Source organism: Chiloscyllium punctatum, chromosome 39 (genome assembly GCF_047496795.1).
Source record: "Chiloscyllium punctatum isolate Juve2018m chromosome 39, sChiPun1.3, whole genome shotgun sequence".
NCBI classification, from domain to species: Eukaryota; Metazoa; Chordata; class Chondrichthyes; order Orectolobiformes; family Hemiscylliidae; genus Chiloscyllium; species Chiloscyllium punctatum.
The window spans coordinates 28,355,762-28,424,253 of record NC_092777.1 but is presented as its reverse complement, the minus strand read 5'-3'; the positions used below and the strand labels follow the sequence as shown (position 1 = coordinate 28,424,253).

Here is a 68,492-nt window from a genome sequence, read left to right as displayed (position 1 = left end):
TCCACACTGCCAAGAATCCTATCCTTAATCCTGTACTCAGTTTTCAAATTCGACCTTCCAAAATGCATCACCTCACATTTATCCAGGTTGAACTCCATCTGCCACCTCTCAGCCCATCTCTGCATCCTGTCAATGTCCCGCTGCAGCCTACAACAGCCCTCTATACTGTCAACGACACCTCCAACCTTTGTGTCATCTGCAAACTTGCTGACCCATTCTTTAATCCCCTCATCCAAGTCATTAATAAAAATTACAAATAGTAGAGGCCCAAGGACAGAGCCCTGTGGAACACCACTCACCACTGACTTACAGGCAGAATATTTTCCTTCTACTACCACTCGCTGTCTTCTGTTGGCCAGCCAATTCTGTATCCAGACAGCTAAGTTCCCCTTTATCCCATTCCTCCTGACCTTCTGAATGAGCCTACCATGGGGAACCTTATCAAATGCCTTGCTGAAGTCCAAATACACCACATCCACAGCTCGACCCTCATCAACTTTTCTAGTTACATCCTCAAAGAACTCGATAAGGTTCGTGAGGCATGACCTGCCCCTCACAAAGCTGTGTTGACTGCATTTAATCAAGCCATGCTCTTCCAGATGGTCATAAATCCTGTCCCTCAGAATCCTTTCTAACACCTTGCAGATGACAGACATGAGACTTACTGGTCTGTAATTGCCGGGGATTTCCCTATTTGCTTTCTTGAAGAGAGGAATTACATTTGCCTCTCTCCAGGCCTCAGGTGCGACTCCAGAGGAGAACAAGGATGCAAAGATCTTCGCAAGTGGCGAAGCAATCACATTTCTCGTTTCCCAAAGCAGCCAAGGACAAATCTGGTCCGGGCCTGGCGACTTGTCAATCTTAATGTTTGACAAAATTTTCAGCACATCAGCTTCCTCTATCTCTATCCATTCCAACATGCACACCTACTCTTCAAAGGTTTCATTCACTACAAAGTTCGTTTCTTTTGTAAAGACAGAAGCAAAAAACTCATTTAGGGCTTCCCCTACCTCCTCAGACTCCACACACAGGTTCCCTATGCTATCCCTGATCAGCCCTACTCTTTCTTTGACCATTCTTTTGTTCCTCACATAAGTGTAAAATGCCTTTGTGTTCTCCTTAATCCGTTCTGCCAAGCCTTTCTCGTGCCCCCTCCTGGCTCTCCTCAGACCATTTTTAAGCTCCTTCCTTGTCTGCCTGTAATCCTGTAGAGCTGAGCTTGACCCTAGCTTCCTCCACCTTATGTAAGCTACTTTCTTCCTTTTGATGAGACACTCCACCGCTCTCGTCATCCAAGGTTCCTTTATCTTACCCCTTCTTGCCTGTCTCTGAGGGACATATTTATTCATCACTCGCAACAACTGTTCCTTAAACAGTCTCCACATGTCTATAGTGTCTATAGTCCCCAGACTTTCTCTATTCCTTTTTACCTTCATATAATTACTTGTGTCTTTATTTTTTTTTCTGTCTGAATGGACATAACTTTACTGGAATATTTTTGCCTTATGACTTAATTTGTATTTACCTTGTTCAGAGATGTTTAGGTTTCCACTTTATCTCCATTTCTTAAAACTGAGACATCCAAAATGTAGGCTTTGATTTGTTGAAGACTGGTTGCAAAAGTAGATGTTTTGAAGCTATAGGGTCAATGGTTTGACAGCTATAAATATTTTACTGGATATGCTTTGATGTAATGTTGTCACATTAAACAGAGTAGCCCTACAATTCAATAGATAATTTCCTTAGAATGTCAGCAGCAAGAATGTAATATAGTGGGATAATTCTTTGTCATCAACAGCCATGGTAAATTTAGTTCCTTTGTAGTAACATCTCAGAATAAAAAAAAAATTAAATTGCCAGCCACAATCTGGCAAATAGGAAAATACGAAATAAAGATAATTGCAAATGTAATATTAGCAGTCATTAATATCTTTAATAAATTTAACCTTGTATGCATTCTATTACCAGACAAAGGATTCACACCATAAAGGTCTAGGATTTAAACAGTAAAGTTTTGCCACATTTATCTTGCTTTTGCTGTATCTTTTAAGTATAATTTGAACATTTAACAATAGGATAATTTCACAACACTCCCTCAGTGATTCATGCATTTTTCCAGCATCAAGTCATTATGATAAAGAAAGAAATTTTCATATCTCTTTTGACATTCCATTACACTTCATCATCAATGAGTAACATATCAGAATTAATTATTTATATAAATAAGTTAAAAAGATATTGACAAAGATGTTTGTCTGTTGTGCTGAATCTTATTAAAGGTACAAGCTTAGTTTCATTAGCAATGCCTCTCTATGTAGTAAGAGGAACATATTGGTGTCATTTGCAAACTTACTAACTGTACCTCGCATCCAAACCATTTATATAAATGACAAAATGTAGAGGACCCAGCACCGATCCTTATGGCACTCCACTGGTCACAGGCCTCCAGTCTGAAAAACAACCCTCCACCACTACAGTCTTCTACCTTTGAGCCTGTTCTGTATCCAAATGGCTACTTCTCCCTGTATTCCATGAGATCTAACCTTGCTAATCAGTCTCCCATGGGGAACCTTGTCGAACACCTTACTGAAGTCCATATAGATCACATCTACCATTCTGCTCTCATCATTCCTCTTTGTTACTTCCTCAAAAAACTCAATCAAGTTTGTGAGACATGATTTCCCATGCACAAAACCATGTTGACTGTCCCTAATCAGCCCTTGCCTTTCCAAGTCCATGTACTTCCTGTCCCTCAGGATTCCCTCCAACATTCTCTGGCTTGTCCTTATCACCCTTCTTAAAGAGTGGCACCACGTTAGACAACCTCCAGTCTTCTGACACCTCACATGTGAATTTCAATGATACAAATATCTCAGCAAGAGGCCCAGCAATCACTTCTCTAGCTTCCCACAGAGTTCTAGGGTACACCTGATCAGGTCCTGGGGATTTATCCACATTTATGCATTTTAAGACATCCAGCACTTCCTCGTCTGCAATATGGACATTTTGCAAGATGTCACCTTCTATTTCCCTACAGTCTATATCTTCCATATCCTTTTCCACAGTAAATACTGATGCAAAATACTCATTTAGTATCTCCCTCATTTTCTACGGCTCCACACAAAGGCCTTTGCTGATCTTTGAGGGGCCCTAATTCTCTCCCTGGTTAACCTTTTGTCCTGAACGTATTTGTAAAAACTCTTTGGATTCTCCTTAATTTTATTTGCCAAAACTATCTCATGTTCCCTTTTTGTCATCCTGATTTCCCTATATTCAGATCACTTGTTCTGAAACATTAACTCTGTTTCTCTCTCCACAGATGCTGCCAGAGCAGCTGGGTAGTTACAGCGATTTCTGTTTTCTTTCGGATTTCCAGCATCTGCAGTGCTTTAGGTTTTTTTTTGATAAGGTACAGTGGAATGCTGTGAAAACCTATCACACCACTTGCAGCAAGGGATCAAAAAGCATTGTTAATTCAATAAAATATTCAGTATCAAAATACAAATACATCCTGATTCCATTTCAATATGGAGTGCTTAGTCTGCAATCGTTCAAATAAAATATTCATCCAATGCACAGAAACTCTGAGACCAAAGGGAGCAGTTGGAAGACTGTGGCAAACAGAAAGAAAATATGTGACAAATGAAGCACCCAGTATATTATAGTACTGAAAAAATCTGGTTAACACCAAATCTATTTGTTGTCTTGCTTGAAGAAACATTATTTTAAGAGCCATATAGTATAGGCATCACAATTTCTTATTTAGATATAGTACCTCTCCATATTATCCTATTTATTTTATCTCCAAAGCATATAGAAAATAGAATCATCTTGTTAGGTTTTTAATTTATTCCTGTGCCTGTAAATGTTTGTGTATACAATGGTGTCTGCTATCTGATGTAAGCCTGCAATCTGCACATTTTCCTTAATTGCACAGATTAGGGATGTACTACACAAGCTAAATTTGCACAAACCAATCAGTGTAAGATCCATGTCTTTTTTACTGCCATATCACAGATCCCTTTAATTGGTGAAGTAATTCTTGAAAGCTTGTGTATCACTTAGAGCTGTGTTAATGGAATTGGGGGACAAATATTCAGTGTGGCTGCAGTGTGAGATGTAAAGTGTCTACTTTATTAATTCATATGTTACAAAATCATGAGGGCATCTGCGTGTTAATTTGTAACTCAGAAAGCATAGCCAAGTATAATTGAATTTGCTTTTAACAGCAACTTGCTGAAAGGTATCCAAGTGTAACAGAAATCAAATAATCCATTCACAATGTCATGCCATAAGCCATTAGCCTGTTGCACAAACTGAACTGGCTCGGAATGACTTATCTGGGCTTTGTTGAACAATCACATCACGGGATTCTGAAAAATTCAGATATTGAAGGGCACACATTGACTGCAGCTGCTAGTTTGAGACTAGTTTGAGAATGGTTCTGATGAAGAATCACTGGCCTGAGACATTACTGCTCCACAGATACTGCAAGACCTACTGAGCATTTCCTGTATATTCTGTTTTTGGATTTCAGGTTTCCAACATGTGCAGCATTTGTTTTAAGATGAATGATCTCTTCCTCTGCTCACTCATTATCCAGTCCTATGGCATTCTCTGCTGTTAATTCCACTCCACATTCAGTAATTTCCTGCAGCATGCTGTTTGTACACACAACTACCAGTCTCCAGGCACATCAAGGGCTGAATCATGATGGAAGGTCAGAGAACTGAAAGGTTAACAGTGTTTTGCTCTCCACTGATACTAGTGAACTGGCAGAATATAGTAAAATCACTATAAGACAAATAACAGGAGCCCTGTCAACAAATTTGTTTTAAATGGGCCTTTGAGATAGTCAAGAGGGTCCCAATGTAACTCAATTTACCTACAAGCAGACTACGTTTTTTAAAAAAGGTGAAAAATTGATAATGCAGTAAGTATGTGAAATTTTCAGTTTTTATGTGAAAAATCTTTTCTTTTCACTTTGTTCAGACATACAATGGTCTAACCTTATAGCAAAAGTGATTGGAAACTGTTGGGAGTTAACTCTGGAAAAACCCAGTTATCCTTTTCTGCTCAACATGCTGCCTTTGGATGAGTGCAATACAGTTTGTCTTGCCATCAATGCAGTCAAATATGCTTTACATGGTTTGATGTTGCAGTTCAAAATCCTAGGGTATCTATCTCTACAGCCTTTGTGGTTTCATCTAGTGAAATAGGCAGATAAGTAAACAGGCATTAGCATGGTCTCTAGAACAGCTAGGTTGTACCCCTGCTCCTTGGTGAGGGTCTCAATTGCCTGAGAGATCAACTGCTGTCACTAGCTAGTTGTTAGATTCTTAACCACCCTCTGATCCATTGATTGGAGCTTGACTGTGATGTTGGGAGGGAGGCATGTCAGCCTGATATTCAAGGGAAGTGACGTTGGGATGGGCAGTTGGCTGTAATGGTGATAATCTTCCATTAATTCCATTGACACCTTTTGTACTGGTGGTCATCTAGGATGCTTCATTAGCCGCATACTGAATGGGTAGTGTCTTGGCATTTGAATAGCAATATGCTTCAAGAACTTTCAAGAAGCACCAGCTTTTTCGGTATCATCCAAATTGGTGCTAGCCATTGCAGCTATGTGTTCCATGTTTCATTTTCTCACATTACAAATTTCAGCTTTTCATATCAAAGAGTAAACGATGGTAAAATAGTCCCATTTAATCTGCATTAAAAATGTCTCTTGTGGACATGAGCAAGACCAGATCGCAGCCAATCTGTCATTGCTGTCATCACTGTTGCCTCCTCACCATATAATGTGGGGAAGACAATGCAGTGCCTTGTCTTGAATGGATCCATCCAGCGATCATTGCAGGTGAACACCTTGTGCCCTAGCCTGTTTGCCAGGGAAATTCCTTATCTGACAGGATTGGACCAGAGATGGGAATGCTCTCAGCACAAGCTGCCTTGAACCACATGAGCTGAAATTCATCATTGTCCACCCCAGTCCAACACTGGCACCTCCACATCATTGGGACGGGTAGCCATTCCTATAATTTTTTCTATAGAGGGAACACATGCTTGTCAAGCCTTTCCAGGATGTTCATCTTGAATTTCAGAATGGTCGACAAACTCAGTGGTGAAATCTCCCACTTCTTAGCCACGTCCACATTTTATTTTGCACCATGATTTTACAGTTCCTATATCAGGCACATTTTGTCATAAATCAACAGCATTTTAACTTTCCCACAAGTGGGGCCATATTTGCAGTGTTTAAAGGTCCTTTCACAGATAGATCATATCTGATTTGATTTATTGTGTCACATGTACAGAAGTACAATGAAAAGTGTTGTTTTACATGCAGTACAGGCAGATCATACCATACTAAGTGCATTAGGGTAACAGAACAGAGTGAAGAATACAATGTTACAGCTGCAGAGAGCAAGATCAACATTAAAGTTAAAATTTGAGAGTTCCATTCAGAAGTCTAATAACAAAGGGGTAGAAGCTGTTCTTGAATCTATTCTTACATGTACACAAACTTTATATCTTCTGTCTGACAGAACAGGGTAGAAGAAAGTATAACCTGGGTGGGAGGAGTCTTTGATGATGGGCAGAGGGATGTACAGATGGAATCAATGGATGGTAGGCTGGTTTGCGTGATTGACTGGGCTGTGTTTACGAATTTCTGTAGCTTCTTGTTGTCTTGGGAAGAGCAGTTGCCAAACCAGGCTGTTTGCATCCAGACAGGATGCTTTCTTAATGTTGGAACATGACATGCCCATGATTTCACATTTTAGCATGCCCTAACTCTATTGTGATTCAGTGATATGGTCATGTAAAAAGCATGTACGAGTTCAGCTAATGTGGAGTTACCAACTGGGAACTGCAGCTTATCATGGTCAGTCTTTATCACAGTTTCTATCCTGTTGGCAGGAATAGCTGGCAAATTAGCCACAGCCAGAGTTTCTGGTTATTCCAATTTGACTCATTGTGATTTCACTGTTTTCCCAGCACTTTCTGTTTTTAATCAACTAAGTATTTCCCCTGCCAAGTCCTTTGATTGGGGACTGAAATTTTATTTATTTCTTTCCCATGGGTGGGAAGTCCTGTGGCAGAAGGCCACAGCTGGAGACTGTTGTAGGCAGACCATGGCATTTAGGGCACAGTAGGAGGTGGAGGTAGGGGCTTTGGAGGTGGGTTCAGAGCATGGCAACAGAAAGGGAGAGATTTGGACAAGGTTAGCAGTGGGGTTGACAAATTGTTGGAATGCAAGGACCACTGGGCAGAAGAGCAATGGGCAGTTGGATTGACAGTTGGGGAGGGAGTGAGAAAAGGAGAGACGCATAGGAATTGCAGGTTGGGTGGAGGGTTCAACAGATTATGTAGAGGGAGGTAAAGATCATGGGCAGGTTTGCATGTGGCTCAACAAAGTACTTTCCTGCTCAGTCAGGCAGTTCTCAACTTCATTTCCCTGCCAAGTTTCCCAAGGCCTGAGGAACTCAGTCAGTGTTAAATCTAAATCAGTCTCCCAACTACAATGCAGGAGTCAGATTTAAATGTCAGAATGAAGTGTCCCATTAAGGGATCTTCCCACCCATTAACTGGCTACCCTACTAACCTGGTGGGAAATAGAACTGGGAGCTGATAATGAGATTCCTCCTGTTAAGTTCATAAGAATGTCAGACATTGGAGCAAAATTAGAACATACAGTTCCCTGAACCTGCACTGACATTCAATGCACCATGTCTGATCATCCAGAAAATCCACTTTTATTTCCGCTTTTGGGTTTCCAAAGAGATTAAAAATCTATTGATCTTAATCTGGAAGAGGTATCTGACATCCTCTGGGATCATTAATTCTAAAAATTCATAACTGAGTGAAAGGTAAAGTGTCATTCAGCCAGACACCTAGCTGAAGAAAAATGGCAACAGATGCGTAAGTGTCAGGTTAGTGTCACATTATGAGACGTTTATTTTCCAATTCCTCTCCCTCCATCCCTCCAATTCTTTCCAACATTATGAAAAATTAAATTTCCACCACTCTTTCTGAATAGTAAAAATAAAACAATGTATATTTAGAAAAGAAAGCTCAACACAATAAAAAGAAACAAAAAACAGACACATCAAAAATGCCTCTGATGTACAGTCTCCTCTTCTTCTCTTTAATGTCCTTGCTGATATTTGAGTTAAACCTTTCATTTTAGTTGTCTTTTTAAAAAGGGATGCTTGAGTTTCAGTTAATGTAAATCAGGCCAGCTACCAAATTAAACTGACAATCTCCTATTGTTGAACTGTTGGAGCTTAGGAAGCAACCTGTATAGAATTTGAAGTGATATTAATAAAACTTGTATGTAATCTTAATACAGTTAAAACAAAATGGTGGCTGAAAGTAGCCCTTATAAAGATGACATGGAGGCTCATGAGCCAAGAATCATTGAAAGAAAATAATGAACAGCGGCAAGAGTGGTCCTTAGCTCCAGAGAGTAACATTCATTGGGTCCAATAATAGCAGCCTTTGATTTTATGAAGTTGGAATCACAAACAATCATAATGTTAAAGATAAAATACAAAATTTAGAAAGTGGCTAAATTCTGATTAGTTTAATTGATGTCTAATCAGTTTCTTCTATTTGTACTGTTGTTGGAGTTTTGGGGTTGACTCTGGATTGAGTCTAAATTAAATTCTGTAATTTACACAAGTATAACCACACTCCTGTGTACTGTAGAGAACAACATCTCTAACAAAATTCAAAATATAGACTTGCCTCTTGAACAGCCAAATAACAATTAAATTGCCTTTTTAAGGAGAAAAATTCCATAAAGGGAAGTAATCCTCAAGTTTCAGTAATGTGGCCAAGTATGTGGGATTATATTCTTGAGTATCTTGCAGAACATCCTTCCTTCCCCTCAACACTACATTCAACTGTGACTGACTCAAGATGACAAATACATCATTTGATTTTATATCAGGAAGGTGGGTGTGGTACATCTGACTTAACCATTTCAATAATCATACTTTATTTTTAAGTGATTGACCGGAAATGTTAAACAAGGATTTCTTTGGAGCATTCAATAGAAACCTTTTTTAAAGAGTCTGTCACAGGGTGCATGTGTCACTGGCAAGGCAACTGTGAACTGTGTGACTAGGCTATTGCAGAGCCAATCACAGTGCTGTGGCTCTGGAGTCATATACAAGCCACACAAGGTAAGGATGGCAGATTAGTGCACTGGCTGGGTTTTTAAACAACAAGTGAGGATAGATGTCATGGTCACCACAACAAATACTAATTTGATACTCCAGGTTTATCAAGTACATATTCTACTAACTGTTGTGGAGGGATTGGAACCAGTGACTGCAGAAGATGAGCCTCTGAATCACTAATTCAGTGACATCTGTACCATGCTACTATCACTCTTGAAGCTTGACATGTCTGTGGCTCAGCCATTGCATCAATTCATCCTCAAGTACAGCAACTTTGAGCACTGCAATAGCTATCCCTTTTTCCAAAGTGCCACTAAATTGGAATTTCCCACTCAACGCTATGAGGCACTGTGATCTTCACAAAATGTTTCCAGTTTTGGTTGAGCAAACAAGGCCAGGTGCCAACTTAAAGCATAATTCCTCATCATGTAGACTGGCAACAACCACCTTCCAGGAATTAGTTATAAATGGAACTTTTAGTAACTAAAGGATTAAATCTTGCCGGTAAAGACTGGGTTCAATAACTTTTCAGAAAATGAATGCACTGCCTTCAGTATGTTTCATGTTTGTAATCTTAAACAAAGTTACTGAACTAAGAGTGATCTCTCAGCCGCATCCAGAATCATGCTCATTATCTGGGTACAGTGAAACACAATTCGTATCTTGATTTTGTGTTTCTCGCAGGCTGGAAAAATAAATTATAGTAATAATAGTTGGGAAGAACGGTCATCTACTCAAAGCATTACATCTGTTTCTCTCTCCACAGTTGCTATCTGACTTGCTGAGTGATAAAACCATGGACAATTACATCACTATGATTTCTAGAAACTCTCACCAGCTCTGTTGGTTTCGGCAAATAAAGTGTTGAATATTCTGCTTCATTTATTCAACTTTATACTATTGTGAAGTTTCTATAGCATCTATAGCACTGATGCAACAGTTATACCGACAAAACATGCTTAACGCTGACTGTGCTGCAGAGACGATTACTAATTCATGAAAATGCATAAAAATGTTCTGACACAGGAAAAATACATCAGCAATTAATCTCCTTATGGTTTTGCCTTAATCATGGTAACCTGTATATCATCAAAAGAAGGTTCTGTAGTGCAGTGTCCCTGCACTTGGGCCAACAGGTCTGGGTTCATGTTCCATTTGCTATGGAGACATACACTGAAAAACATTCTGTGAAGCAACTATTTTGGCTCACAAAAGCTTTTAATTATTGCTTCCACCTCTGATACAAAATGTAAAAGAATGGAGATTGCCAAAATAAAACAAAAAAATTACTTTCAATTTAGTTTTATTTATTTGTTCTTGGGATGTGGGTTTCACTGGTTAGGCCAACATTTATCACCAATCCTTAACTGCTCAGCAGGTAGTTAAAACATAACCACATTGGGATGAATCTGAAGTTAAGGGTAGGACAGACCAAATAGGGATGGCAGATTTCCTTCTCTAAATGACATTAGTGAAACAAATAGGTCTTTACAACAATCTATCATGGTTACATGACCACTCTTTGACTGCTGGATTTTCCTGAGTTTTTTTTATTAATTTTAAATTTCACCATTTGCCAGGGAGGGTTTCAAACCCATGCCCCAGAAAGTTATGCTGGGGCTCAGAATCACTAAACCAATGATACTCACACTGCATTGTTGACACCACCTTGACCATAAAAAAAATGTTGAAATGCAAACAAGGCTCTCATCTTTTTATTCAATGTAGTCTCACCTACTATTGTTCTCCAGAGAGCCCCGTAAGCATCCTTTCTGCAGAAATGCACCGGTCACCTCTACTCTTAGGTGTTGTCTGTTTCAATATCCTGTTTTGGTATTGATTTTCACCACTCTGTTATCCTGTTATGAATAAATTCTTCCTAACTTCTTTTGGTGCTAATATCTTTCCAATTTACCATTTTAGTTCCCTGACTGCATTGAAAAAATTTTATTGTAGATTAAACAGTGTGACCAGAGTTTTTTTTTGCCCTCTCCTATACTGAGTTTTATGGCAGGGGGCACTGCCCTCTTCTCCCACTCTTTGCCAATTAAGTGCATGGCAGAAAGGCTCATTATTGATCTCTTGTCCAGTTGCCAGCGAACAGCCTGAAAGGTTGGGGTGGGTATCTGCTGCACAGGTTGATGACAGGGTTGACAAATAAAGTTACAGTAATGGAACCTAGAATTTGACTGCACCTTCTTATAGGCATGTTGCAAATTTAACTCATAGAGTTGAGTTATAGAACAATACAGAGAGCAGCCTTCCACTCAAGCACTTCACTGTTTTGCTATTAATATTTTCTTTGTGAGCTGTTTCTTGCAGAATTGATATTTACAAAATATAGAAATTGGCTAGGTACTTCAAGGGGGACAAAACCTTTTGGAATATGGGAAAGGAGCGGGGAATTGGGGATACTTAATAGCTCTTTAAATACCTAGCACAGTGCAAGGGCCTCCTTCTGCGCTGTATCTTTCTATGACCAAAAACTAGATTGATGAGTAAGATATTATGGAATAGCACAAGGAGGCTGAGTGACAGAGAGGCAGAGGTGTTCAAGAAGGGAGTGTAGAGCTAAAGGCCTAAACAGCTCAGGATGTCTTTGCCGATGGGGGATTGAGGAAACTTAGAAATGTACAACAGTCTGAATTGGAGGAACATAAAGTTCTATAGGAACATTGTGCTTAGAAACAGGAGTAGGCCATTTGGCCCAACTCCACCATACAATGGTTGCTCTGAGAATTCTCGGAGAGATGTAGGGCAGGTGATAGGTACCGAAATTGTTGGGCAAGGCCATAAGGGTATCTGAAAACCAGAAGGTTTAGTTTAAATTTGAGACTGTGTTTGATGAGGAGCCAACGTAAGCCAGCAAGCACAATTGAATTGGTAAGTGGGATTTGAAAGTTAGAATATGGGCAGTCGAGCTCTGGCCAAGCTTATGAAATGAAAGAGACATGAGAGTCGTCCAATGATACTGAAATCATCGAGCCTGGAACTAACAAAAACACAGATGAGGGTTTCAAAACACAGCAAATAGGCAGAGGCAGGGGTTGAATGGGTAATGATACAGAAGTAAACATGGGAAGGGCTATGGGATCAAAAGCTCATCTCAGGGTCGAGTAAATGGGAGCATTCAAGACCAGTCTCAGTTGGTCATCGAGGATAGCGGTAGAATCGGTGGCTAATCAATGGAGTTTGTGGCAGGGCCAAAAAGAATAGCCTAGAACTTTGTATTGGAATTGTTCTGACTGACACCAATCATAGAAGAAGTAACCACTAAACTAGCCGTGCCGTTTGCTGCTGCTTATTCAAGTCTCCCTCATAAAGACGACAATAGTCTTCAACACAGCTTAGAGGTGGAGAAGACCCCTCCCATACCCTCCACCTTTCCCAAGACCTGGGAACACCAATAAAGAGCAGCAGTGGCCTAGGGGTTAAACCTACTGTTACATTGAATGAAACTTCTCCATCATTTCTCAGTTATTAAACTGTTGTATTTCTGTTTGTTTCAAACAGTTAGTATCTTCATTATTTAATAATTCTAAAGTAATTAGTTTTCCTTATTTAATATCCAGTGTCATTAAATAAAGTAGTAAATCAGTGGTAATGGGGTAGTGGCATTTAAGTGAGGTAGGAGTTGGTAGGGAGGCAGTTAGGTAGAGTGAATGTGAATAGGTGGATGGACAGTGGCAGGAAGTTGGGGTGGGTGGCAAATTAGGTGTTAGATGGCAAATAGATGAAGGAGCTTGATGGATAGCAAATGGGTGAGGGGATACAGTATGTTTGGGATCCTGGGTAGTGAGGTTGGGTCAGGGGGTTGGTGAGGTTGGTGAGGGATAGTTGCAGGTGGCGCTGAGTTGGAGGTTGCTGAATGTTGGTTCAGTTGAGGAGGCATATGGATTTGGGATGTTGGAGGGAGGTGTTGGGGGTGGGGGCACAGATTGTGTCTGGTGGCAAGTCAAGGTGTCAGAGCTGAGTCAGGAGGTGCAGTTTTCCAATGAGCCAGTAGTCAGAGAAGTTTTTTTTATCCCTCTAACTTTTTTTCTGGGTAACTACCTTGCCTTCAATGCTCAGTCTTTTGAGTACAGGAATTGGGATGTCATGTTGAGATTGTACAGGATATTTGTGAGGCCTCTTCTGGAGTACTGTGTCCAGTTTTGGTCACCCAGTTATAGGAAAGATATTATTAAGCTGGAGAAGGTTAAGAAGAGATTTACCAAGATGTTGCTGGGTATGGGAGGTTTCAGTTATAAAGAAAGGCTGGCTAGGCTGGAACTTCTTTTCTGGATTAGAGTGGTGCTGGAAAAGCACAGCAGTTCAGGCAGCATCCAAGGAGCAGGAAAATCTGACGTTTCGGGCAAAAGCCCTTCATCAGGAATACAGCTTCTTTTCCCCTTGAGCATCAGAGGCTGAGAGGTCACCTTATAGAATTTTATAAAATAATGAGAGAGTTAATGATAGTCGTCTTTTCCCAAGGATGAGGGATTTCATGACCAAGGGGCACATTTTTAAGGTAAGAAGAGAGAGGTTTTAAAAAGACATGAGGGGCAAATATTTTGCACAGAGGGTGGTTTGTGTGTAGAATGAACTTCCTGAGGAAGTGGTGAACATGGATACAATTACATCTATCCTGGGACAGGCAAAGAAAGACATGCCAGAGAATTCCTAGAGGCCTGGCACTCCAACCACAATGCCATAAACAAACACATAGATCTAGATGCCATCTATCAACCCCTCAGAAAATGAACAGGAAATGACATCACTACAAACCCCAGGAACCCCACCCAGGAGAAAGATATAAATAGAAAGCAGGAGACAACAGCTTTGCTTCACTTGGAGGTTGCCACTGATGATGTTACCTAGCCAGGTAATGAAACATCTGGATATCAAACCTACAGCTCAGCGAGCAAACCTACACCCTATACAACTACAATGTTAAAAAGACATTTGGTTAAGAACATGAATAGGAAAGGTCTGGAGGGATATGGGCCAAGAGCAGGCAGGTGGGATTAGTTTAATTTGGGATTATATTAGACATGGACTGGACGGACCTAAGGGTCTATTTCCCTGCTGTATGACTCGAAGTGAGTTAGAATCCTTCAAAATTTCTCTAACCTGCTACTCACTTCTGCACATACACGTTTCAGCATATGGGTCACCTTAGTAAGTAAATGGTTACAAAAGTGGGGGCCAAGTTAAACAGGACATCACAAGAGAATTACAGATCTCAGGCTATGAGTAATGTCACTGAAGGTCAGTCAGTGTCAACAATACTTGCATTACGTAAAATCTTACCAGAACTAAAAGTCTTGATATACCTCACAGAATGAATCAGTTTTGAGCTCTAATTGTTATTATGTAGGCGTGTGCAGGATGAGAGCAATAAATGGATGTTCATTTGTTTCAGGGAACCGGTTCCACTTACTGAGAAATAGGGAGCTCCAATGACAGAGTCACACTTCATTCACTGGTTAGACCAGCAGGACTTCCCTTGGAATCCCCAGTTAATGTTATCTCGTTTCCCTCTGCATCTATAAACAATAACCAGAGAGAAGACAAAAAGCGAACCGCGCTCCAGTCGAACTGAGTCACTGAGATTTGGACAGCGCCTTCCGACCCTGACTCAGGGCGGATGAAGGAGTTCCCTAACCGGACAAACTGAGCGGAATGTCTCTCGCAAACCGGCAAGTTGGATAAATCATTGATACAGTTACAAAGTTAAATACAGAAAGTGCGGGCGGAAAAGCTCAGCAGGTCTGGCAGCATCTGTAGAGAGAAACTAGAGTTAACGTTTCGGGTCGGGTGACCTTCCTTCAGAATAATGATCAATTTTCCTCCCCCCACCCCCCCCCCCCCAACTCGAGCGCAACTCGAGCGCAGACGAACCCCATCGGAAATCACAAAGTCAGTAAAACTATGCAACAATGGCAAAGGATTTCTGAACGGGGAAAGGTCTAAAATGATTTTGTGCAGATGCCAGTACAGATAGTGTGAGCCAGTGCCCAGCACGACCCCGGGGGAAAGCGTGCGGTTCGGAAGGTGCTGTGTGTGTGTGTGTGTGGGTCGCTGCATGGATCTTGCACGGTTCGCCGTACCGCCAGCAGCGAGCCTGGGGCGACGGTAGGTCGGTGTCCGCAGTGCTGGCAGACTCAATAACCCACCCTAACCCTTCCCTGCCGCCTGTGTGGGCTTTGGCGACAGACGAAGCACCGGATTGGCGCTGATTGCTAACCTCTAACGGCCTTGTCCCGCCCGCCCCAGTGACAGCAGCCACACCCCAGCGCTGTGCGTAATGAGGGCGTTGGTGTCTCTACTAAAGGAGCTCCTTTAGTACTTGCAGTTTCTTTGACGGGACTTTGCTGTTAACGTCAAGTCTTCCCTCTCTCACTCTCTGTGTCTGAGGTCGATTTGTGAAGGATATCTTGTCCAAGAGTAAGTTGGAGATCAGCTTTTCTCTTTTTGTTTCCAAACGACTGAAGGATTTGCCTTTTTGTTTTCAAGCTTAAATTCGCTGAATTTTGACGGTGCAGCGCAACTTGTCAGGAGTAAGTCTGGACTGAGCGGTGTTTACATGGAAAAGGAGGTGCCCAAAGACCCATGGTGCACTTCTATGTAAATATTGATTTATTTCTAAATTTGAGGGAGCTTTTTTAAAACTTACAACGCATCTCAGAACGAGAAGGAAAACAGTTACAGTTCGGGGGAAAGGCAAAGGAATTTTGTTTCAGGGAGATTTTGATGTTACTTTCGCGCCTTTTACAGCTCGACAGGGGGCGAGGACCTAGAGGAAACCGCAGTGTCTCCTTTCAAAAATCTGTTTATCTGAAAATATTTTGTCCGAATATTTTTTTTGCTCTGAAAATATGTGAATACATTGTTTCATTTCAGGACGACAATGTGCTGCCCACCAGTGTAATCTGAAACAGTCTGTCAGATGTTGCTGTTTAGTCTAACCGCATATCCTAACTTATTTATTTAACGAATTTGGATGGCTTGCTTTATTCTACAAATCGATTATTTATTTTAAGTGGCCACTGATTGGAGAGAGGGTGGTTGGGGGTTAAATGTTTCTGTTGAGCCTTGACTCTCTATAATTGGTTCGGATGCCTAGCTGTTTTAATCTACTCCAAATGTTGGGTGTCAAAAAAAGCGCGTTGCTGCCCCAGTCAATGGTGCCTTTGTGAACAGCAGGCTGGGTTTGAGACTAATGAGGGAGAGGAAAAATACGGGCTGCAGATAGTAACATTACAGAATCCCATTTCTATCTGCCCCGTTGCTAATACTGAATGCATTGTGAGCCACACAGCCAAAGACAGTTTATCCCTGGCTGACTATTCGCAAAGTCAATTTAAATATCTTTTGGTTGCTTAATTTATTGAAATGTTAAATTAACGGAGTAAATCTCCGTTCAAAATTGCATCTTCATAAACAAAAAGTCCACTGCAATTTCAATGAACAAATTGCAGAAGAATGAATATCTTAAGATGCTTCCCATGTGTTGCATATTTTCCTTTTGGAACTCTGATATTTGGAGTCGCGAGCTGAAAAAGACGTTAATGCTCTGAAACCTTAAATGTGGAAATGGGTGAATACGAAAATGTGTAAGTTATTTTAAGATGGATAACCCGCCTCTCCAAGCACAGTATTCCCTTCGCGGTTGGCTTATTGCACGTGGAGGGCAAAGGAAAAAAGAACCTGGTTCATGAAGGTTTTGCCGCAGTGGGGGCAGGAAAAAGAAATGCAAGCGTAAAAATGAGGGAGTTCAGGTAAAGCTGGTCATTCAATGCGCTCTGTCTAACGGGACCCGCACGGTGTCAGGGAAGCGCCCTCTGCCGGCGCTGTCCTGCTGCCCCGCGGTACAGACACGCCCTGGGTTTAATAAGATCACTGCAGTGGAGAAAAAGCGCCAGATATAGTCGCACCTCTTTTTCAAGCAGTTCGCAGGCAACTTAACCTCCTCCTTTCTCTCTCTCTCTCTAAGTTTCCAAACCTGAAAAAAAATCTCCAAAATGATCGTGTTGTTGGCGGGTATCATTGTGCTGCATCTGGCCGTCCTGGTGTTGTTTCTCATTTCTACAGTTGTTAATGTGAGTACAACAGGCTGTTTCAGCAAAAAAAAACATAAACAGATCGCTGGGGTTTAGATTGACCGGGGTAATTTTTGGAAATAAAAAAATGCATCTTGTCACCGCTACTCTTGCACCAATGTTCATCATTTAGCACTATAATAATTCTCATCCACTGTAAGGTTCAATTTATTTTAATTTGGGAATATACTGTTCAGTTTTAGACTGGCTGGAACTTTGCTCGATTTGATTTTTTTTGTTAGAACCAAGTAAATTGTTTTTGTTTCAGTAGATGGATGCATATAATTGGTGTTAAGAGTCACTGACCGGAGTATTTTACAAAGACATCTGGATTGCTTGTTGGAACAATATTGACACGGGTTCGAATGAATGGACCGCTGTTTTACATTAACAGTCGCTTTTGAGTAAACTTTGTAGAGTTTGCAATAGAACAAAAAAAAACTTGAAGTTTGATTGGCTTTCCAGATGTTGATTTCAGATAATTTTACAGTTAAATTTACTGACTTTTTAAAATCATTGACAATGGAGTTTCACCATTTGCAAACGATGTGTTTAATCATTGTGTTTCTCTCGTAGTCTTGGTGGTACTTCAGTGATTCTAATAGTCTAGATATCTGGCAGAATTGTACATGGCTCGAATTCTGGAATTGCGAGTCATATACCACGAACGGTTAGTATTTTTCCCTTGTCCCTCGTTCCCCCCGTTTACAGTTTGCATGTTACCACTTTCGAGTAAATTGATCATTTTCGCTGCGTTTGCTGATACAGCAAGGGGTGCACAGATGTTTACATTGATCAGTATGCTCTCTGAGCCAGCAGTTTTATTATTAAAACAACTCTCCGAACATCTCTCTTATTTTAAATGCATGAATGTGGGCGAGGTCCTGGAAAGTTGCGTAGACCGAGAGCACCTAGTGGACAAGCTGCAAAAGTACATTGGAAAGGGCCAGAGTAAGATCTTGGCAACATCACCTACTGCACAGTCAGCATTTTGCAGCAGTGGACTGGGCTGGGGATCGGCCATCAATTGCGCAACGTAGGCAGAAATTCCACATCCATTGAAGTCCACTCAAATTGAACTAATTTTGTTTTCTAACATGTTGCCTTAGTCACTTAACCAAGACTATTTAGTATGATGATACTGAGTTGTGACAAATGCCAGAGGCACCTGCAATTTAATTTAAATATTTGTCCACCGGATAATGGCACAGTCAATTTTACAGATTCGGATTCTTTCACAAAATTAGATCATTTTGGCAAGTGTTTACACATCTTTGTGAGTTATTAGTTTCATATTACTGGGTGAAACTATGGAGTACAAGTTTACTTGTATACTTTTTTTAATGGTTTGGCTATTGGAATTTGGCGAAGGGAGAATATTTTTTAAAAAAGTTTACAGCTAGATGAAAGTTTGCTGAATGTGGTGGTGGAAGTTGATATAAAAGATTTTTGTGGCACTTTCAACTTCCTCAAATGATGCACTTTTGAATTTAAAAGCAGGGAGTCACCATTAATCATTTCTCCATTACTAAAAACAGGAGTGGCTTTGTGCTGATGGCTGTCACAGTCTCTTCCCATACAGCAGTAATTGCATTTCAAGGACTTCATTTGTTGTAAATTCAAATTTGATGTCACTGACTAGTTTGTACAGTGGGCAGGGGGAATAGTGGGGAAGCTAATTCATTTGAACCTGATTTTAAACTCGATCTATAGGATATTGGATCAATTATTCTTGGTCCAATAAACTTTAAGGATGGAGTTTGTCTAATCTTCATTTTTTTTTTGGTTTGATTTACTGTTCGAGAAAATGGCAAAGCTATTTTACTTTAGGATTAAATATTTTTTCACAACACTCATTTAATTGAGTGCAGTCATGTCACAACCATTTGATCTGAAAATGAACCATGAAATCGCAAGTACTTTGTTTCAAAAGCTATTGTAAGCGCTATTATTTGTTTAGAGAAGCAATTCACAATACATGAAAAATATTTTGTGCAATTTAGCTACAATACCTTTCCATGCATTTTATTAATTTCTTCAGGCAGAGCAAATTTTCCAAACAAAAATTAAAAATGGTAACAAAATGCTGCAGTGAAACTGCTCATTGGCTAAAGAAGGAAACTCCTGACCAACTGAGCCATGTGTTTAATTTCTGTGCCTGTAGTAAAGTTATTAATGCGCATACTACAGTCCTCAGATTCTGTAACACGTTGGAAGTCCATGAAGTGCTTGATCGCCAGCAGAATGCTTTCTGCAAAATAGAACTTGCTTTCAGAACATCAACATGGAGCAGAGAAAGTTGAATAAGTAAAAAAACATTTAACTAATTTCATGGCAGTTTCTCAGAAACAGAGTTTGAAAAGACAGTTACTGGTTAGAGACAAATTTAGAAGCAGACAGTTCATCACTGCGTAGCCTCTAACAACGAATGCAACAATTATTCCTCCTCGGAATCAAAAGGAAATATAACATGGGATACCCAATCTGTAAAGGAAATGGTTTGAACTAGTTCAAATGGGAATCGGAATTTTAATGACAGTTGCAGTTTAGAGGAAATGGATCTGGTGCTGTTTTATGAACAGGGTGCAGCAAATAAACATTATGGAGCTTGGGACTTTGGTGGGCCCTGGTTAAATATTTGTGATTGCTAAAGAAAATAGCCCTCTCTTAGATGTTTGCTAGCCATGAAGGAACAGTGTTCTTAGACTAGCTGTCTTGGTCAGAAGATCAACGACGTTACAGTTTCAACATAAAAAACTTTAGTGCAAAACAAGACATTTTCAGTTGGAGTAATATGAAATGCTGTACTGTGCATGTTTTTTTTTGAAGGTAGATGACTGAGCAGGTTACAGTTTGATTTTTCCCTTGCAAGTTGCTTAGCCAAGTTTCAGAAGGTACCAATGTCACAGTCAGAATATTTTTTTATATATAATTTTACATCTTCAATTGCAAAATGAAAGATGAGATTTTCTGATTAGTAGTTTCAAAATGCAGCATTGACCATGGAAGTAGCAGTGAACAGTGATTTGAGCTGTAATACTGTGCAGAACAGTGTTGAAATTGGAAAGAGAAAAATTGAGGTAAATCCGGATGGTTAAACGCCAAATGTTTTTAGATGGCATGGCAAACCTGGAGATTTGCATGGTTATGCAAATATTCTGCTATAAGCAAATGTTCATGTAGATAATTTTCTGCGGTTTTATTTGTAAGTTCGAAGTGTCGCTTGCTGCAGGCAACAGGATTCCATTGCCTGCCTACTATTCACATGGATAATAGAAATCTTGCATGCCATTCTGCAGGATGGTGGGAGGTACTATGACTGTTCCAGCTATTGTAGTGAGTAGACTGGCACAATCGGAGGTGGAAGTGGGAATCTGCTGTGACCTTTTAAAGAAGAGAAGCTTTTGTAGATCTATGAAGTTGTAATAGCCTACCTAATGAAGGAGAAATTTCAAGCACTGGAAACACTAATCAGAAGGTGCTGATTTTAGAACAATGGCCCCCATCCATCTCTAAAGAGAAAGGGCAGGATGGGTGGGGAAATACCAGCTAACCAACTCATCAGAATTAAACTGGAACATTACTTTGCTTATCTGTTTTTGGACCCTGATAGATTTCATTCATTTTTTCTAGTATTTCTGCTTTCTGTGAAGATTATGCTTTTAACATTTTGTGAACAAGTCCTGAAAGCTCTATCTGGATAAAATGTTGATGTTCTGAAAGCAAGTTCTAATTTTGCAGAAAGCATTCTGCTGGCGATCAAGCACTTCATGGGCTTCCAATGTGTTACAGAATCTGAGGACTGTAGTATGTGCATTAATAACTTTACTACAGGCACAGAAATTAAACACATGGCTCAGTTGGTCAGGAGTTTCTTTCTTTAGCCAATGAGCAGTTTCACTGCTGCATTTTGTTACCATTTTTAATCATTGCCTTCATGCTGAAACTGAAGTCAGTAATAAAAGGACCGATTCAACATTATGATGATTCCAACACTCATCCTTGCAGTCCTACTGTGCAGAGCTGAAAACATTTACAAGTATTTGTGTCCTCTAAAACCAGAGTACAAAAAGAAAATGGTAATTATAGCTTCCCCCACACCACTTAAATAGGAATTAGCAATTACAGCAGAGGTATTTTCTCCAAAACAAACTTGGATTCCAATGCAAGTTTTGAGCCTCCACTTTACTAAACATCTTGGAGAACATCCTCCTTTCTTGTGCAGAGCAAGTCCTGCCCACCCCTGCATGACCCCACAGAATTGGACAAATGCCAGTATTAGCCCATTGGTACCACTTCAATTCTTTAGTTAAAGGCCGTGGATATCTCTCTGGAAAGCCTGTACTAGTACTGTCTCTTGGATATGATATTGCACAGGGACATTTTCTGCCCATTCACATTGTCCCATGAAGTCTCTTGCATCCATTTTGAGAAAATCAAAGTAGTTCCATTGATGTTCGTGCCAATATTTATCCTTCAATTAGAGTATCTGGTTATTGGGGCTGTTTTCACTGGAACATCGAAGGCTGAGGGGTGACCTCACAGGGATTTATTAACTCGAGGAGCGTGGATAGGCTATATAGACAAAGTCTCTTCCCGGTGGGGGGGGAGGGTCCAGAATTAGAGGGCATAGGTTTAAGGTGAGAGGGGGAAGATATAAAAGGGACCTAAGAGCCAAGAGCTGACAAATGAGATTAGATTTGGTTGGGATAACTGATTAGCATGGACAAGTTGGACCAAAGGGTCTGTTTCTGTGCTAAACATCTCTATGACTCTTTATCTCATTGGTGTTTATTAAACGTCTGCAAATTTGCTGCAACATTTCCTAACTTTTGACAGTTAAATAATATCTTTCATTATCTAAATGAATTTTTGGAACATCTTGATCTTGTGAGAAAAATTACCTGAATCCAAGTTTGTTTTGGAGAAAATACCTCTGCTGTAATTGCTAATTCCTATTTAAGTGGTATGGGAGAAGCTATAATTACCATTTTCTTTTAGTACTCTGGTTTAGAGGACACAGTAAAAACTTGTAAAGGAACACATGATGGGAGGTTAGCACCCGTTCTTGTAATCTCATTGGCGGGCGGTTGCACCGGGTCTGTATTAACAGTGAGCCATGGCTACAACTTTAGCCTCCAGTCAAAGTTTCAAAAGCACTGAGGCAATTGGGAAGAAGCAGGGATCCAGGAATTGTCTTGTTCTTTGCTCCTGGAAAACAGAGCATTTTCTGGGAGAGTAAAGATCAGGAAACCTCACCATTCTGTATTTATTTGCTTGGGCGCAGGATTGCAAATTAACAAAGATGTTCAGCATAGATTGCTTGACACTTCGTCTCTCTCAGAAACCAAATTAATGACTACTGTCAGTGTCAGAAAGGTACTTTATCCAGTTGTGGTGTGTAGCATCATTTTGTCATTATCTTTTTGTGTGATTTTAGTTTTTTCTAGCTATTTTATTGCATCCTCCAGTGTTGTTATTCATCCTTCTAGTTTAAATTGAAAGTTACATTCAGTGCAGTGTTTTGCAGAACTCGTCCATGAAAGGAAACACAACTATAAGAAATCAATTTTGATTTATCACTGTCTCTTGCCCTGTGTTTTCAGAATGGCTGCAGGCTGTTCAGGCTATGATGATTCTGTCAATCATCTTGAGCTTCTTGTCGCTGATCTTGTTCTTCTGCCAGTTGTTCACACTCCAGAAAGGTGGCCGCTTTTACCTCACTGGGATCTTCCAGCTACTTGCAGGTAAGTTTAAAAGTCGACATGTCTGTGAAAGAATGGTGAATAATTGAATCCATTTGCTTCTGTCTTGCAAAATGAATATTTCTTTTTGAGTTTGAGTTGGTTTGTCAATAATTACCATAATTTCAGAATTGTAAACTTGTGGACTGACAAAGCAGTCCTAATTTATTTCCATCCCCTTTTTTTCTAAACTTCAGTTTCTATCTCATCACTTTTCCTTGGCTGAGATAATCGGAGATGGGTGGGGAACTTAATGTTGAAAGCTTGCCATCACATTATGCTGTGATCAGAAGGTAGAAGGTTCCCTTAAATGTTGGTGCAGTGGAACTGGTTTAACTAGAATATTTTGGCTCTTTGTCATCATGGACAGCCTCTAAAGTTATTACAAATATCTGTCTCAGTCATGACGTGAGTGGAACCTTCTACTAACAGATTAACAGAATGGAAGTGACAAAAATAGCAAATCCATTGACTTCCGTCTGTTACCATCATAATAGTATTGAGAACATTGTCCCATGTGTTATCACCCACCAGCAGCTGTGTAATTTCTGTACTCAGCATAGTACTCCACCTAATGGCAGAGAAAATATCTACAAAATTCATGTCTCTATCTTTCAAAGAGGATCACTGTCCAAATGAACAGTGTCTGTGCCATATCATGTCTCAAAACCTTCTATCCTATTCGAATGCTGCAATGTTGCCTGAAATGAGGAATTTATTCAATTTTTAAGAATTCTTGCAGCAAGTGGTAAAGGAGGATTTAGGTGGCAATGATTACAACACAGTAGAATTCCATGTCCACTTTGAAAGTGAGAAGCAGTGGTCCAAACTAGTGCTTTAAATTGAAAATCAAGGTAACTGAGAGAATTAAGGCAGAGCTGGCTAATGTGAACTAGGGAGCTAGGTTTAAAAAATAGGATATTCGAACTGCAGAAACCGACATTTTAAGGAGATGTTTAATAATTCACAGAGATTTATCCCAGTGAAATAAGGCTTTTTGAGAAGGTTGCCTCATCTGTGGCTATACTTTTTTAAAAAAAAATACAAAGATAATGGTAGGTCAAAAGATGGCAGAATTTAAGAAACCTGATCAAAAAGACAAGATGGAATGAAGAGCATAAGAAAAATAGATGATAACGTAACAAGTTGAAAGAGTTTTGTAAGTATTTGATGTTGATACTGTCACTAGTTTTTCTCATTTTTGGCTTGAACTGAGGTGCAGTTGAGAATTGAATTTTGAACAGCAGCTTGTTCTTTTAAAAAGGAAAGGAGAGAACAAATGAATGATGATTGCTGTTGGGAACTGGACTGATAATGCAGATTAATTATAGCTTGAAGGACACTGTAGATGAATCAGCACTGAAATGTTGTGCTAGTTGGATGTTAAATTGATCAATCAAGGGCTGACCCGTGCTGGCCAGCCAACCATTTGAGAATGTTGAAAAGGAGAGAGAAAACAGTGAACTGGCTCAGACTGGTTTTTTTGGGCAGAAGCAGTTTCGCTTTGGAAACTGCTAGACTGGTCTGGGATTTGGTTTTGCACTCTAGGTATTCTCCAGTTATTGACTTATTTTTGGAAATTCTGAGAAAAACACCGTGTGTAAGAAATAAGTTTTTTTTTTTAAAAAGTCTCCAGAAATTAGATTAGATCCCCAACAGTGTGGAAACAGGCCCTTCATCCCAACCAGTCCACACCGACCTTCCGAAGAGTAACCCACCCAGACCCATTTCCCTCTGGCTAACACTATGGGCAATTTAACATGGCCAATTCACCTGACCTGTACATCTTTGGACTGTGGGAGGAAACCAGAGTACCCAGAGGAAACCCACGCAGGCATGAGGATAATGTGCAAACACGACACAGATAGTCGCCCAAGGCTGGAATCGAACCTGGGACCCTGGTGCTATGAGGCAGCAGTGCTAATTGCTGTGTCATCGTGCAGCCCCATAGTTTGTATTGACCAGTGACTCCTGAATTCAAGCAAGATCTAAAATCCCACATGCCTATGCTATAATCAATCATCAAGGAATTTCAAGAAAGCCTGCTATTCGCCATTTGAAATGGTTATCAAATTGAAAAATTACGATTCCTTGCTTTCTTAATTTATCGCTTAACTGGTTCTGTCTGTTGATGTGAGTGCAGGTTCATATTAAGAAGATTGGGCTAAAATCATTGATATTAATTAGGCTGCCTTGTCATTTATCTGTGTTCTGCTAAAGCTGCATTAGAACTGTGAAAATAATTTATTAATAAACTTGTCCAAGATCTCATAATGATGATGTCGGATTAAGATCAACTGAGCAATTTTGAAGGACCTTGAATATTTTAATTTCATGGCATTGCCAATCCAGTGATAGGGAGGCTGATTTGGTTTGGCTTGGGTCGTGACATTGAATAGAAAGAGTTCAAGCTTTACAGAGATTCTGGGGAATTGATGATAGAAAACAAAAGTGGCAGAGACTTCAAAGAAGTAATGTTGTCAATGTAGAAGACCTCAAATTTTCCAAAAGTCATGGAAAGTAATGAGGTTACAGAGGATCATCTTGGAAGCAATCACAATCACCAGGGGAAAAAGTGCTAAGAAAACTACTGAATGTAAAGTCTTTTAAATCCCTAGTGGTGAAGTCCTGCATTCTCTGATCTTAATTAGGGGTGGCGCTGATGGTCAATATGTCACTTATCTTCCAGAATTCCTTAGATTCTGGTAAGATCCTAAGGTATTGGAAATTGGCAAATGTAAAGTTGTCATTGCCTTACTAGACCATAGGGCTGCGCGCTCATTAGGGAGAGGTGATTAGTGATTGTTGGACATGAGACTCACTACATCTCCAGGCAATGGGAGGGTTTGAGAAGGAGAGTCTTTCATGGCAAACTTCGCCAGTGTGGGGATTGACCCCCCACGCTGTTGGTATCACCTCACATTGCAAACCAGCTGACCAAGACCCCATCCCTAACACACATGCACACATTCTCCAAATGTTACTTTATTAAAGAAAAGGTGGGTGTGAGGAAGAGCAGATAAGCAGGAAATTCTAGGCCGGTCCTGCTGACATTTGTCACTGTGAAAGTGCGTGACTCCATTATTGAGGATATTACTGGATCTTAAAATCATTGCTTTATCAGGCTGAGCCAACATGGCTTTGAGAAAAGAGAATTGTATTTAATGAAGGGGTTTTCTGATAAAACAACATCTAAAGCGAACTGTTAGATATGGTTCACTTGGAGTTTTGAAGGCATTTGATAAGATGTTGTATCAAAGACTGTTACATAAGAAAGCACGTGATGAAGCAGTAACATTTTGGCATAGATGGAAAGATTTCTTAGTTAAGAAAAGTAGAGAGGAGGGATAAATGGGAGTTTCTTGGGTTGACAGACAGTCACTGTTGAACTGCTACAGGAATTCCTGCAATGTCCTCAACTGTTTACAGTCAATGCCAGTGATCCAGATGAGGGATGGTAGCTGACTTTGATGACACTGTGTATAGATGAGAAAATAAGTCCTCAAGAGGAGGTGGAGTCTGTAAGGCAGCACATAATTCAGAAGGCAAATGAAATATTGGCATTTATTCCAAAAGGACTGGAATGGAAATCAGAATCTTTCTGCTACAGGAATTTTACAACTGGAGTAGTGTACAGTTTGGAACTGCTCAGTTGTAAAAATGATTACTTTCAAAGCATTTTGGGGAAGGCTCACTCAGCTCCTTCCTGGGATTAAAGGATTATCTTTAGGAAGAGCTGTTGAGCAGGCTAGGTGTATATCAGTTGGAGTTTTGAAGAATGAAAGTTGATTTTACTGAAATGTGTAAGATCTTGACAGATCTAAATAGGCTGGATACTTGCAAAATGTTTCCACTTGTGGGGTAGACTTAGATTAGAGAGATGGAGTTGAAGATTAGAAGGAGAAAGTGATGAAGAGTTTATGCTCTCAATGTCAACACTTCTGCTCAGATACTGCCTGACTGGCTGTGCTTTTCCAGCACCACACCTTTTGACCTCTGAAGATTAGGAAGGCTCCTTTTTAAGTCCAAGATCAAGAGAACTTTGTTTTTCTTTTGAGTCATTAGTGAATGGAATTCTCTATCCAGAAGGTATTGAAGGCAGGATTTTTAACTTATTCAAGCTTGAATTGTACTTCTGTTTAATAAGAGAATGAATGATTATGGGATGGAGGAGTGTGCAGACAGATAAACCTAATGCTCCTATGTTTCAAAGTGTCTGATCAGCATGATCTAGTCCACTGCTTGATTTTTATAAAGAAAGCCTTCCTAGAATCTAACTGTTTTCATTTTTCTTAACTATACTATCTCCTGCTATCCAAATCATGAATTATCTCCAATGAACACATTCTAGTGTCTCCCTTGTTTGATAACCATACACCAGGAACTAAGCTGTCAATGTTAGATTATATTTGAAGTGAAAGGAACAGTTTTGTTTTCCTATTGTATGTTTTCCCATAATGTTACTATTATTAGAAGCTGAAAAATGTATACGTTGGAATTTTGGCCTAGGCACATGCTGTAGACTGCTGCTAGGATAATTAATTGTCCGATCAGAAAGCTAAATTTAGTTTTTGACGCTTAAAAGAAAAGTGCCATTTTAGATAATTAATGGCTGTGAGTCTGAACATTATTTCTGTGCAGGGTAAAAACAATGACTGCAGATGCTGAAAACCAAATACTGGATTAGTGGTGCTGGAAGAGCACAGCAGTTCAGGCAGCATCCAACGAGCAGCGAAATTGACGTTTCGGGCAAAAGCCTGATGAAGGGCTTTTGCCCGAAACGTAGATTTCGCTGCTCGTTGGATGCTGCCTGAACTGCTGTGCTCTTCCAGCACCACTAATCCAGTATTATTTCTGTGCAGCCAAGACTAAAAAATGCCCCTCGAATTTCATGTCTACCATTGCACTATCTTGGAATATTATGAAATTATGATTGACAGCTAGGATGCAACATTGAATGAATGCAGATCAGTTCACTAAATCTTGAAAGAAAATATTCCTTAGACAGCAGAATAATCCAGTTTGGATAGAACACCAGCAAACTGAATGTGGCTTCTGTACATTCTGGTCAACATACACCGTATTGAACTCTGTTACACTTAAGAATGACCAGAGCTGGTCCAATTTATATATACATCCACTAATGCTGTGGCTGATTGTTTAATTAAAGAAATGCCAGTGCATATTATTGAATTTTTTTGAATAGATCCTTCAAGGTAAGAAACTATTTAATGTTGAGGCTGTGGTATGAGCAGTGTTTCCATTAGTTGAGACTGGTATTTAAGATTGAAGCCTGGTCAATAACATTGTTACTAATAACATGTCAATAGAATCATCCCTATCAAAATGGTAAATGCAAATTAAACCAGCTGATGTCACAAAAAGACTGAAGTTTTGAAGCTGTAAACCTAGCTAGGCTAGCTCTGAATGATCATTCCTTTTAAAGTTATAATTTCCAACCAGAAAGTTCATTGAATGAATCTTTTATCTTGGATAGCAAAAGGTCAGGAAGAATTGCTTTAAGTCATTCATATTCTGCTGTGAGGGAATTTGACTTGTTTGTTTGTAAACATTAGAGCAACAGTTGTCGACATCCATGTTTTTTTAGTATTATTTGCCAATATGAAGGGATTTCAGGCAGTGGTTGGATATTTCCTTTATCTCTACCATTCACAAGATGGATAGTTGGGCATTATCATATATCTTTGTACTGAAAGGTATATGTATATTTTGGATATATCTCTTCTATGTATTTAGCTAATGTTATATCTTCACTGGAATAGGAGATTCTTTGCAATTCATAACATCTTGGTCTTTTGATTCAGAAACTACCATGTTATTACTGTATTCTAGGTAAAATAGTGCACCTTCTATTTTCATTAGAAGTAGAGGTAAACTGAATCATAGTAACTGTGCAGCAATGTAGAGTCTAAACTCCAAAACGAGCTCTAGCCCAAAAGTACAACAAGTTATTGAAAGTAGATAGAGTTGCTGCAACATGAAAACTTATTTATTAATTGATTATCAACTCTGGAGCTATGTTTGCTTTCACTAACGAAATGCACTTAGTTTATTTAATAGGTGGAATGCAATTATTCTTGGTCAGTTGGTTTTGTTGTGGCTTCGTCTGAGATACACTTGGTTTGATTTGTTTGTCAGTTGAATCATGTCTGGGCTTAAGTTTGATGTTGGCAGCTTTTTAACACACCAGGCTGGCATAGAAACTTGCTGTTGCTTATAGTTTCAGCAGGATAGCTTCAGCACCCTGTTGTGTAGACCTTGTACATAACCACAAGAACTTGCGCTTAAAAGCTCCGATAGACAAATGTCTGAAGGCACTTCAGAGGAGTGTTATTTGACACTAATTACCTGAAACAAAATTTCTAGGTCACATTAAAAGCACAATGGAAATGCTACTCAAATAATTATTTTGTATTTATCTTCCAATTTACCTACCTCAATTTACCAAACAATTTAAGTCGTTGTTTAGAAAGCACTATGGAAGAGTTTGAGGGTAGCAGGAGAGTGCTAAATAAATTAGCTTACTGCTGAGATAAAATAATAAATTATGTTGCTTTAACAAAATTTACCTGAAGTCCGGATTTGAAATGAGCATTGTATTTGATAGCTGTACTCTTGAGCTAAAGACTGATCACTGAATTAAATTGGAGTTAATGCAGGACGCTCAATATTCCTACATTGGTTGATGATCCTGAGTATTAGAGCTGAAAATGTGTTGCTGGAAAAGCACAGCAGGTCAGGCAGCATCTAAGGAACAGGAGAATCGACGTTTCAGGCATCAGCCCTACTTCAGGCTGATGCCCGAAACATCGATTCTCCTGTTCCTTAGATGCTGCCTGACCTGCGCTTTTCCAGCAACACATTTTCAGCTCTGATCTCCAGCATCTGCAGTCCTCGCTTGATCCTGAGTATTAGGTGATCCTGGGTTTCAGATGTTGAATTCTGTAAATAGCCAGCACTCTTGAAAGACCCACTTGGTGATGTGCAAACAAAAGTTACAATTGTTTTGGCAGGCAATTGTGGCAAGCTTGGCTGATTGAGAATGTGCCTGGATAATTAATGGCTTGACATTACAAATCACCACATATCATAATGTGGTCAGCCAGATGGACTTCATTAGAATGTGTTCTCTGATTAGAGCAAGTTGATTGGACCAGGTGAACTGTCCTAATCAGGGAGCCCTGGCGAACAGATATTAACAGGAATGTCAGACATTCTGCTCATTGAGAGCTGGCTCCAGGGAAGCCAGACCAGTGTCAAAGTACTATACACATGGAAATAAAGATGACAGGACACTGACTTGATGTTATTTCAGTGATGAAAGAAAAAAATATGCACCTGAAGAAACTTGATCACAGAGACTTCTTTGAATTCGAGTAAACATTTCTGGCATAATGCCATTTTTTTGGGGGAAGCTTGACTCATTCAATCCTGCCATCGAAGACTGGGCCTAGGATGTGGGAAGAATGCATTACTTTTTTTCTGCACAAATGACATTTGGGCAGATTAAAAGCAATGCATAATTCTCCTGACAGCTTGTGGACCGACACATTTTTCGGTCATTGGTAGCCTAATATTTTCCAAGGCACCAGATACTAAAACCCTTCAAGACTTAATGTATTTGGTTAAGGAATATTATGACCCCAAGCCATCTCTAATTTTGAGACACTATTGATTTTACTTGGCTGTCCAAGAACTGGGAATCCAATTCAGGATATTTGAGGTTAAGACGACTGGCAGAGGCATGTGATTTTGGTTTAACCTTTAATGAGATGTTGCGAGACAGTGTTTGGTATGTGGGATCAATGATGTAACCAGGCAAAAATACCTACTAGCTGAAGCCCAAAGGGACTTCAAATGGGCTGTACAACTGGCTTTATCATGGGAAAATGTGGCAGGTGGAGATTTTATGTTATAGGGCCGATGGAAATGGACACCCTTATCAGCTCAACTGAGCTTGGGACACCATTTGAGTGAAGGCAACTACATAGCTACACCCAGGACATATCTAGAACAGAGGGATTCTAGGTGAACCCACAGCAAAACCCAAAACAACAAAACCAAGCCTTGGCCAAATGGTTAAAGGTTCCTTCAGAATCTGGGTTGGCAAGCCATTGTAGTTGCTACCAGTATGCAGACTCACTATGGCAAGAGTACTACCAAGCTGGAGTTGAATAAGAGAACTCCTATATAGGCCAGTATCCAGGAGTGTGCACAGTTTGACACCGGTGCGGCAGTATCAGTGATTGCAGAACTAATCTTTGACAAAATTCGCTCTGGGCTCCAACACTTCAGTTTGTGTAAGACCTCAGCTAGACTGAGAACCTATACCAAGGAATCTGAAGGGTATAACTTTGGAATAGGTCTCATATAAGAAGCTGAAAATGTGTTGCTGGAAAAGCAACAGGAAGAAGGGCTGATGCCCGAAACGTCAATTCTCCTGTTCCTTGGATGCTGCCTGACCTGCTGTGCTTTTCCAGCAACACATTTTCAGCTCTGATCTCCAGCATCTGCAGTCCTCACTTTCTCCTCATATAAGAAGCAGCTGGTTGAGTTACTACTAATTGTGGTGAAAGGCTTGGGCCCAAGCCTGATGGGGTGAAATGGTTTGAGAAAGACTCCCCTCGATTGACTCAACATTGTTTGAGAAAATGGCTGCCTGAGTGACATCCTAATTAAGTAGCAGTAAGTTTTTCTGGAAGGTCTAGGAATTATTAAAGGAGCGAAGGCCACATTACATGTTGATCAGGGAGTAGTTCCACAAGTCTTCAAGGCCCGCCAAATGCTTTTGCTTTCCAGGCAAAAGTCGAGGCAGAAATCTAGAGGCTGGAGAGTGAATGAATCATCAAGCCAATACAGTTTGGGGAAGGTATAGCATTGATTGATTGGACCAATTGTGAAGCCCAGTGGATTGGTTCACCTTTGTGGGGATTTTAAACAATTGGCAAACTGTTTTTCACAGCTGGATAAATATCTAATCCCTCGCATAGAGGATTTCTACGCAAAGTTGGGGGTGGGGGAGCTGTCTTCACAAAGCTGGAGAAGAACTAAGCTGGAGAAGAACTGAGTACCTGCAACTGCAGTTGGATGATAATTCCCAGAAGTATGTTCCAGTTAATAATCACAAGTGCTTATACCATTATAAGAGACTGCCATTTGGAGTATCATCAGCCTGTGCCTTTTTTCAGTGGATGATGGAGAACTTTTTACAAGGTCTGCCCCACATCACCATTTATCTGGATGACATTCTAATAACAGGGAAGAATAATGAAGAGTACTTGGGGAACTTGGGCATAGTCCTTTTAAGTGTTTCTCCGAGGTGGGTGTATACCTTAGAAAGGAAGAATGTGTGTTCCAGGCACCCTAAGAGATCTAGAGTGTACAAGATTTGATTACAGGTGTTGGAAGAGAAAGTGAGGGTGATCAAAGGTGCCCTGACTCCCGTGTCTGTACCGGAACTTGGGTGAATTGGTGAATTATTATGGGAAGTTCATACAAAACCTGGTCTCCATCCTGGCACCCTTACACTCACTATTGAAAAAGGGTCTGCCTTAGAAATGGACTCGTAGCCATTAGGAGTTGAAGAAGCAGCTATTGTTGTGTAAGGTATTGGTGCAGTCTGATCCCAAGTAAGATCTGGGGCTATATGCCATGCCTCGCTGTACAGCATCTGGATACTGTTGGCCCACAGATGGCCCAATGGAGAGAAACACCCAATAGCATATGCTTCCTGGACTTTGGCTCTTTTGTGTGAGGAAATTCAACCAGTACCTTTTACAGATGTAAATTTTTAAGAGTAACCTACTAGGGTGATTCCTCAAGGACATGGCCGTGCCATCCAGAGCTTCAGGGTGAATTCAGCTGTGGCCTGACATTCTAATTGCATACATTTCCAAGCTGGAATACCATCCGGGAGGCCAAGTGGCAAAAGTGGATGCCTTAAGCTGCCTCCCACTGGATACACCACCGGAAGGGGCTATTCTGGTTTTAAACTTTCTGGGCACCCTTCTAGTCATCACTACTAAAATGTGGCTGTGGACACTAAAAGATCACATCCTGGCAAAACTAAAACAGCTGGTGGTACTGGGGAAACATATGGCTGTCACAATCAGAATTGAAACTTTTCTGTACTCAGTGAGACCAGATCACTCTGGAGGAAGGCATTGTATTATGCAGAGTAAGAGTATTGTGCTGAGCAAAGGTCACTGCCAGGTACTGGCTGAACTCCTCCACGGGTTTCCAAAATGAACATGCTGGTGAGAGGTTATGTCTGGTGGCCAGGATGGAATGCAGACATCGCATTGGTGGGGCAGATCTTTGCCCAACAAGGGCAAAGATTAATGCCAGCAGCCCCCTCCCATTCGTGTGAATGGCCAGGCAAGCCCTGCACTCACTCAAATGCTGGCCTTTCATGAGCTCAACATTCTTCGTCACTGTGGACACCCACTCAGTGTTTGGATGTGCAGAGAGTTCATTTGTCAAACACAGGGACAACAATGGAGAAACTGCAAGTAACCTTAGCAATACATGGACTCCTGGAAGTGTTTGTCACAGACAGCAGGCCATCATTTACCAACAGGGACTTCAAGTATTTTGTTAAGTTGAATAGCATTTGGTACAGAAGGACAGCTCCACTCCATCCAATGGTTGGGCAGAAAGAAACTTTGAAGGCAGCCTTAAAGAAACAGCCTACAGCTTCGCTTGATACCACTCTGTCCTGGATCCTACTTGATTATTGGGCCACCCTTTGTGCAGCTACAGGGATCTCTCTAGCAAAGTTGCTAATGGGGAGAGACTCTGCACCAGATTAAATCTGAGCTTCCCAGACCTGGGAGAGGAGTGTGAAACCGCATCAAGAATGTCAGTTCTGGACACCAGATGCCTGTGAATGAGACGGTTTTGTTTGTTTTTTGTCTGTCTCTGTCTGTCTCTGTCTGTCTCTGTCTGTCTCTGTCTGTCTCTGTCTGTCTCTGTCTGTCTCTGTCTGTCTCTGTCTGTCTCTGTCTGTCTCTGTCTGTCTCTGTCTGTCTCTGTCTGTCTCTGTCTGTCTCTGTCTGTCTCTGTCTGTCTCTGTCTGTCTCTGTCTGTCTCTGTCTGTCTCTCTTTGCATGGGTAAGAGGTATGGCCATCATGAGGTCAGGTGCCATGACGTACAAAGTTCGGGTCGGTGAGGCAGTCCTGAACAAGCATGTGGGCCACCTGACAGCTGCAAACAGCAGGAGCACAATGTACCCAGCCCCTCCGATCTGGAAAGGCTGTGGGAACTGGGAACTCTCCATCCTCCGTCTTGCATCAGAGAAACCTCAGACTCTGAGATTGACACGGTGGATGTCACTACTTCAGTGCCTTTACTGCCTGAAGAAGAGGAGGAATTTCTTTCCAAGGTGAAAGATGTTGTGAAACTTGAAAGGGTTTAGAAAAGATTTACAAGGATGTTGGCAGGGTTGGAGGATTTTGAGCTACAGGGAGAGACTGAATAGGCTGGGGCTATTTTCGCTGGGGCTGTTTTCCCTGGAGCGTCAGAGGCTGAGGGGTGACCTTCCAAAGGTGTATAAGATGATGAGGGGCATGGATCGGATAAATAGATAGATAAAGTCTCTTCCCTGGGATGGGGAGTCCAGAAATAGAGGGCATAGGCTTAGGGTGAGAGGGGAAAGATATAAAAGGGACCTAAGAGGCAAGTTGTTTTTTCATGCACAGGCTGATATGTGTACGGAATGAGCTGCCAGAGGAAGTGGTGGAGACTGGTACAATTTAAAAGGCATCTGGATGGGTTATGAATAGAAAGGGTTTAGAGGGATATGCGCCAAGAGCTGACAAATGAGAGGGGAAAGATATGAGAGACCCAAGAGGGTGAGAGGGGAAAGATCTGAGACCCAAGAGGCAATTTTTTCATGCAGAGGATAGTATGTATATGGAATGAGCTGCCAGAGGAAGTGGTGGAGGCTGGTACAACTGCAGCATTTAAAAGGCATCTGGATGGGTATATGAATAGGAAGGGTTTGGTGGAATATGGGCTGTGTGCTGGCAGGTGGGACTAGACTGGGTTAGGATATCTGGTCGGCATGGACGGTTGGACCAAAGGGTCTGTTTCCATGCTGTACATCTGTCTGTCTTTGCTCTGGGTGCAAGAGGCAGACTATGATACGCTATCCAGTATCCATACCTGGAGGAACCAGACCCTGTGCAACAGCACCCAGAAGACGCTACAAGCAAGAACAGGCCTACGTCCCTGGACTTAAAGAGGAAAGGGTACAGTGATTGTAACAAGGTCAGCCAGGTGGATCTCAGATTATCAGTTCCCTGTCAGAGGCTGTTAACCTGGTCCAATCAGGGACCTTTGGCTGATTCTGACAGTGTCAGATGTTCTCTGAGACCTGGTTCTGAGGAAGCCAGACTAGAGTCCAGTACTGCATATGTAAATAAAGGGTGACTTGGCAATGTGATGCCAGCCTCTAGAGTTATTTCAAGCTGATTGAATCCAGGTCAAGCATAACTAATAACTGCACAGAACCTTGAACACTCCCATTTGAGAAATGTCATTGATTTTAGCTGTGGTGCAGTCAAGTCTTGATTTTGTATTTGGAAATCCTAATTAGAATTTATTTTTAACAGTCTTTTAGTTCTTGTATTTGCTTCCTACTCTTAAGAACTATTTGCCCAAGAAAGCCACTTGGAGATTTGTTGACAGGGGACTATAGTGAATCTGCAAAAACTCCTAAATTAAGGACTTGCTTCTGGAATAAATGTTGATTGCTGATGTGTACAGGGCTGACAAAGGGAAATGTTTTGGTACTTTCTCTTTCCCATAACGTCCCATGTTCTGAGAACTAATTTCATCTGTTTACAGACCTACAGGAATTTTGTAGAGTGACAACACCTGAATTAAACCTTTTGCTGTGTTTAGACTGTGTAATTTCCAGCAATATAGTTCCTAATTTACATTAACTGGAAGGACTAGAATTGCAGCCAGCCTGAGAAACTTGCTCTGAAGGGATCTCCTAACTTCAAAGAGTACCCCTCAAACCAATTAAAATTTTAATGATTTAGTGTCTGCTTAGAACAGTTAGACTATATAGCACAAGATAGTACTTTAAAGGTTTTTGGGTGGTTTCAAAACCTAATTAAACATTGAACTGTATTGCACATTTGTTTTACATTACTGCGTGTAAATCAAAGAATTGTGATAGGCTGTTTTTGTGATCGGGGTCCTAACTAGAATCCTGTGAGCTAATGCTGCAACCAGTCCATGAGGGAAGGGGGAGATTTTAACCTCCTTTTGAGAAAAATAAGCAGTTTGACCCTACAACCAGTTTTAAACAAATGGTACTTTTCGTTTTGAAGTCGACAGAGTAATATTGAATGGTGAATCAGGGTGCTGCAGTACTACACAGTTGCTAGGACTGTAGTGCTTGTATAATCTGTTATCAAATGTGTTTTGTGTAAATCTCAAGATAAAATCAATCTTGTGAATTGCATTAAAAACAAAGCTTTGTGTTGTTTTTGCAGGTATTTGTGTGATGAGTGGAGCTGCAATATACACTGTGCAATACCCACACATTCATGGTGAACGCTACAGTGGCAGCTACGGATTTGCCTACATTTTGGCATGGATTGCTTTCCCTCTGGCTTTGTGCAGTGGAATCATCTACGTCATTCTAAGAAAACGTGAATAACCTGCCATAGATCGTAACAATCCATATGTTTGCCTTCTTTAGAGGAATAAAAGAAACATTACTGTTTTAATTTGAAGATGTATATAGTATCTATGGTTTAAAACCTATTTATAACACTTTTTACACATGTACATAGTATTGTTTGCTTTTTTGACTGAAGCTCTATTTTGCAAGCTAATTATAAGTGCCTACAGAACATTCATTTTTAACAGTTTATTAAAAAGAAATTTTGCTGAAGCCAAATTCTGCAATAAAATTTTATTTTGAATAGAATGTTAACCAAAGCGCATGTACAAATTATAGCTAGTAGTGTTTTAAAGTGGTGCAGCTTGTACAAATAAATTTGCTAATAGCTGACACAAGTTTGAATAGTTTACTCATGTAGATATAAAACATTTACAATTTTCAATGGTGCTATGTATTTACCATTCCTTGTGATAATAACCTATAGCAATCTCCCTCACTGGAGAGTTACTATTTGCAAGAAGGTAAAATAAATGCTTTAATTCTATGGATTTACTTTGTCTAAATATTTCTGTATGAATGGAGGTTTTGCTTTAGCATTGTGGAGGTTTGAAAGTTAGTGTAAGCTAGGGACAGTAGTATTAGGAAGGGTGTGAGAGGTGATTTTTGAATGCCCACAATAGTACAATGCCCAACAGAATGAGGCTACAGTTGTTTTGTCTTCCCATTTTATAGTCCAACCGTGTTTTGCTCTTGTTCCTGATTTGTGACCTTTCCCTTTTCACATGTGTTCTTTCCCCTACCTACCTTGGTCATGCTAACGGTGACTTCAGTTTCTTTTGGGGCTGTAAAGTTATACTAGTGGGAAGGTGTAATGCCTCAAAGTTCAGCTCTTAGCTGTTTTTGTTGTATGGAGTCTTGAGGGCTCCCCATTGCCCAACATTGGGAATAGCAATCACCATCAGCTCTGTTTCACAAATGGATGGAGTGGGCAGTGACAACAACAAATGTGTTGGGTGCATGATATTACTACCACCACCACCATACTAAGGACAATCCCAAGCTACAGAAATCAAACCTGTGCCCCAGAATCAATTTTCTATGTTCCCTTGAATGAAAGGGTGTTGTCTTAATCTAGATATATTTTTATTGTTCTTCATTCATCAACTTATAGTATAGTTGAAGATGTCAGAAGACTAGTATTGATAGGCTTTGTTTTAACGGTTGAAAGCATGCTAGAAATTGTAACTTAAGATCTTAGTATGCCCCACTAAATATAAATGTAATGTTTGGAACTAACAGTATGTACAATTGCTGGCAATGTATTTTAAAAATGCTAATGTATGATTGTATTGACAGTGTTCTGTCACGAGCAGTTATAAAAGTACAAAAGGGGACCACAAATAAAAATGGGAAATATTTTTAAAAGGAAATCCAACAATGTTTTCTACATTGAAGTAACAATGTATTTTTGGTTCATTAGTAACATTTTTTCATTGTTTGAAAGAAGAGTAACGATTACTATGCAGTAATAACAATTAAACTGGTTAATATTCTAAATACATCTGCAGTACCCATATCATGAGCATCCTTCCTGACTGAGGCCTCCAAACAAAATTTTAATTTTTTATATGGTGTCTGTCAGCTGGGTATTTGGCTTCCTTGGCTTGTGCACATTAAGACCAATGTTTTCTTGAAAGTTGGTTTTATGTCTCATTGACTTTTTGTGCCTCTTTTTGATGATACCATTTTCATTAGCCTTTTTAGGGACTGAAGTAGGTTCGTGTTTTCAGAATTGTTATTCTTTTTTTCCAGTGATCTTGACAAAAAGTGGGATCTTAAATGTTTTGTTAGTGGTGTGAAAAGGTAATGCATGCTTCAACAAGCTTAAAATAAAATAGTCTGTGGCTCTTGTTGAGATAGCTAAGATTTTCAGCCATGCAATGATGTATGAGCTTTGCTGTTGCTTATAAAGCTGCAGGCCCTTTTTAATGTGGCAATGGTAATTATTAATGGAAGTTCATTACTAATAACAGTGGTATCTTGTAAGGGAAACAAAAGTATTGTGTAAAGTGAAGTGGTTTTCAAGAAAACCAATTTTCACAGCAGGAAAGATGCCTCCCCTTTTCCTTTTATAAATAGCTGCTAAGGTTTGTCTTCTGCTAACAATACCCATCTTTCTTGGACAGATGCTAACTGCACGAGTTCCAGATGTCAATACATCAGTAACTCACTGAAAACACTGTTACTGCCTGGAGAAACTTGGTTAAAATACAGCATGTGACAGTGGGATGCTTGAAAAGTTGAGAACAATAACATTTTCAACTTGTTTTTTTTTTCTTCCTCTGCTCATGGCTGTATTGAAACATAAAAATTTTAGAACTGGAAACTGAGTTAGCTGAGTCTTACTCTAATATGGCTGAGTATTACTCCAAATAACTGTAGAAAGAAAAGCTCCACTGCAGATAGTTGAATGATGTTCCAGAAAGCTGAGTTATACTTCAAGTGATTGAGTATTGTTTGTTTCCAAGACATCAGCCCCACTGCAGCTTTCAGCAGAATGTTTATTACTTTACTACACAAGAAGTAAAATTATACAGTACAGGCTAGTGTGGTTCAATGCCACTACCCGATGCCAAAGTTAACCACTGTTTAGAAGGAGTTGTTGAATAAACTAAGTCTGGCACTATGCAAAAAAAAGGAACTGATGTACTTATGGCTATATAGGCCTTTGATCTAATATGAAACGCAGGTTACTAAATTTATTATCCCTTTGATGAAATCTGTTCTTGTTTACATAGTAAAGTATAATGAAGTATGATATAGTACTAGTCCTACTTACACAGACCACTCCTGCAGATTTCTCTGTGTTACTGCCATCCAGTGAAATCTGTAGAAAGGTTTTGTGGGGGAATTGTATTTGATATGCTAACAATAAAAATGCCTTATTGCGTGTAAGTACAGTCAGATGTGTTTGTACTTGAATAATGATGAAAATAAATAATACTGGCTTATCTGTGCAACAAGTGGTCCTTTGTTACTATGTTACCAAATCACAAGTATTCAAGATTTTGAAAAGGATTCTAGTCTGTACGCAATCCTCTTTAAGTCAAAAAATTAGATGCTGACACTGAACTTTCTGCTACTGATGCTTCACAGGCAGGTGTAAACTTTTAGCTTGGTGATATCAATGGTTTCTGCCAGTTATCATGTAGTGGAGTGTTAAAGTTTTCTCAACTAATGTTCAAGTTTTGGAAACCACCAAACCTAATTCTGACTGAAGTGATCGATGTAAGTAGCCTAATCTCTAACCATACTCGCAGTCCAAAAGTAGAATCAGCTAAAGTGATTACATGGTTTAAAAATAAATTGCTTACTATAATGTTGAGCATTTGACTGACATTGCGCAAATGTATTTTCAACCCCGTCTCCTACATTTGCACTTATAGATGTGTAACCATGACTCTGAAGCACATGGTCGTTAACTTTAGCTGTTAGCACTCTAAGTTCTCCATGCTGCTGGATATGATGTTGAGCAATGAGGTGGACAGTGCATTCCTGGAGTTAAAAAAACACAATGATCTGCTTTCTGGAGCCTTACAAGTGACACGTAGATTGGTAGGATTCCCTAGGCTGTGTAGACAAAACTTCATGTACACTGTGTCATGCACATCTGAAACTGCCTACAAGAAGCGGGTTCACATTTCACTATTGCAGTCAGTAAAGGCAGTTGTGTGACCATTTCCATCCATTGAGGAAGCCTCTTGGCTTGGAGCAATCGCCCTGGAAAGTTTGTGGTGGCTTGCCACTTTTACACAGAAAATCCTTATGGCATTGTCTTTAATCTGCCTCAGCACAGCAGTGTGAATTACAATTTCAGCTTCCAGTTAATTTTTTTCAAAAATAAAGGGCCATTTACGTTTCTAAACTAATGTGAATATTTTAGTTATTTTTAACAATGCTTTTAATTATTTCTTTTAAAAATTGAATTATCCCATTTAAGATTAACATTAAATATGTGGGAATGCATATTGAAACAAAATAAAAAACTACTATATTGTCAGCCATAACTTTGGTCTTTTAAGGTGTGGTTGTAAAACCTATTCCAGAGACATGAACACAAAATCTAGATACTCTCATTGGACAATACACCACTCCCTCAATTTTCAGTGTCATGTCATTTGAGTGATTAAAGTGAAGTCATGTTTGTTCTGTCAGGTGAATGTAAGGATGATTCCCTAGTAAAGATGGGTAGGAGGATTGTCCCAGGTGTCAAGGCCAATATTTTTTATTCCTGCACTGACTTCACAAAAACAGATTGTGCAGAAGGTGAAATGAGCAAATTAGCTGCTACTATTCCTTTGTTACAACAGTGCTTACACTTCAAGGTTGATTACACTCACAGGTTGTAAAAGACGCTTCATACGTGCATTTCTAAGCAGCCTTTCCAAATTTGGTACTTAATGCAATCAAATTAAAATAGAAACTGATCACTCAGTCCAAGGAACAAAACTAATTCATTAAAATATATGCTTGATATTAATATCATTCCTGGTCACTTGCTGAGACAGAAACATTCACTTTCATTTATCTTTCACAAAAGAAGGCAAATGCAAAATCTACAGTATTAAGACCTTTTATAATTTTCCAGATTCCAAACACCGTACAATTTGCACCACCTATGAACTATCTTGAGACATTTTCAACATTAAAGATATTCTATTAATGCAATTATTTCCATAATCTACAAATATGAAATGATTAAAGAGGGATAGATTTAAAGAATTGGCATGAAATGTGTGTTGTGATTTGACGGAGTACCCATTGGAATTACCTGATGGAAGGGACACAACAGGTAATAAGGATGCAGAAACAGGAACATGGTTAAGAACATGGTTAAATGTTGAATTGATATAAATTTCTCAGCTCTCTGATAATGAGCCAGTTAAAAAGGGGATTGAAGTCACATTGTTTATCTAGATCAGCCATTGTATCTCAATAACAATTTATTGCATCAAGGTCTTTGAGAGGAAAAGATGTAGATAAATGAGAGTACATATTTTTTATTAATTTTCAACTAGTGAAACACATTTCAGTTCCACTTTAGTTTCTTAGACTTTGAAGTATTAACCAGCTTTTGTAACTCCTAAAATACAAGCTTCTCATAGGCATTTTATCCAGATTTAACATGAGGACTCGGAAATTGAGGTAAAGATCCCATTCATCTGAAATTGTAATCTTTTTTCAGCTTTCAACTATAGGCAGAATTATTTCACATGCAAATTACAACTAGCTCAACAAAAGACAAATACCTGCAATTTAATTCACCCCACCCTTTTTCAACCTCCTATAAGGTTGCACCTTCTGTAGCTTTTTTCTTTGAACCATCCATTCAGCTTTTCCTTTTTGAATATAAATTTAGTCTCTTGAAGATTTTGTTGTAGTTTGGTTCGGTATCTGTGTCTGTAGTCAGTGAACAAATTAACTTCAGAGAAATTGACTGGTGCAGTTACACAGTGAATAAAATAATATTTTATAGTTGATTAGAATTTGTAAATGAGATTGGAGAGGGAGGAGGCACTTCCTCTTTTTCTCCTTCACTTTGTGTAGCGATAATCTGGCTGAACTCTAGACAGGAACAGCTATGTTCAGCATTTTCCAGCAGAGCAGAAATGGTTCTGAGTGAGAAGGACTCTAGGCTTTCCTTGACTACATACCGACTTCTTTTCTTTTGACTAATGGTCACCCATTTCTTCCCTGACTGTACGTCCTTAAGCTATGGGATAACTATATCTAAAATCATGCTATACATGCAATCTTGAGGATGTACTGTGGTGCCTCAAGCCGATGTTTCAGCTCCAAAACCTAGTGCTCAAGCTCATCTATATGATGGTACTGTCAACGTGATCATCCAGACGGCCAGGAAGATTTCTGTCTACTGCAGGCCATGCAATACAGGGGATGGAGTTCCCAGCCACACCTTTATTAAACAAAATCCTCTTATCCTAAATTAAAGCCAAGGAGAAAAAGTAATTTTGTTTCTTTCTTCAAAAAAAAGGCTAGGACTCTTACTTTTTCTTAGTCCAGCTTTAAAGTGGGGAAAAACAATTTATTCACTACCTACCAATAAGCTCACTGCTCTGCACTTTGTCAGTCTTTCTATTCTACAATCCTGCTTAGTTACAAAGATTAAAAAACGCTTATTCAGGAATCTACATAACTTCAAAAAGGGCAGTAATGCAGATTATTCTTGATATAAAAATGGTTCATGCTGTGTTTGTTGTTGGGTTGGAACGGGACACATCTTTCAAGGTCATCAAAATATGATGAGACAAGTATAATGCTGCTTTTCTACACTTCATTCCAATATTACACCAAAGCAAATCACTTACACCCATCCTTGTATGTTGAAGGTGCAATATGAATGTTGTTATTGTCATATAAGACTGAGCAGTGTCTGCAGTTACATCTTATGCTGAGCCTTGCTACATGAAATACAATTTTGTTGTTTTCTTTTACTCAAGGATGGATGGTTAGGTATGTAATGAAGAGATCTTGTGGCACCATTGGGTTAGAAGCCTTGGGTTTAAGTCCCACCTCAGGACTTGATGGCAATGGAAGGCATGTTCCAATGCACCCATACTGGTCCATTATCAATCAGTAAGTCTTCTGATATATGTACGAGAGGTGGAAAAAGGATAGTCAGCCAGAACTAAGCGGCAAGGCAATGACATCAATAAAATGTTGAGCTGGAACAAACACAGCAGGTCAGGCAGCATCAGAGGAGCAGAACTGATGAATGGTCATGCCCAAAACATTGACGCTTCTCTCCTCGACATGCTGTGCTTTTTCCAGCTCCACATTTTATTGACTCAGACTTTCCAGCACGTGCAGTCTTCAATATCTCCAAGGCAACAATGTTGCCACATTAAATACTCCCTGGACAGGTTTTTGCAATAAGCAAGTGACACTTTTGTTATGATTAGATTCCCTACGATGTAGAAACAGGCCCTTCGGCCAAACAAGTCCACACCAACCCTCCAAAGAGTAACCCACCCAGACCCATTTCACTCTGACTAATGCACCTAACAGCATGGGCAATTCACCTGATCTGCACATCTTTGGACTGTGGGAGGAAACCAGAGCACCCAGAAGAAGCCCACAAAGACACAGGGGGAATGTGCAAACTCCACACAGACAGTTGCCTGAGGCTGGAATTGAACCTGGGTCGCTGGTGCTGTAAAGCAGCAGTGCTAACCACTGAACCACTGTGCCACTACAATCCAGGTACATAATAGGTGTTTCAATTGAGTCACTAGTTGTATTAGTTTGCTTTCCTAGAGATTTCCCCATATGAACTACTCCAATATCCATCTAACATGCTCAGCCAGGCAATGCTCACTTTTCTAAACCAATCAGAAAGAGTAAAGATTCTTCTTTAACGATCTGATAATATTTTTCTTTAATCACCATATGATTTTTCTCCAAGGGCTGCACATAGCAGTGTTCTGGAGATTAATATTTAGTTTCTGGAGACTCCAGGACATTCCTTAAAGAGCTTCAATCCTATTAGTTGCTGTTCCTTTAGCTGTTTACTGCTCAATAAATTGAATCAACTTAAAGTATAAGCCAAGTTTTGTTCCTTAATCAAAATCAAGGAAAATACATGGGAGGCTGTAAGCGATAGCAAATATTCTTTGTGCAATTCTCATGTTTGTTTCATTTAACAAAGTAACTAAGTAAATGACTTTGACATCACATGGTCTGCCATTACACACTATCTATTGTTAGCCACTAACAGTCTCCATGAACAGCTATTTACCCTCCCAGCCAGATCTTTATCCATTCCTTTGTTTGTCCAACTGTTCTTGTCCCTGTTTTGGCTCTATTCCTATCTATCACTTTCTCCTTACACCCTCCCAAATCTCTGCATTGAATTTAATCTGCCCCTTAGCTGCCCATCCCTCCAAATTGCCCGGGATCTCTTGAAATTCTATACTATTGTCCTCACAGTTCACAATGCTTCTGAATTTTATATCATCAACAAAGCTTGAAATTGTGTCCTGCAGTTCTAGACTGTGAAAATGTATCAGGAAGAACAGGTGTCCCAACACAGATACCTGGCAAACTTCAGTCTAAACCTTCCTCTAGTCCATTAACCATATTTCTCTTATTTTGTTTCACTCAGCCATGTTGCTACTGTCCCTTTTTGTCCATTAGCTATAACTTTGTTCAGATGTCCACTGTGTGGCACTATATCAAATGCGTTTTGGAAATCCTTGCACACCATATCAAAAGCATCTCCTGCATCAATCTTTCTCTTACTTCTTCAAAAAACTATCGTGTGTTAGTTCAACACAATTGGTCCTTAACAAATCTGTGGTGGCTTTCCTTAATGAACTTGCATTTGAGCAAGTGACTATTAACTTTGCCCCAAATTATTATTTCTAGAAGTTTCTGCACCATTAAAATTAAGCTTAGTGGCCTTCAGTTGCGGGTTTAACTTTTTGGATCAAGGATGTAAACACTGGAAATTCTCCAGTCTTCTGTCACCATCCTTGAGCCTAATTAGGCTTAACTTCATGTGGAGATTTGCCCATTTACAATAATTAAATCCTGTTGGTCTGCAAGAGATAAGCCATGGAAAACATAGCTCAAAGGTAGCAGAATAACACAATGTGATTGCCATGATATAATGTCCAATTCCTTACAATTTACCTTGCTTCATTGATCCTGGCACAGATCTGATACTGTCTATGTAATGCATGATCTGATGGAGACTGGCTTTGAGAAGGAAAGGATTTCTAAGATATTCCGGAAAGTCAGAGACACCGACTGTCTACCAGGATCTGTGAGACAGTGAGTAACTGGAAGAGAATGTCTCCATGGTTCATTGTGGAGTAATGCAGGTGGGAGCTTGCACTTGGGTTGAAAAGCCAAACGCATGAGGATTTGAAAGGAGGCTTAAAGATTGCCTCACGCATGCTAGAGGGAGAATCACAAGGGAAGATCCTCACTGATTAAAGGCAGCTCTGTGGTTAGAGTTACCAGGCTGGGAAAGGATCAGGAGCTAATAATCAATTTGGAATGGAACTTAGTGAATTGAAAGAGTACTTAAGGAGCAATATAAATAATACCTGTGAATGGGTTTATCAGTTGTATTAGAAGGGAGAAAGTTTTGATCTATGGTTTAAAGTATAAATTATCTACAGGAAAATATTTAATCATTAGTACTTCTGTTAATTCTTAAAATGTGAAATCTTATTGTCAGTATTTCATCTATAAACTGAGGTTCTGGCATCTGTCGAGTTATTTCACCCACAAATGTTTTGAACCTAATGTCTTTGAAAATTTTTAAAATTCTACTTTTACTTTTCTTTAAGCTCTTAATGAACATCTTAAACATCGTAATCAGCCTGAATTGGGGGCAGAATTGGATTGTCCTGAAACTGGTACACTACCTGCACTGTATATTTCAGCCATTCCCCCCAGCTACCTTTGTTCCTGTCTCAGGGGGTCTCAAAGCTTCAACTTAGAGATTGAGATCATCTGATCAAACACGATTGGACCTGATTTTGGCCAGGTCTGTAAAGTTCACACTGCACATGTGAAATATTTTGCTCCTGATCAGTGACCAATCAATTCAGCATGGTGACTTGCTTCTATGAAAATTGAATGTCTATTCTCCAATGATTAAAAGACAGATTTATCTAAAATAAATGAGTCTGTTAATGACATGAATTTAACATTTACATTCTGTTGTTGCCTTATCAGAAACCTCCGCGATACCTGTGGCACTGACAAACAGCGACAGCTACACCTCAAAATGTATCAACCCAAAACTTCAAAAAGAAGTGCATGCAAACAGTAAAGTTTCACACACTCCCTTCCCTGACTGTGCAGCGATGTGGCCAAATATTGCACTCAACTTTATACAAAGATACTTTGTGCATCAGGGATGTTGGATAGCACAGTGAGATACTAAATTTTACAGAATGGTTTTCCAGTAGAACTTCAGATTCAGTTCCATGAGAATTTGTTTCAATTGTTTTTTCTCTATCATGCTAAAATACAAAAGTAAAATATAAGTAAAAACCTCCAGAGTTAGTTTGCAAATATTTAAAACGTTCAGGCCAATGACATTGGAAGATCTTCAAGATTTTAGAATGAAGACAATATGATTTCAGAGGATTTATCTGATGGTCTAAGTTATTTCATTGAACTTGATTTTGATGTTACGTATCTAAGTTTATATAAAACTGTATGCACTTAAACCTTTTAAAATGATTTTCTTAAATTTATGTCACATTACAGAATTTTTGTACGACCGGTTTTTAAACAAGCTTTCACTGTGATGCGGCAGCGCAGCCATATTGAGGCAATGTTAGGGTTGGAGTAAGGGTTAGGGTAAGGTTAGGATCAGAATTAGGATTAGGGTTAGGATTAGGAAAATGGTTAGGGTACTGGGTCGGGTTAGGGTAATGGGTCAAGGTAGGTTAATGGGTTGGGTAAGTTTAAGGTTAAGGTTTGGAGTAGGATTAGGATATAATTAGATAATGGATTAGGGTAGGAGCTTGCCATTGATTGCTCAGATTGGCAATCATTTGTCCATCCAACTGCATTGTGCTTCAGGTCCCAGCATCTTGATGGCGTGGCAGAGGGATGGCAGAGAAGGGAAAAAAGGAAGAATATTTTGCATTGTATCTCATTAGACTATGTGGAATGTCCTGCCCAAAGTATCTGTGAGCCATGAAGACCCCCTAGCAGAAAGTATTGAGTTTTAGTAAACAATACCCACAAAGTGAGGTATAGTAGTGACTGTGACAGATGCTGAGGTAATTTAAGGTAGCGACCACCAGTAGTTTGTGGCTGGGTGTATATTTCTCTGTTACTAATTCTCATTTCTGTTATTTTAAAAGAAAACTAATCAACCACATTAAAGAAAAATGTGGATTGGCAGCACATGAAGTGCACAGTTACAAAAGGCAACATTGCAAATGAAACTTATTAGTTTCAAATAAAACATTGTTTCTGTACAGTGTTAACAGGAAGAGACACTCATGTTACTTAACAAGGTAGAGGTTTTTTTTGCATGATAACAAAAGATTCAATGAAAATTAGTTAGTTAGACATAATCAAAACATGAGGATAAAATTAAAAATCACACAACACCAGATTCTAGTCCAACAGGTTTATTTGAAGCACTAGCTTTCAGAGCACCATTCCTTCAAGAGGTGGTTGTGGAGTATAAGATCATGATCGCAGAACTTTTAGCCAAAAGCGTCCAGTGTCACAGAGATGTGATACATTAAACAATTTTAGATTAAGTCTTTCCTCTTTTAGAATGGGATATGCTGGTTTCTGTTCCTTGGTAAGTAAATCTCTGAACTTCTTTTAAATTACATTCTCAAGATAGTTCAGCTTTTTAAATAATAGATGTGAAGTCTGTCTGTGTCCCAATGCTGTGTCAGACTGACAAATCTTCTGTAGAGTTTTATAGAGTTTTACATGGATTTGTGCAGTTTTTGAGCAAAATAAAATTCAATTCTGCAAAAATAAATGTACCCCGTAAACTTATATGTGTGCACATGTAGGAGCAGCAGAGTGAGTATGCATGTGAGTGTATGGGTGTGGGTGTGAGTGCACATGATGGAGTGTGTGTACAAGTTTGGTTAAGTATGTGTGTGAGTGTGTGGAGTATATGTCTGTGAGACGGTGTGTGTGTGTGTGTGTGTGTGTGTGGGTATGAGTGTGGGATTTGTATGTTTATGCATATGAGAGAGACGGTCTGTGGGTGTGTGATTATGTAGGAGTGTATGTGTGTGTGAGAGAGAGGGTTTAGTGCAGTGGGGTCACCTGTCGTGTGACATGAACCCAAGGTCCCGGTTGAGGCCATTCCCATGGGTACCGAACTTTGCTATCAGCCTCTGCTCAGCCACTCTGCGTTGTTGCTTGACCTGAAGTCCACCTTAGAAGATGTTCACCCGTAGATCTGAGGCCGAACGTCCTGGACCACTGAAGCGTTCCCCGACTGGGATGGAACATCCCTGTCTGGTTATTGTTGCACGGTGTCTGTTCATCCATTGTCGTAGCCTCTGCTCAGTCTCGCCAATGTACCACACCTGTAGCATATGAGATAGACAACGTTAGCTGAGTTACGAATACTTGCTGTGTACGTGGTGGGAGGTGTCCCCCTGTGTAATGGTGTTATCTGTGTTGATAATCGGACACGTTTTGCAGAGGCTGCCTAGACAGGGTTTAATGGTGTTGTTATCCTGAAGGCTGGGTAGTTTGCTGCAAACAATGATCTGTTTAAGGTTTGGTGGTTGCTTAAAACTGAGAAGTGGAGGCGTGATGAAGGTCTTGGCGAGGTGCTCATTCTCATTGATAATGTGTTGAAGGCTGCGAAGAACATGGCATAGTCGTTCAGCTCCCGGGAAGTACCGACAACGAAAGGCAGCCCGTGTCTGTCTCCTGAGGAGGTCATTATGGTTGCTCGCTGTGGCACGTTGGAACTAGCGGCCGATGAGTTGAGCATTGTACCCTGTTCTTATGAGGACATTCTTGAGCACTTTCACGTGCACATCACATTCCTCCTTATCCGAACAGATCCGTATACACAGGAGAAGCCAGGTATGTCATATCCATCTCTTTTCGAACAACATGCAAGAATAACCAGTTCTCTATTCAAATACAGATTGCATAAAGGTTATGCAACTTCATCATTGACTCTTCCAAAACCATGACCTTATATAAGTTACTGCAGCAGTTTAATTTTGACAGATTCTGTGGGTGTGTCTTGAATTCACTGTACTACCTGATCCATTTGGTAGAGTGCCATTCAAGTCTTCACTTCTGTATCCAAATATCTATGACCCGGAATCTCCCATTGATTTTGGAAAGGTTTGTTTTGATTTTTAATTAATTATGTCAAGTGACTGTATTGCAAATGCTGATGTATGAAAAAGAATCATTCTTGTTTTGTTGGCAATATCACAAAACAAAACCAACAACCAACATCTTTAGATATTGAGACTGGATAGAATCCAAAGGTGTTGCCACCGGGCTTTGAGCCAAGCAGTTGAGCAGCATGTTGCTCCAGGGTGATTGTGTGAAGAGACAACCTCTGAAGAGGGTGTACAGGGCGTGGGAATAAGGACCTGTTTCTCTGAATATCAGCCACTTGTCTTTACTGAGCAACAAATACATAGGAGCCATCAGTGTCAACCAAACTCTTGGGGTGGCCAGTGAAAGACAAATCCCTGCCTTATTCAGGTTGTTCCACCATGTACATATTTGCAGTAACGGGTACAGAGCCGATTCTTTCAGAACCCTCAAGTACAAGACTAGGAAAAGTGAAAGCCTGAGACAGATAACATTTTCAATGTAATTTCAGTAGTGAGAAGCTTTTTCAATTTTAATAATTACTTACCTTTAAGTAATTCTTTCAGGACCACTGGACATCCCAATTGGCATAAAATCAATGATGTGTGATTTGAAGTATTACTACAGCACAGCACAGCACAAAAGAGTTCAGTATTACAGGACAATTGAACCACAACCTTTTGTCTCTGAGCTGAGTGCTACAAAATGAAGAGGCAACACTGTGGTTCAGTGGTTAGAACTGCTGCCTCACAGCGCCAGGGACCTGGGTTAAATTCCACCTTTGGGTGACTGCCTGTGTGGAGTTTGCAAGTTCTCTCTGTGTCTGCATGGGCTTCCTCCTACAATACGAAGATGTGCAGGTCAGGTGACTTGGCCGTGCTAAATTGTCCATAGTGTTCAGGATGTGTAGGTTATGTGCATTAGTCAGGGGAAAATGTAGGAGAAGGGAACGGGTCTGGGTGGGTTACTCCTCGGAGGGTGGGTGTGGACTTGTTGGGCCAAAGGGTCTTTTTCCACACTGTAGGAATTCTAATTCTAAGCTTGTCTGACACAGTCTATCGCAGTTTTGAATAAAACAAGTACGCATGGCAATCATAGTCTCACGCATTGTGTGACAATTTTGTTTCCTCTATGGGCACCATACAAAGGCCTAAGACAGTGCTGAAATCCCATGGTACTGCCATTAACTGGTCGGATAACCGTACTAACTTATTAGTCTGCTTTCGGAAAGAGCTTTGAAATGCAATCTTTTGAAATCTATACTAAACTGTAACCAAAAATATAAGTGGAAGCATTGATCACGGAACTGTCCAATTTCATACTAAGTTTTCTCTTTTACTTGCATATTCAAATGGAGTCAGACTCTTCAATATGAACAATATCCATTTTTGCTAAAATATACTGAGGAAATGCTGAGAAAAGTGGTCTTATTCTTCTAAAATAGTTCAGATGCATTAAGAAAATAAATTAATTTTTCATTATAAAGCTCTATTGAATAAGCAAAAAACTTAATTTTTTATAATGCTTCATATACCCTCCTGACATCCTAAAGTTCTGCACAGCTAACAAAACACTTTACTATGGAGTACAGTTGACAGTGTTAAAGGTCATGCAACTTACATACTGAAAAGATGCCTGAGGCATAAACAATAGTGAGCAAAAACAAGATGACTTCTTTCTTAATGTTGACTGAAGAACTAAGACAGAACCTCTGGGAGATGTCCATCCTCTTCTTCAGATAGTGGTTTGGGATTTTTACATCCAGCTGAACCATTTTAGGTCTGAAGCAAGTCACCTCGACCAATGCAGCACTTCCTTGGTGTGGCCTGGGACATGCTCAAGTGAATTTAACTTCATGAACCATACTAACACAAACATGAGAGTGGGAAGGCTGGGGCAAATTGACACTTTAGTAAATTAAGCGAGTTGAAAATGACCGCAAAAGCAATTACAATATTCTGTGAGTTTATTCACTATATACAGGTTGCTTTCAAATTTATGGATTCAGTACAGAAACAGCAGGTATAACATGGTTTATAGCTGGACTTTAAAACTAACTGTGCATGTTGGTAAATCTCAAAACTGAACCTTTACCATCAGAGCACTAGCACTGATGAGAATAAACTTCTTGACAGCCAGGCAGGTCTAAGTTTACATTTCAACTTGCATTTGGACTTGACATTTGGCACTACTTGTTTAGCAATAACTTGCTCACTGATGCTTTGTTTGGGATCTCTCAGTACCAGATCTCAGTGCAGCCTTACTCCAAGCATGAATAAGAGAGCTGAATTCCAGAGGTGAGATCTGGGTAAATATCTTTATTATCAAAGATGCATTTGACTGATGGTAGCTTCAAGGAACCCAAGCAAAACTGGTGTTAATATTGCATTTGGGAGAATCTCTCTGCTGGTTGGTGTCAAAGCTGGTGCAAAGGAAGGTGGTTATGGTTATTGGAGGTCTCAGCTCCAGGTGTCACTGCACAGATTCCTGAGGGTAATGTCCTAAACTCACCCATCTTCAGTTGCTTTATCAATGACCTTCCCTCCATCATAAGGTCAGAAGTGGGGATGTTTACTGAAGATTGCACATGTTCAGCATCATTTGTGGCACCGCAGATCCTGAAGCAGTCCAAGTCCAGATGCAGCAAATTCCAGACATTATTCAGGCTTGGGCTATTCATGCGACACAAGTACTTGATAATGATCACCTCCAACAAGAGAGAATCTAATCATTACACCCTAATATTTGATTGCATTACAATCGTTGAATCCCCACTAGCAACATCCTGAGGGGTTACCTTTAACCAAAAACTGAAATGGACTAGCTAAATAAATACTAATAAATATCAGACGCGGGAAAGTGGGACTAGTGAAGGTAGTCTTGTATTTTTGACAGTACAGACTCATTGGGCCAAAGGACCTTTTTGTACCATATGATTCTATGGTTCTATGATCCTAAACTGTGGCTACAAGACCAGGACAGAAGGTGGGAATCCTGTAGCAAATAACTCAGCCCCGACTCCACAAAGCCTATTCCCCCAGCTAGAGCTATCTTGACTGCGATGGTTCAAGGTGACCACTCACCATCACCTTCTCAAGGGCATGTAGGGATGGGCAATAAATGTTGGACCAACCAATAAAGCCGACACTCCACAAATTATTCAAAAAAGAGGTGATGGACGCCTTTATTTCACAAAATATAAGTATTTTGAGTTGTAATAAAACAAGTCGGATTTGTGAAGGGTAGGTCTTGCCTTACAAGTCTTATTGAATTCTTCGAGGAGGTGACCAAGCATGTGGATGAGGGTAGAGCAGTGGATGTAGTGTACATGGATTTTAGTAAGGCATTTGATAAGGTTCCCCATGGTAGGCTTATGCGGAAAGTCAGGAGGCATGGGATAGAGGGAAATTTGGCCAATTGGATAGAAAACTGGCTAACCGGTCGAAGGCAGAGAGTGGTGGTAGATGGTAAATATTCAGCCTGGAGCCCAGTTACAAGTGGAGTTCCGCAGGGATCAGTTCTGGGTCCTCTGCTGTTTGTAATTTTTATTAATGACTTAGATGAGGGAGTCGAAGGGTGGGTCAGTAAATTTGCAGATGATACGAAGACAGGTGGAATTGTGGACAGTGAGGAGGGCTGTTGTCGGCTGCAGAGGGACTTAGATATGATGCAGAGCTGGGCTGAGGAGTGGCAGATGGAGTTCAACCCTGCCAAGTGTGAGGTTGTCCATTTTGGAAGGACAAATAAGAATGCGGAATACAGGGTTAATGGTAGTCAGGTGGAGGAACAGAGGGATCTTGGGGTCTATGTACATAGATCTTTGAAGGTTGCCACTCAGGTGGATAGAGTTTGTAAGAAGGCCTATGGAGTATTATCGTTCATTAGCAGAGGGATTGAATTCAAGAGTCGTGAAGTGATGTTGCAGCTGTACAGGACTTTGGTTAGGCCACAGTTGGAGTACTGTGTGCAGTTCTGGTCGCCTCACTTTAGGAAAGATGTGGAAGCTTTGGAGAGTGTGCAGAGAAGATTTACCAAGATGTTGCCTGGAATGGAGAGTAGGTCGTACGAGGATAGGTTGAGAGTTCTCGGCCTTTTCTCGTTGGAACGGCGAAGGATGAGGGCTGACTTGATAGAGGTTTATAAGATGATCAGAGGAATAGATAGAGTAGACAGTCAGAAACTTTTTCCCCAGGTACAACAGAGTGTTACAAGGGGACATAAATTTAAGGTGAAGGGTGGAAGGTATAGGGGAGATGTCAGGGGTGGGTTCTTTACCCAGAGAGTGGTGGGGGCATGGAATGCGCTGCCCGTGGGAGTGGTAGAGTCAGAATCATTGGCGACCTTTAAGCGGCATTTGGATAGGTACATGGATGGGTGCTTAATCTAGGTTAGAAGTTCGACACAACGTCGTGGGCCGAAGGGCCTGTTCTGTGCTGTATTGTTCTATGTTCTATTGTTCTATGTTCTATGTAAGTCAACCAAACATTTAATCTGAAATGCATGTAATAATGTAATGATGTAACTAAGCAGGAATTTAAAAACTTGAATTGTCAGACTATTTGACTTGTTTAATTTTTAAATAAAGAGTTAATTGCATACAGACACTGGATACAAGCACTGGTTAAAATATCACTGGCGGTTTGGTAACTTTCTATTGCTCCCTACAGTCCAGACATCAGCAGTATCAATTATTAAAAGGGATGCGAGCGCCATCTAGTGCAAATTGTGGGTTACACTTTTTTTTAACCGAAAGTGGAACGTAAATAATCCTGAGATTTCCAATGGCCAAATAATCGCTTCTGAAGCATAAATATGGGGACTCTGAATCCCATTCATAGCACACCCTAAAGGAATTTCCCAGGAAGATTCTGCTGGGTAATTCCTCAATACCTGGACCTCCAAAAGTAGCGATTTATATCAGATGAATAGTTACTCATAAGAAGTTAGATTATTAAAAAACCTAGTCTAACTCCTGGATAACAATTCAACTAATGTCCAACCTACGTCACACACCTCAGTTACACATCTGAAACACCCCTTAAACTGCACAGATCCTGTCCAGAGACATTACTGTTTTCCCAGGGACACAACACCACCACAATCAAGATCTGGTAGTCTCCTACCAATGAACCTGAGAACCTGCTTCCTCACCCCCCACATCCCTCCACACACTCATCCCTGCTAGAAACCCACCACTACGCACACCACCTGACCTCAGCTCCCCAAGATCCGACCCTTCCATGCCCTGCCACCGTGCTCTGCCAACTCTCGATCTCCCTTCTTCTTTTGGCAGACTTATGACATCTCTTCCTCCACTGCTGGAGCCAAACCCCACTGCCATGCCATGGGAGCCAACACCCCCGCCAGGCACAACATCTCCCACTCACCCTGACCTACCACGAATACTGTATCATTTATCTGTCCCCTTGCCACCTTTTGCTTTGATACCCTGTCCACATGGCCACCTTATGTCCTACCCACAGCATCATACCCACTTGGCATCCTATATACCAGGCACCCTAACCTGGTACCTTTCCCCTGACCCATTTGACACCCTATCTTATTGGAACCTTAACCTTGCAATTTTCTTAACTGCTAACCCATTCACAGGAGCTATCAAAGGCGGTTGCCTGTGGATTCTGGATGTTTAAGTTACAGAATACAGCAACAGTGTGCAGCAATAAAAGAGCAAGGTTATCCTTCTCCTGACTGTTCCATGCTTCAAGGGACTTGTTAAAGTGGAAACGTGATTCCGTATTATTGAAGGAGCACTCATTGGATTCCACTGTCAGAAATTTGGAGACCTCTTGATTCATAAAATAAAGATTTGGGCGGCAATCTGTGTGAGACTATCATTCCTTGGAAAATCCAGCTGATGTATTAATTTAATTAATGACTTCTGATGAACAATTAAGTTCTCAATATTCTGACATTCAGATATAACATCATAATCATCATCTGTGTGCCATCTTTAATTTGGAACATGTTTATTGGGGTTCAGTGAAGGAAAAAATAATTAGATTTGTTTCATGGAAGTTATAGGTCCTAGGTTATTTTGACACAATTGTTAGTGACCCTGCCTCTGAGCCAGAAGGTCCAGGTTCAAGACGTTTTCCCTGGCCATGGAAGATGCATTCATAATCCAGCCAAATAGTCTATCAAATTATAAACTCTTCCAATATAAACCAACAGCAGGTAGTAAGAGTGGGAGAATTTCCTGGTCAGCCATGTAATGGATAGATAATGGAGACTCTATATTCAATATCCAAAGCTTTAGCCTCAGAAAGCTTGTAAAATGTGTATGTTGCCATAGTAACTCTGGGCAAGTAATTGGCTGAAAGGCTGGTGTGGATCAAATTGGTGCCAAGTGTATGTTGTGGTTGAATCGGGACTTGCCTCTGTGTTCTATCTGTTGTGGAGATGTTGGTGCCAAGAGGATAGTACCAAGTGGGTGGGGGAAAGGTGCCAGGTTAGACTACCTATTTGTAGGGTGCCAAGTGGGTAGGGTGTCAGAGCACAAGGGGGTCAGAACTTTTTTTGAGCAGTGAACTTGAGACAAGGAAGATGAGGAAGGTCAAATACCTGGCAGACGGAAGGTATTCAGACATGGTGAGGGAGTTAAAGAGAAAGAGGGAGAGTTAAATGTTTCCGAAGCACTAGGGCAAAGTGGCTTATGGTTCTGCTGCTGAAGGTGGAGCAGAGTTTGATAGTAGAATATACCAGATGAGCAATATCCAAGCACCAGAGGATCTGGGATGGGGCATACAGCAAGTCTGGGATACAAGTGAGGTGAGACCATAAATGGATTTGTGTGTGAAGGTTTCATACAGATCCATATCATTATCAATGCCTCAGCACAAATGGAATTGATGGGTCAAGCAGGGATTGGTATAGGAATAGTTACATGTGAAAAATATGAAGGTCAGGAAAAGCTTGGAGGACATTGGAAAAATGATATACAGAATTATCAAGATAGGCAAAGAAAGAAGTAAGCAAATTTACAGAAAATTTAGTCAGCAGTTTTGGAATGTGGAATTTAAATTTCAAAGGTTGAATAAAGTTCAATGTTTGAACATCAATAAGTGGACATGGAGGAAGATATCTTATGATATTTTGTTCAAGTGCCAGTTTTGTTGAATTACATGGAGGGTTTCTCTCTACAAGACATAGGGTTTTTCTCACATTATTGTCCCAAAGTTGCCTCATTATCTATGTACTCTGCCGGTATGGTGGGTCACCTGTCTGATGTTAACTGGATTCTACCACTCAGCACATCTGGAGGTGAACATAACTGGCTGGATCATACTGAATGGACCAACATCCCTGGCAACAGTGTTATTTTGAAAATATTATTGCAGACCTGGTCAAGTGCTGGCAGTACAGAGCTGCCCTGTACAGTTGCACACATTAATCGTGGACAGGTCAAACAAGGGGAAACTTGTGGACAGGGCCTGGTAAACAGTCTCTTTCCCAGGACTGCCAGAGGAAGTCATGACAATGGACCTTGCCAACCTAGAATGAAGCTACTGTTTGGAGAAGTGTCACCACCTTGCCTGTACAACTGCACACTCACTATATCTCTCCTACCACACCCACCTCCTAACCCCAAGGCTCATGCTCTACAATTGCCTGCAACTTTTTCCCTCACCTGCCCCTACCCATGGGAAGCCACATTACTACCTCTTAATGGCCTCTGCACTGCATTTTCACTCACTGGGGTCACGTCACCGCTCTTTTCCTGCCTGTAGCACCACTTACAGATGCGGCAGTCATTTTCTTTATATTAATCAGTTCCTTTCTCTCAATCTAGGAGAAAATGGGCCATAACAGGATTGGAAGGGGCAGGATAGGTGGTAGGGTGCTCAACATTCAGCTCCTCACCTCCAAACTGCAGAGGTGTGGACACACGAGTATGGTCGTCTCGACCTTGACTTACTGACCCAGGACTCCTTGACTGACAGGTGCTTCCCTGGTCTGCAGTGTGGACTGCTCCCTCTAAACTTTAAGACATGGCCATTTGCTTGCAGCACATCCATGTTTGCCATGTAAAATGTCGATACATGGGGCAGGTATGACATTGATGTAGCATTGAGTCTTGCAGTAACATGTCCAAACCCCTGACTGTAGCAGCTAACCAGCAAGTCCAGCTAGGCAAAAGTGAGGATTGCAGATGCTGGAGATCAGAGTCTAGTTTAGATTGGTGAAAAAGCACACCAGGTCAGGCAGCATCCGAGGAGCAGGAAAATCAACGTTTCAGGCAAAAGCCCTTCATCAGGAACGAATCAGCAAGTCCAGCTGCCTGGCTTTGTATCTGCTCTAAACAGCAAGGCAATGAAACAGTTCTGCCAGCTGAGCGGGCAACATACAAAAATGTAAGACGAGTCAGCAATGCTGTGAGCAGCCAGATAGGTACTCAGTGAATGAGCCCAAAGAGAAGAAATGAATAATCCCTTGATGCAGCCTTGTCAAATTAGTGAGCTGCTGCCTAGCCTTACATGGAAATTGTGCTCGCTGCAGCATTCCAACGATCACAGAATTATTACAGTGCAGAGGAGGCCATTCAGTCCATTCGGACAACATTTGGTCTATCCTCTGCTGTCAATCTCTTGCCTTTCCCCATAACCCTGCACACCAGTCCCATCTAACTAATCGTCTAATGCCGTCTTGATAGTTGTTGGTATGCCCCAAAATTCAGCATCACAGAGCCATTGTGTACAATAAGTCGATCAGAGGTGTGCCATGTCAGTGTGGAGAAGTTGGCATTTGTCTGATGCCAGTGTCTATTGTTATGACACAGGGTAAACCCTCCTGTTTAATTTAAACCAGCAACACAGAAAAGATTTATCCTGTGCAGTAATTTGTGAAACTTCGAGAGGCCAAGAACGGTGGCACAGTGGTTAGCACTGCTGCCTCACAGCGCCAGAGACCCGGGTTCAATTCCCGCCTCAGGCGACTGTGTGGAGTTTGCACGTTCTCCCCGTGTCTACGTGGGTTTCCTCCGGTTTCCTCCCACAGTCCGAAGATGTGCAGGCCAGGTGAATTGGCCATGCTAAATTGCCCGTAGTGTTAGGTAAGGGGTAGATGTAGATCTAGGGGTATGGGTGGGTTACACTTCGGCGGGGCGGTATGGACTTGTTGGGCCGAAGGGCCTGTTTCCACACTGTAAGTAATCTAATTTAAAGTAAAACTTAACAACTTTATTTCTTAAAGTATAACAGAGAATAATTAACTAACAACTACTTACAACTTCTTCATCTAACCTATCCTTTACATTCCCTTCTATAATACCAGTCGGATAAAATCCCTGATTAAGGTTTACCAAAATTTCAAGTTTTCAAATCCAGCCAGACGTGAAATCTTCTTTTGCTTGGTCTTCTTTTCTTCTTCATAGGGATTTCTGTTTCACAGGTCACTGATCGATTAAGGTACCTTTAAGTGAACTATTTTTTGGGCAGTCTATACATGCTAGTGGTGTGCTAGCTCTCCTCCCAACTGTTCAATTTTCCACGGTCTTATACCCCCAAAACATCGGATTGTGTCATTGGCTTTTAAGATTGTCAATATACTAAATTCAACTTGATTAGAATTTGGTATTTTTGGGGTATAAATTGATTGGCTGAATTCAAATCTGTTTTGTCATTTCCAGGCCACCCAGCTAATCTAACTTCTGACCAAGTGTTATATTGTTACCTTATTGAGAACACTTCATGCTGTCAGGCTGTTCTAGCTTCTAAATCTCTTAAAGGTACAGTACATCCACATTTTCATAAGTCTATGGACATGGAGTGTGTATGTTGATGTCCTGGCATCTACCCTGAGATGATGCGCTGGGTGTCCAAGATGACAATTCAGAGGAGCAAGCAGCGAGTTGGGCACCCACTCTGACTTTCATGTTGGGAATTCTCGGTGTCTAGTTTCTGTCCAGTGCATGGTGGAACAGGAAACGGCTTGGTAATGAGGTGTGATTCATTGTTAATGAGGAGAATTACAAATAATAATCCCCCTTTGTGCTGCTCACTGGCCAGAATCTCATCCTGACATCTGGAACACTGTTGGAAAACACAATTTGTTGTTTCCAACATTGAGAAAGGTCTCCCTGAAATTCACATGCAATTCTCCCAAATTTCCTGTCATAGCCCATTACATTCAGAGTCTTATAAATCTCTGCTCAACTGTTGTTGTTCATGATGAGTAGCAGAAATAATGTTTTCAGTCTTGTCCATGTCCATTTGCCTGGAATCAAAGGAACTGGTAGAAAGGTGTAACAACTGGGCAGGAGGATTGAGGATTGTTTGTTGAGGAATCTTTGGAGGTGATCTTTAGCATTAATCTTTGGATTCATTAAACTCATGTTTGAGAAAAAGGTAACTAGAATCAGAATTCTATCTCTAGTTTCTCTCAGTGTTGTTTGTATTTAGGGCTAGAGTTAGGATTGTGGATCTGGTGAAAAAAAATCTTACTGGGGTGAGTATAACCAGATAATCTAATCAATAGAGGATCTCTAACATCATGGCACCTTGTTGCTTTCCATACTTCTGCTTTTCTTCCAGGTTGGGAGCCTTACACCAACATATGAATGAAGAGCATAGGTACGCCATTCAACCCCTTGAGCCTGCTCCATTATTCAAAAAAACATGGCTAATCCGTTTCTGTCTTGAATTCCATCTCCCCCGATAACCTTTCATTTTCTTGCCAAAAAAGAGCCCATCTATCTTTGTAAAATATTCAATGATATTGCACCCATTGACTTCTGCAGCAGACTGTTCCAAAGTAACCTAACCCACTGAAAGACAAAAACAGTCCTCATTTAAACGGATGACCCCTAATTTAAAAACAATGACCCGTGGTTCTGGACTGATGCACAAAAGGAAATATCCTTTCCAGGTCTGCCTTATCAAGACCATTCAGGATCATATTCACTTCAATTAAGTCACCTCAAGTCACCTAAATTTCTGTGGAAAAAGCTGAGTCTGGATAATCTTTTCTAAGACAACCTTCTCATTCTAGGTATCAATCTGGTAAACCTCCTCTGACCTACCTCCAACACATTTATACCTTTACTTAAAGAAGGAACTCAAAACTGCACACAGTATTTGAGATGTGGTCTCACTAATACCCTGTGGAATTCAAGCATAACAATCTTACTTTCATAACATCAGGTTATAGTCCAACAGGTTTATTTGGAAGCACTAGCTCTTTGAGTGCTACTCCTTCATCAGGTGGTTGTTACTTCACAACTACCTAATGAAGGAGCAGCACTCCAAAAGCTAGTGCTTCCAAAGAAACCTGTTGGGACTATAATCTAGTGTTATGTGTGTTTTTAACTTTGTACATTCCAGTCCAACACTGGCACCTCCATACCATGACAACCTTACTTTCATGTTTAATTCCTCTTGTAATAGAAACTAGCATTCCATTAACTTTCTTAGTTATTTACATTTCCAGCATATTAATATTTTGTGACACATGCACTTCAAAACCTAGAGCCCTCTGTCCTTCAGAATTCTGCAGTTATTTTCCATTTAAGTAAGATTCAGCTTTATAATTCTTCTGATCAAAGAGAACAACTTCATATTTCCCCACAATAAACTCCACCTGCCAAATTTTGTTCCCATGTTCTTAACCCACCAATATGGATCTGCAACCACCTTATGCCCTCTGTCACTGCACACCATTTCATTCTAAGTAATCATCCAATGCTCTGTTAAATGCCACAATTGAACCTGCTTCACCAGATTTCCAGGCAGTGCACTCCATAACCTAAAGATTTGCTGAGGGAAAAGGCTTTTTCTCACATCATCATTGCTTCATTGGCACATAACTTTAAATCAATGTTCTCTTGTTTGTTTTTCTTTAATGAGTGGCAACAACTTGTCCCTATCTACTCTGTACAGCCCACTAATGATTTTGAAAACTCTGATCAAATTTCTTCTAAGCCTTCTTTCCACCGAGGAGAGTTTTACCAACTTATTCCATTTCTCTTTCTACTGACTATAACAATATATTCCTTCAAAGAACTCCTATAAAATGGCTAGACATGATCTCCCTTTCATAAAACCATGCTGACTCTTCCTGATCACCTTGACTTTTTTTTAAAGTATCCAGCTATAACTTCTTTAATAATTGATTCTAATATTTTCCCCAACAGAGTGATCATGTTAACTGCCTATTGTTTCTTGTTTTCTGCCCCCTTCCTTTCTTGAATAGAACAGTTAAGTTTGCTACTTTCCAGTCTGATGGAACTTTCCCTGAATTTTTAAGACTAACACCATTGAATCTTCATTGGTTACATCTTTTAAGGCCCCAGGATGGAGTTTATGTGTATGTCAAAAGCATCCTCACACTTTGCAATTCACATCAAACTTATTGGGTGTAACAGTTCCTGCTGTCTTTAAACTTATTCCATGAAGGTATTATACAAATATTTGACTCAAAAGCACCTACAAGCATGAAATGACTGACCATAAGCTTACTCTAATGGAGCTGCATCCTTTTAAATATCAATTCCAGGAACAACTTGACAATTGACCCTGTCATGAATCTCCTACATTCACTCATGGGATAGGGACATCATTGGTTGGGGCAGCATTCAATATCAGTTGCTAGGTGCCCCTGAGAAGGTGCTGGTGAGCTGCCTTATACTGCTGCAGTCTATTTGGCGTTGGTACATCCACAATGCCACAAGGGAAGGTATAGTGACAATTTGACACAGTGAAACAGAATGAACAGGCGATGTATTTCCAAGTTAGGGTGGTGAGTAGGTTGGAAGGGAAATTGCAGGCGGTGGTGTTCTGACATTTTGGTGCTTTTGTCCTTCTAGATAGTAATGATGGTGGGTTTGTAAGGTGCTGTCTAAAGGACCCTTGGGGAATTTCTGCAGTGCATCTTGTAGATAGTACACAATGATGTTGCTTAGCATCAATGGTGGAGGGAGTGAACATTTGTGGATGTGGTGCCACTGAATGGGATCCATTGTCCTGGATGGTATCAAGTTTCTTGAGTCTTGTTGTTGATGCTACACCTTTCCAGGCAAGTGGGGAGTATTCTGTCACACACCTGACTTGTGCCTTGTAGATGCTGAAGCAGCTATGGGGAGTCAGGAGGTGAATCACTTGGTGGGGACAGACAAATTGGCTTTCTCCAGTTTTTTTTACTGCAAAGCAAAACACACCTCATTCACTAATGGAGTTATGAAGGCTTCTGGCAATATTTTTCACACCCACAGTAGTGCTTAGTTGTTGTTGGCAGGCAGAAGGCTTTTATCATCAACAAATAAACAAGGTTGATGGGAATGTGGGGAGCATGATCAGTTAGTGTGTGGATGACATGAAGATTTGGCGATGGTGGACAAAAAGGAAGAAGGTTACAGGGTTACAGGGGAATATAAAAGGATTTGTCAGATAGGCAGATCAATGGCAGGTGAAATTTAACCCTGATTCGATGAGGTGATACATTTTGGAAGAAGTAATAACACAAGGGGATACTCAATAAATGGCAGGACACTAGGAAGTTCAAACATACAGAAGAATCTTAGGATGCTTGTTCACAAATGCGGGAAGGTAGCAGGGTAGGTTAATAATGTTGTTAAGGCATACAGTACACCTGCCTTTATCAGTCGAGGCATATATTTTAAGAACAGGCAGGAGGTTATTTAGGAACTGTACAGAACACACGTGGTTAGGCTACAGCTGGAGTACTGTGAACAGTTCTGGTTGCTACATTATAGGAAGGATTTAAGTGGACTAGAAGGGGTGAAATTAAAAGATGTTGCCTGGGATGAAGTATTTTAGCTATGAAGAGAAGCTGGATTAGCTCAGTTTTTGGAGTAGACAAAGCTGAGGTGATCCCTCATTGAGATGAATAATATTGTGAATCAGAATGAATAGAAAGCAGCTGAAAAATCAATAACAAGCGGGCATATTTTTATGGTGAAAGGCAAGAGGTCTAGAGGGAAGTTGAAGAAAAAGTTGAATGCTCCACAACACATGTATGAAAAATGGCATCACATTGGTCTGCTTCACTGTTGGAATGCTTTTTCTGTGGTGAATCGCTGCATGAGTTTCTCAGAATGGATATTTTCTAACCAACCTGTTACAGACATCACAACACACCTCAGGAGGAAGTGGGACTTGAACTTGGGCCTCCTGGCTTAGAGGACAGATTAGATTAGATTAGATTACTTACAGTGTGGAAACAGGCCCTTTGGCCCAACAAGTCCACACCGCCCCGCCGAAGCGCAACCCACCCATACCCCTACATTTACCCCTTACCTAACACTACGGGCAATTTAGAATGGCCAATTCACCTGACCTGCTCATCTTTGGACTGACACTACCACTGCATCACATGATCCCTAGTTGGTCAGGATAGATACTTTCTAATCAACCTGTTCGGAGATAACATTACACAACTCTGGAAAGGAGGGATTTGAAGCCAAGCCTCCTGGCTGCGAGTTAGAGACATGACCACTGCACCACAACATCCCCTCACCCTAGCTCCTTAGCATAGCGTGGCTAGGCCCAATCTACCTTCAATTGCTTCATCAATAATCTTCGCTCTATTGTACAGTCAGATGAGAATATTAGTTGCTGATTGCTCTGCGTACAATTCCATTCACAGTTCCTGAGATAATCCAGCAGCCTGTGTCTGTATGAAGCAATGTCTGGGGGGAAAGTCTGGACAACATTGAAGCTTGAGCTGGTGAGTGGCAATGCACGAATGTCAGCCAATGTCATCACTAACACTGGAGAATATAATCCCCTTCCCTTGACCACCTCACCACCTATTACTCACCCTCCATACCCCTTCACCATTAGCATCCTAGGGGTAATGATCAATCAGAAATTTAAGGGGACGAGCCATAAAAATGGTTCCCTCACTGCGTCTTTATCAGCATTTACTTTCAATACTTCGGTGAACAAACATGCTTTGAGCTAAATTCACCGTGAGCATATCTAAATTACAGCAGACACCAGGAGATCTCCAGCTCCAGCAAAATCTGGGGTTGATGAACAAAGATCTTGCAGCAAACTAGATCTGACAAAATGAGAAATTAGTTTGACACTTGGTCTGTTTAGTAAATCTGAGGTGAGGGAGTGCCCACAACATTACATTACAAAGGAAGCCAAATCTATTTTGCAGACTGCAAAGACTTGTTAGAAGTGAAGTAGGTCTTCTTTCCAAGGTTAATGATCATACGTTATTAAGACCTTGATCAAATCATCAGCTGGACATCAATCCTTGATCCTGGAGGCTCAAGTGTTAACCAACCTTTCATAGGATTTTATGTACAGTGTTACAAATGGGTGAGGAGGGTGATTAGCTCCTTCTTTCTTTAACACCTTGATCAGTCACCTCAAATATGGATGAAACTTCTCAAAGTATTTTTTGAGTGAGATTTGTGATGCTCAGTTTGTCATTGCCCATGTTGACTTTTCTCACATCTCTTCGGCTCCTACCTCAGGGAATGGTGCAGCAGGAGAGGCAGAAGCACTCACTGATGCTGGGACTTTGTGAAACTCACGCGGCTGGCACTATATTTAAATCCCAGCTCCCCTGCCATTCAGATGCTGGAGACCAGGAACAGGTCTTCACACTGAGCTGTTCAGCCAATAACTCTGAGGACAGTGAACAGAGAGGTGTGTTAGCTCCTCACTTCACCAACATGAGGTGCTGCTGGATGGTCAGGTCGAAAGAAGGACAGTGCTTTCTTCTGCTGACCAGCAAAGGAAGCCCTGGCCCCAGCCTCAGCTTGTCTGAATCAAGTTATCAGCCCAGGTCAGCACATCGTCCCAGAGTGAAACGCAATGTACTGCAGTTTAGCAAGTAGGTTAGTGACCTCTTCTGAGCTTTGCATTGTAAGTGGCATGATTTTCTCAATGCTACCTCACTCTCACAGCACCATCACTCACTCTAATCCTAACTGCACACATTTCTCATCAAGACTCATGAAGTATTGCATCTCACTATTGCATTCATCAAGTGGACTCAATAACTTCCATCCACGTTATCCTCACAAACTACCAGCTCTGTGTCCTCTCTGCTTCCTACTCACTCATGGGGAAATCTTATCACCTCCCTTGCTCCTGCATCACTGCTCATTGCTCTTTCATCCAATGTCATCACACTCAGTCCCTCCATTTGTTTCATTACAAGAAAAGTTGGCCCAGCACCCCCAAGATGTCTCTACAGCACTCTAACTGATGGGCCTGTTATCCCAGGCTGATGGATCCTTACCTGAGCATGCATAACCCTTTGGGTGGAATCAAAAAGCCAAAAGACTGACTGGTTATTCCCCCTGATTGACTGTAGTCCCTCTGAAAAAACAACTAGGAGAAAGTGAGGACTGCAGATGCTGGAGATCAGAGCTTAAAAATGTGTTGCTGGAAAAGCACAGCAGGTCAGGCAGCATCAAAGGAACAGGAGAATCAACGTTTCGGGCATAAGCCCTTCTTCAGGAATGAGGACCCCACTAAGGACTGGTCCCCTTTGACATTCAGGCATGACTATTCGGTGGAAGCAACGGCACTGTTTTTGCCACAGCAGCTGCTGGCATGTGTGGTAGGTATGACATTAACATTTCACTGTTTCACATTTGTAGATCTTGAGCTTTCAATGGTTATTGTTCAAGGCTCCATTTTCACCAGGCATTGCCTTTTCAGGTTGAGAGAGCGATAAACAGACAAAGGGTCTTTTCCATTTCTTGATTACATTTCCATTTATCCTAGCCCTTGCCTGGCTGCTCAGAGGCACCTGGTGGTAAAGATCCATTTGGTCCTGATCTAATCATTGTTTTCCAAGCTAAATACTCTGCAGAAATCTTTTATCTGCACCTTGGCTCAGAGGTTAGCACTACTGCCTCACAGTGTCAAGGACCTGAGTTCAATTTCAGTCTTGGGTGACTGTCTGTGTGGAGTTTGTACATTCTCCTTGTGTCTATGTGGATTTTCTTCCACAGTCCAAAAATGTGCCAGTGAGGTGGATTGGCCATGCTAAATTGCCCATAGTGTCCAATGAATATGCAGGATAAGTGGATTAGCCATAGGAAATTCAGGGATAGGTTAGGGTTGGGTGGATCTGAGTGTGGACTCAAAGAAGCCAAATGGCCTGCTTCTACACTGTAGGGATTCTATGATTCAATCTGCAATTTCAAATTTATGGATCAAATGGGGATACAGGTTTAGATATCAGTGCTCTTTTGTAATGAGGTTAACATCGACTTGGAGAGACCTATGTTTACTGATAGTTTCATGACTTCAACCTTGGCAGCTGATTATGACAGCTATTCTAGGCCTACATATCTGGCATTACATCAGCACTGAAGCTAATATATTATATTATGCATTTGTGTTGAAAGCAAAGGGTCTTTTCCCCTTGATGGTAGTATCCTGTTAGCGGGAAAGCCAGTCATGGATTTACTGCCTAAGCAAGGCAAAGTTGCCATCACCTTAGCAGACCATGGGGCTGCTATGTCATTAGAGGAAGACAACTGAGGTTGGTTAAACCTGAGGGTCACCACACCTCATGCAAGTGGGAAAGGCTGAGAAGAAGAAACTTTATGGTAACCTCAGCCAGTGTGGGAACTGAACCCAGACTGGTTGCATCACAAACCAGCCATCCAACCAACCTCTATTACATTGTAAGAAGTTGAGATAGCTAGCTTCAACGGTTGCTCAAATGTTTGGGGCAACTTCCACTTCCAGGACAATCTAAACTTTACTCAGAGTCAAAGGCATTGAACATAGACTACAACATGGGTTTTAACAATATGTAGCGAATGATGATTTGATCAAGATTTCTGTTATCACAAAGTATAGTTTTGATATGTCCTATCTTAATGTCAAGATTACACAGTGAGCAGAAGGACTCTAAAGATGCTGTGGTAATGCCTCTATGTCTGGGCCGGAGAGTGCAGGTTCAAGTCCCTCCTGCCCCAGATGTGTTACCACAGATGTCTGAACAGGATGACTAAAAATATTTACACAGTGAGCAGATTGTTAGGGGTCTATTTACAGGTTGCCAGTAAGACTGATTCTGTGTGTGGGACTGGAGGAAACCCGATGCATATATTAATGAATGAATGGAAATTATCAACAGATATTATTTGAGAACATATTGTCAGACTTCTCAACTAATACATCAAGGAAAGGGGGTTTATTTGATTGCTCCATTTCAATGGCACATTTGAGTGCAGGATGGAGTTCATCAAGCCCTGTAAATAAATTCTTTGATGTAGCTTTGGATTCAAAATCACAAATCTATCATCTACAGATCCAAAGTAAGGGCTAGGAGGTTAGTGATCTTTCCACTGAAGGTGTGTTTCTTATGTAACCAGCATTGGTGTTAGTCAGGGCTGGTGAACAAGGGTCCTTGTGGTCAGTGGTAGTGCCCCTATCTCTGAGGCAGAACACTGAGGTTCAATTCCAACCTGTGCCAGAGGTATGTGTGTAATACCATCTCTGAACATTTTGATTTAATTAAGAGGGTCCCTGCAGCAATGTTACTTCTTTGTGTGTGGACCATATCAAATAATACATTCTGTTGACTATTCACAGTGGGCAGCATGTCAATTGTGCTTAACTGGCCCATACTGGAAGCTTTGAAAAAGTAAATGCACTTTTAGAAGTGATTCTACTCCTGGAAAATGTTTTCTAACTAATCCTGACTATGTTAATATTTACACAGGAAACACTTTAAAATCATCAGTCCAGCTTATATAGTGTATGCCTTGAGTGTCCTAGAAGTCACATATATAAATACATAGCACCCTTTGGAGGCAAAAGGAATTTGTATTTACATTGCACCTTTTTCAAAATAAGTGGTAATGTAGACAGCCAATCTCTGCTGCATCCTGCCTGTAACACCCTGACCAATCTGAGTCTGCCTGTCGGTCTGAGAAGTATGATTGCCAGATAACTGTTCTTACTG

The 68,492-nt window shown here is 40.6% G+C and overlaps 1 protein-coding gene across 3 annotated transcripts; it reads left to right on the top strand.

Moving 5' to 3' along the window:
- Positions 1-15,442: 15,442 nt before the first annotated feature.
- pmp22b (peripheral myelin protein 22b) lies at positions 15,443-39,706 on the top strand. Of its 3 annotated transcripts, none has more exons than XM_072558342.1 (5): positions 15,443-15,620; positions 17,170-17,275; positions 17,852-17,945; positions 22,882-23,022; positions 36,550-39,706. In XM_072558342.1, exons 2-5 carry the CDS (start codon positions 17,198-17,200, stop codon positions 36,714-36,716), a joined length of 480 nt encoding a protein of 159 aa, XP_072414443.1. In that variant the 5' UTR covers positions 15,443-15,620; positions 17,170-17,197; the 3' UTR covers positions 36,717-39,706. The 3 variants fall into 3 exon arrangements, with proteins under 3 accessions (XP_072414443.1, XP_072414444.1, XP_072414445.1); XM_072558343.1 differs by having other exon boundaries at positions 15,529-15,733; XM_072558344.1 differs by lacking the exon at positions 15,443-15,620 and adding an exon at positions 15,780-15,800.
- The last annotated feature ends 28,786 nt before the right edge of the window (positions 39,707-68,492 follow it).

What these genes read in the sequence shown, in the direction of transcription:
- pmp22b (XM_072558342.1), top strand. Translation starts at nt 17,198, where the DNA reads ATGATCGTGTTGTTGGCGGGTATCATTGTGCTGCATCTGGCCGTCCTG. An exon ending in TCATTTCTACAGTTGTTAAT is followed by an intron (nt 17,276 to 17,851) that starts GTGAGTACAACA and finishes TTTCTCTCGTAG; the next exon opens with TCTTGGTGGTACTTCAGTGA. An exon ending in CGAGTCATATACCACGAACG is followed by an intron (nt 17,946 to 22,881) that starts GTTAGTATTTTT and finishes CTGTGTTTTCAG; the next exon opens with AATGGCTGCAGGCTGTTCAG.